Here is a 71,365-nt window from a genome sequence, read left to right as displayed (position 1 = left end):
CACAGTCACTGCCCCAAGCTCTAATGGCATGTTGCCTCAGTCCCTGCCAGCAGGGTCCTTTCCATTGAAGAGACCATTCCCAAAATACCAGCGCTCTTTAGCAAATGCCATCACCCAGCCAAGCTCCAACTTGTGAGAGAAAAATGCTGAGAGCTCCCAGAAATCATCAGCACTTTAATTCCTGCCTGAACTCCAGGCTGTCACAGCAGCCATATGGCAGAAAGTCTACCAGGCCGCAGATGTGCCGCAGGCTTGATGCAGTTCAGATGAAACAGGTCAGGTCAGTGGGGCCGTGAACCTCTCTGCAAGCAGGGGCTGAAAATTGCAAGGCAATACTGCCTGATGTTGCAAGGATGAGCAAGATTTTCGCAGACAACATCAGGTTGAGCAGGAATGTTGATCTGCTTAAGAGTAGGAAGGCTTACAAAGGGATCTGGATAGGCTGGACTGATGGGCCAAGGCCAACTGTATGAGGTTGAACAGGGCTAAGTGCCAGGGGCACCTGGGGCACAAAAATCCCAATGCTGCGCTACAGGCTGGGGAAGAGTGGCTGGAAAGCTGCCTGGCCCAAAGGGATCTTGCGGTATTGGTTGATGTCCAGCTGACTGTGTGCCAGCTGTGTGCTCAGGTGGCCAAGAAGGCCAACGGCATCCTGGCTGACATTAGAAATGGTGTGGCCAGCAGGACCAGGGGAAGTGCTTGTCCCCCTGTACTCAGCTCTGGTGAGGCCACACCTCGAGTACTGCGTTCAGTTTTGGGCCCCTCAGTGCAAGAAGGACATCGAGGTGCTGGAGAGTGTCCAGAGAAGGGCAACGAAGCTGGTGAGGGGCCTGGAACACAAGTCCTGTGAGGAGTGGCTGAGGGCACTGGGGGTGTTTGGTCCGGAGAAAAGGTGGCTCAGGGGAGACCTTATTGCTCTCTACAACTACCTCAAAGGAGGCTGTAGTGGGGTGGGGGTCAGTCTCTTCTCCCAAGCAACAAGAGGAAATGACATTAAGTTGTGCAGAGGAGGTTTAGGTTGAATATTAGGAAACATTTCTTCACTGAAAGGGTTGTGAGGCATTGGAACAGACTACCTGGGGAAGTGGTTGAATCACCGTCCCTGGAGGGATTCAGAAGATGTGTAGATGTGGTGCTTAGAGGCATGGTTTAGTGGTAGACTTGGTAGTGTTAGGTTAACAGTTGGACTTGATGATCTTAGAAGTCTACTCCAACCTAAGTGATTCTGTGATTCTCTGATTCTATAAGATTGCCTTAGGATGCTGGAAAGTTAATAATAACAAAAAATGCAAGGGGGAGAGCATAAGCGAGTTGCCTGGACAGCTCTTCTGAACCACAGACACTATCTGGAGCTCTACTCATAAGAAAAGCATCACAAGCAGTAGCTTTTTAAACTCTGAGAAAAGCTAAATTTCCCTACTCTCTGCTAGGGCCTCTATTCCTTAAAGAAATTGAAAGTTGCACTGAGATCTGTAGTTATTTATAAACCATCTTCTTGTAGGAAACTATAAATATCCTGAGTGATAAGCGTGCCCTTATTTCTCTGACAGTGGCCAACTAAGAAAAAAAGGAAATCACTTTTGTCCTGCTGAAACTTCCTCATCCACCTCCTCTGTCCCCACCCCATCCCATCAATACAACAGCAAAATTGTCAGGGCTGGACCTGACCTCACATCACCAGCCAGACCCAGATCTCTGTATGTGATGAGGTGACAGCTGGGCATTTGACCACCCCGCACACCTAATAAACCCAACAGGAGACACAGGACATTTGGTAGACAAAGCAAGAAAATAGACATTATACAATGTAGAAGATAGTCTTCTAACTGCAAAGATTCTTGCTAGGAGTAGGTCAAATATCTTCAAATCTGGTCCTAGCCATCTTACCAACAAACAAACAAACAAAAGCACAACAAAATCCTAACTTCACCTTGCACAGGAGAATTTCTTGCCTAGTTGTTCCAAAATATATTTTGCAATGCTTTCAGTTTACTTCCTTCTTTGTTCAACTCTGTTTGATCTCTTCTTGCTGCTGAAGTTTTTGAAAGGGCTATTGCAAACTTATCTGCAAATCAGAAACCTCACTCCTGCCCAGCTAGCTGTGTACATCTCTGACTGCTCGCTGTCATACCATGGCAGTCCTGGGAGTCATCCTCTCAAGGAGGAAAATGAAGACAACTTGCTTGATTTTACTCAGCGCCTGTGAGGCCTCACCTGGAATAGTGTGTCTGGTTTCCCGGCTCTAAGTTCAAGAAGGATGTGGAGAAGCTGGAGAGGATCCAGCAAGGGTCAGTCAAGATGGCCAGAGCCTGGAGCCCCAGGGGGACATTGTGGGAGATGGGCTTATTTAGTCTGGCAAAGAGGAGGCTAAGGGAGGATGTAACAGGAGCCTAACACACTTGGAAGGAGGTTACAAACACAATAGAGCCTAATGCTTCTTGCTTGTGGAAGATGGTGTAAAGAAGTGGCAATGGCCAGAGATTGCAGTTTGGGATGTTCACAGTGGACATTTAGAAAACCAGGTGATACAGCTTGTGGGATTGCCATCCTTAGAGGTTTCTGACACTGATACTGATGGCCTAAAATGCACAGCCCGTGTGTTCCTCTGATGGGGTCTGAACAGCCGGTGATCTCTAAAAGAACCGCGTTACTGAAGACTGAGGAACTCAGTGGGAATAGCAGTGGCTGGTGTCACTTATAACACAGCATTTGTTACTGAAAACTACACAGAAATCAAATGTGAAACCAGAGAAAAATCTCATTACTTTATTTTCTCTAAAGCTGAATTAATGCATTTTAGATCTGAATTGTTTCTGTCTTCACTCTCTTCAGTTCCTTTTATTGCTTTTGAGGACTATTCTGTAAGAACATTTCAACCCCTTTTGAATTAAGGATGTAACTCAATCGAAGAGTCACACATTTTAGAACTGGTGAAACAAATACACTGATTCTCTATATTTGGTTATAACTTTCTTTCAAAGTGTACAAATGAGTTACAGCATACATGTAAATATATATATATATATCCTGTCCAGCAGCTATAATGTCACTGTGTAGTTAGGGTGAACATTTCTGCTGTCACTAAAATACCACAGATGTAGCCAATTGAACAAAAATGGTACTGTCTAAACAAACTCAACACACAATGGCCAGTTCCTAGCCTCAGAGGTTCAGCAGACCAGCTATGCTCCAGACAATGCTGAGTTTGTTCAAAGTGATTACACTTTTAGTTGTGCATGCTTATATATGAGTTATTGTAAAGTTGCTTCGGGCTTAATTCATTCCTGCTGCAACACCAATGAGTGTACTTACAGCGGAGATTAATTTGGCCCATTATGTACTGAACTTGCAGATCTTTCTTTAAAAAAGAACTATTCTTTCTGAAATTGATCTTGTCCACAGCAGTCATTTAAACACAAAGGAAGTCTTATCTGTGTTTCACCAGTGTGATGGAGTTATACTGGATTTACGTTGTTGCAACTGAGAGAATTCTTTCAGCTGAAAATAAAGACAGCTACCCACATTACATGCAGATCACTGCACTTCTCCTATACACCAAAAAACTTGTAATGCACATTTCAGCGTCATGCATGACTTGCTATAGCAGCCGTAGGGAAAAAGAATTCAGAGGGGTACACAAAACTGTGTTAGAAAGTTAGGTCATGGCTTTATTTGTAACAGATTTTCACACCTAAGCAAATACATTTAGGCTTTCCCATTACACATGGATGACGAGCAGTCCATCCTCTCTCCTGTTTATTCGGCAGCAACAGGATTATTATCCCACCTGTATCCTCTGTGGAGATGGCGCTTCAGCACTCTGGATATGAAAGCTTTCAACTCAGGGATGAAGGAATAAGATTCAAAACAACAACTAGGTGTCTAAAACAACTATAGATGGAATTCAGGTGCCTTCAGGGAAGAGCTCAGAAATCACCCCATCATCACTACCTCTGCTTTGTTTAGCTTGACACTACATGAGGTGCAGCTACTCTTCACATGTTGCAAAATAACCTTAAAATAATACAAAACAGGAAAGAAAAAAAAAAAAAAAAAAAAAGAAAAAAAAAAAAAAAAAAAGAAGAAGAAGAACCGAATTCCGGAATGATACTTTGCTTCCAAAATGATCTGATTTTTTCCCTAATTCAAAATGCTTTAGAGAAAATTTCTCAGAGTTTAATTCATGAAAGATATAAGAAAAGATATTGCTTCTTGATTTGAAATCTTGGGCTTTCTTATGAAATAGAAATTCTAAATGTCAACTGGTTGTAGTTACAACTTACATCTTGCAGTGACGAGCTCCTCTTTCACAGACTAGGCCAACAGAAGTAGGCACAGTCCTCTCCTGAAAGCTTCTTCTGGTGACTTCAAACTTTCTGTAAGAGAAAGAAGCTTTTAAAAAGTAATGGGTGTCAGGACAAAGGCAGGAAGGGAACAGTGGTCTGTGCTGGAAGGTGAAAAAATCCCAAATGGCTATTGAGTGGTTTCAGCACTAGATCTTTAGCCCTAAAATATGCCTGGAGCTTGCCTCTACTGCCTGCTCACAGCTGGTTTTGTCTCCAGCTTGCCTCCTTTCACATCATCCTGACATTTATACTCCAAATGAAAGAAAACTCATCTAGTGATCTGTGTGCAGTGTGCAAAGCTTTTTCTGGGTTCAAAATGAAATTGTTCAAGCACACTACAGGAATAGCCATATTGGTACATGACATTTTACAGGCCTGGAAAGATTTGCCAGGTATTTTTGTTGTCCTATAAACATATAATGACAATCAGGAGATGTTTTTTATCCTACTTCATAAAAGCAGTGTGATCTGCGGGCAGAAATCTTGTTTGTTACTCTTCAGCCCCAAAAGTCCAAAACCCTAAGAAATTGCTGGCATTCTGAGGACTGCTCAGGTATTTTTCCTTTGAAGAAATGTTGGTTATGCTGTGGCCAGAAGCTGTGGTTGCAGCACACTGCAGAGGACCCTGTGCTAACTGGGACCTCTGGACGTTTGGGTTTCCATAGCAAGGAAGTGACAGGCAGCCCATGGCCCTCGGGCAGATCCCTGACACTTGCCTGGCACTGCTGGCAGGGCTGGCCTGCATGAGCAGGCAAATGTAATGCGGGCATCATTTGGTAGACTCTTGGCCAGGAATTTCTCTCTCAAAGCATTGGGCTTTACTACGTGGAGCAGAGAGTTAGTAAGACTCCGGGGTGCTGCAAAGCAGGACAGTGGTGCATGTTTCTGGTATCCCACCCAGGCTGGATTTACTGCAGGGTTTTCTCAGTCCTGTCCGGGTCATAAAACTTGACAAAACTTCAACTTAACGTGACAAAGTTTCAGCCAGGCTAACCGTGGTTAATTTAAATAACTTTAACTAATGCTGCCAGTCTTTACTGCTCATTCTATTGTCTGATTTTGTTGTTTTATTGTATTACAGTCTCAGTCACAGAACTGTTTCAAGATACATACCAGGCCCTACAGGGGGTACAGGCAGTCTGAAAGACAGAAGGAATGTTAGGACTGAAGAAAAAAATAAAAAAATCAAATCCCTCCTAGAGAGCAGAGAGGCAGAAAGGAGGGATGGTGAATGGGGCTATGAAAACTACCTCTTTTTAAGAGACCTGGTACAATGTATTTATATTCAGCATGAAACATCCCTTAACAAAGAACTAGGAAGAAATGCAACTACTCTAACTCTATGATTCTGCCTTTCCTCATCTTCCACTGCTCATAATGAAGAAGCTACTTTCTCAGATTATCTGTGACTAATTCAAACAAGAACAAGTTTGCTTAGGCAAACCATTCTCAGCTGCTTACTTCTGCATTTTGTGCTGAATTTTCATAACAGACCACACTAGATAAGCCATGCAAAGCAAACAGTGGGTTCCCCTGTGGGGCTGGATAACCCAACCATAATTATCCCTTAATATCTGCTCAGAAGACCACAACATTCCTTAGAGCCAAAGTCTTTAGAAAGTTTCATCTTGCCAAATTGGAAGTGAGAACATACACTGACTGCTAACTGCTTTCTCCTCCTTTTCAGTTCTCATTTAATTTAGGAGTATAGAAATACAAGACATATTTTTGTGCAGAAAATAAGGTTTTTATTTCACTTTCCCACCATCTACTCACTGAATTTGGTGAATGTTGTGTAAACACAGGAGGAATCTGTACCACAGAATAGAGAGCAGGAATTTGTTAAGCACTTTGTATTTTTAGAAATAGTCTCTAAATAGTACAGGAACTCTTTAAAAAGCCATGTCTCACATTACTCAGAACAGCCAAAGCCTGGAGATTTTTATGTTTTATCATGCTTTCACAGGGCAAATAAATAGAATTGAGGATGAAGAATTGCAGGTATTTTATTTTATTTTATTTTATTTTATTTTATTTTATTTTATTTTTCCCCTCTGCACCTGTGCATGATCTCATGATTTTGGTGTTAACGTACTTGTCCCTGCTCTCTGCAGCACCAGGCACCTTAACACCTGTAGCCAGTCATAAGTGCTGAGTGTCACCCTTGAAAATGGGGTATGGCAAAAGTTCCTGTCATTGAAGACCCTCCTCTTGGTCCTAAAAAAAGTTCTGGTAGACCTTATATTACTAGTAGTGACACAGAGATATTCAGATCAGCTACTTTGAGAAAAAGGGAGGTAACTACTATGACAGACAGCATTTTGTTGCTATCTATCACTAATTCCTTTCTACGAAGGAAAACAAACAAAACAAACAAACAAAACAAACAAACAAACAAAAACAACCACCAGACTTATACAATGAAGTGTAGGTGGTGCAAACCAACTGTTCTACTAATGCAGTAGCAGTACTTTAAGTTACCAGAAATTCTGGCACAGTAAATTCTTGCACATACCTGTAAGTTCTAAAATGTGCATTTACTCAAACACTGTTTTCCTGGACTATGACTCTTCAAGAATAGTGAATTCTTCCTAGACCATCTCTATGAGGAGGGCCTCTCTTCAGTTTTGAGATTTTGGATGAACATCTGGTTATTCCATCATCAACTGAAAATAGACACAAAGATGGTTAGACCTGAGACACATCCAGTTGCCAAAAATGCTGCTCCTCGTTTGGCTTCCAGCACAGCTGTACAGTGCAGGGTTACAGGAGAAGGTTAGAGAGATGCCCCCAACACACCTCCTCTACTCACCACCACGAGCTTCGCTGTGACCTGCCGTTCTGGGGGAGAGGCTGTACTGGTGTACGGCGTTCACCTTGGTTACAGCTCGTTGTTGGCATTGGGATGGATGCACGAGAGGTGAGAACACAGCCCGAACTGGACTCGGGTCAAATTCAGAGCTTTGGCAGCAGATTGAATCTACATCATTTCACACAGATGTCACTGAGGGGCAATAAGGACAGATATTTCTAAAGAGATTTTCACAGTTAGTCTTCGTACTCTGCTCAGAGGTAGAGAATCACATGATGTTACTTCATTTTTAAACTCTGGGAGGCACAGTGGGAACATTAAATTTCTGTGGTTATTTCTGTGCTTTTTGGGGTGGGGTGGGTTGGTTGGTTGGTTGGCTTTTTTGCCATTTCCAAACAGAGATATTTGTTCCTACAAACAAAGGCATTTTTGGTTATTCCGCCAAAAGTTCTCATCAAGCTGCCTTGCTCAATGTGGCAAGGCAGCCCTGGGAACAAATAATATCCCCACCATCACACAGGCCTTGGGAGGTTAAGAGCAGCAGCATTCGTGCTTCATGCTTCTGCCAGCAATTCTTTAGGAGCCTGGATGCCAGGTGAAGGCAGCGTGGCTGCCTCCCAAGGGAGGGAGAGCCTAGCGCTCTGTACCAGCTGGTGCTCTTGGCTCTTTTGGGAGTATTGTGGCAGTTCTTCAAATGGCATGGTTGTGAAACTTTGCAGGGAAATCTGTATGTAAACCAAAAGAATGCAACATATTCTGGCCACATATATTTGTAATAAAAAGTGCTCTTAGCCAGCGACAAGTGAGTTCTCTTTACCCATGCAGCTGGTATCATTGTTATCACTTAATTCACATTCTTCCTTGCCTTCTTCGCACTGCTGTGCATTATCTTAGAACTATCCATATTATAGCCTTGTCAGTTTGCTTTAGCCTTGCTCAGTCTTCAAAGACAGTGAATAAATCTGCTTTACCATATGGTCGCATCAGGTAGAGCAAACACAGTACTGCCGGAGCACGGGAGGCATCAAAATACACTAGACTGGATTAACACAAGAGAAACACCCAGTACCACAGGACAGAAAAGCTCCTGTCCTCCCATGCCCATGGCACTGGCATATAAATGATGCACATGAAAGTAAGCTTTACAAAACCCCCACACTTATTTTAACATTTCTACAAGAGTCACATAATACAGCCGACATTGCTGCTCTTCGCAAATTCAACTTCTTGGAAACTTGGACCTGGACTCAAGTACATCGTATGTTTTCAGTACAAAATTGGGTTACACTCCTGTGTGCTGAACTGTGAACTTCGCCTACAGGGGGCAAATCTCAAACACAGTGGGGACCCAGCTTTATCCCTAGTAAGGACACTAAAACCACTGTGCATTTATAGTAAGAGTCTCATTAGACAAACCAGCTAGATGCATAATAGCCTGCATAAGTGAAAGTCACTGGGGGAAAAGATGGGAGTCACTATTAACACCATAACAGCATGAGATAAATGTGTGTGTCAAAATAGGAGCCAAGATAAAGGTGTGTCTGGCAGAAGGCAGAGGAAGACCTGCTGATTTCAAAGCAGCCAGCATTTCACCCCTTGCACTTGCCAGGGCAGGTCCTGACCAGCCATGTCTTCTGGACCATGAACTTCCTTTGAAGGCACTGGGAGCTCTCTGCATGGAGGTGGGTTTCAAACATCCAGTTCTCCAACAGCCGCAATTCAACAAACACGCCACATGAAGAAGGGAAGCAGCAGAGTAACTGAATAAGGAGAGAGCTAACTGACTTTGCTTAACTGTTCAGTCATCCCGGTATTTCAAAAGACCATCTACACAGCCATGAAAATTTAATCTAGAAGAGACAATACTGTGGTACAAAAAGTTTATTTAGTCAAGATTTTGTAAACATTTGAGGTAAATTAACTTTTACATCAACTTGTTTCTTACAGAGTTTAATACACAAGGCACTTCTTTGAAGACAGCACTTTTTAACTGTTTACTGCTTTTATGGTTATTACAAGTCCCGGATGGCCCAGAAAACTTGTTATGTTGTCAGGTTCTGTCATGTAAAAGACAAACACCCAGTAAGCAACAAGAAAGCTCTGAGTAAGCTTTCTTATGCTTTACAACCCTTTACTTGTGAGAAACAGTGTCAGTGGGAACAGGAATATATTCTCCATCTTAAAGTACATTCACATTTCTTGCATAACTCTTCAAGGACTAAAACTTCTGGAATTTGATTGGCATCTTACATTGAACTTAAAATGCAAATCTACAATTTCTTTTTCACATCAGTGTTTTTTGCTTATGCAAATAGTCCCATTACCTTTAATGATCTTATTTGCAAGAGTAAAAATAACTTGGATGAAATTGCATTTGCAGGCTCAGAGCCATATTGTTGGCTAGAAAACAAAACATTTACCTTTTTGCAAAATCTTCTACGTGTAACAGTGCAGTGTTTCTCCACGAGTATTTTGTTTGGAATTTTTAAAGCAGGCTGTAAATTTAGCTCTTAAAAGACATATGCCACAGCTAATTTTTGTCATTAAACCTCTACACACACAAGAAGGCATATCAATAATAATGAACCCTATATTTACTGGGTAATAATTAAGTTTATGGTGAAAAGCATCTTTTTGCATAGTGTGCTCCCTATATATCCAGTTTAAACATACAGAGGAAACTGATGCTACAGATCAGTCATCAGGTTTCATTTTCTCTAATGGTACTGCCTTATGTCTGAAGAGTTCCTGTGTTAGCGTAAGACATTTCTGATATTTCGCTTTTAGGTTTAAGATTTTGGCAGAGTCATTCATCTACTTCTCATACAAATGTAAACTTGGAAAACAATTTCATCCAAATGTGCAATCTGAAATCAAAAACTGAATGTAAACTTCAGAAAATCAAAATTACAAGAGCACACTTTTCAGAAGAAAAATCAAAGTAAATGAAACAAAAACATTTGGGAAAAAAAAAAAAAAAGCCAGCCTGTTCAAATCCATGGCGTTAGTGTATGTATTAAAAATAAATAAATAAAAAGAGCTGGGGGCTCAATGCTCTGCTTTTGCAGACAAACATTTGCCGACTGTTATCACTCACACGAACTCAGTGGAATGCAACAATTTGCATCAGCAGAGGGGGTGGTCCCATGAATCACCAAAAAAGGACCTAAGTATTCATCTGAGTTTGAAAGCTTGCCTTAATTATTTTACCGATCCTACACTTATGTATTCATACCAGAAAATAATCTCAAGAGCTGCAAAATGTCAGACATTTAATTAGCTCCATGTGCCTTTATAAGTGACAAACATGCTGAGCCAAATCAATCCCTGGTACCACTTTGCACACAACTGGCTTCCAAATTACACCAGAGAAGAACACAGCTCATCTGCTTCATCAGTGGATACTACCTGTCTTCAAGAATTTAGGATTTTTCAATGCCAGTACGGACCAACAAATTTAAGGAGCACTTTTTTTTATCTATGAAAAACCAAGAGACTGATTTTCATAGACAAAATATACCACTTTTATAAAGGGAAGGTTCTAGCAGGCTGTTTTCATCTAATCAAAATAGAAAGGGAAGAAATGTGTGGTTTTAAATCATCTGTACTTGGTCTTCTTCTCTATTAACTGACAGCTGCGCTAATTAAAAAAGCTCAGTGACAGAAAACAGATCAACCGTGCCCATGGCCAATAAACTATGTGCAATATAGATATATTTTTATTACATCTTTGTAAAACTATTATGAAGAATGTAATGTTGCCATAAGTAATTTTAAAATATGTGTTTCACAGAATCCCTGTGGTTGGACGGCACCTCTGGAAGTCATCTAGTCCAACCCCCTTGCGCAAAGCAAGGTCAACTAGAAACAGGGAGATGACTTACTGCAAAAAGAGTAGCACATCATACACCTGGTAGCTTGTTCAAAGAGAGTCTTTTTTTTCTTTATTTTTTTCTTCTTCATAGCTTACCTTAGCTTTTTTTTTTTTTTCTTTTACTTTAGTTAAGACAATCTTCCCAGATTTTATTAAAAGAGAAAAAAATAATAATAATTCACTTTTCTTAATATCAGGCATGATTTTGTTCCTCTTCTGCAATAACTGGCTTCAGGTTAGGGGTGTGAATACAGTCTCTCAGGACTGTGGCTTGAATGGCCATGTGAGCAGGCTAAATCAAAGTGTTGTTTGCTACCAGCCCCCTCTTTGGAATTAACTAATGTATAAGAGTAAACAACTTGAACATTAACAGCTATTTTTGCCAACAGACTCTGTTCTGCAAGTTAGCTGGTGTTTGTACATTTTTTCCAGAATTACAGAAGATAGCAAACAAATCTTTTTTAATACCAAAACAGGGCAAATAGCTTTACTCATTGAAACACTCACCTTTCGATACATTAACTAATACCTATGTACTGAAAATATCTCATTAGACACTATAGAATTTCTCTCTGTAATTCTTATTCAGGAGAAGAGTGAAAAGGGTTGGGCCCTATCATAATTTTTCCATTAGTTCCAAATTAACATCTGTAGTCTTATTGTAACGCTGTGTGTTAGGACAAATCCGGAATTTGGTCTATATGCTTTACTCATGTATGTTGAATTCAATGATAATTCATGAATAAAGATTAATTATTCAAAATCTGCCACATCAATGAGATTTTTTTCCCAACAGATCCCAGATGTGACATGACAACTAAAAGGAGTGGTAAGCACTAGAGGGGAGTTCAGCCGAAACAGTTACCTGGGCTTAAACGAAGAAACAATTGCTGGACTCCAAATGAAATTGTAGGTAACCACGGAGCTTGACACTGTAGAGTTATTTGGTGGAACTTAAACAAGGTGATCCTAAAAGCACAACCTGTGAGTTGCTTTGCTTTCTCAGACTAGTATTGCTTTGATGTGGGGGCTGCTCTGTCAGATTTCTCATAGGGACTGCAAAAGACTTGCATTTCTCCCCCTGAACCTTACAGAACAGGAAGAAACAAGAAAAAAGAAAAAAGGAAAAAATAAAATAAAATAAAGATCTTTTACAGCTTTCCGGCAGTAGTTACTCTGCCTGAAAATACCATATATTCCACAAAAGCACCCAAACTCTCCGCAGGTCTAACCACACATTACTTCAAACAGGCAGACTAGGTATCAGCTGATCCTAAGTTGAAACTATCTCTCTTCTTAATTCTTTATATACAATATGGATGCAGTCCTGCAGGGGACACTCTATACGGGCTGCAGTAAGTTACAGACTGCAAGATACAGAGCTCCATCAAACAGAAAGTCAGGTTTGCTCTCAGGCCTCGATATAAAAAAGCACATATTCCAGGTGGTCTGGCTTACAGAAACACACTCCAGAGAGACCTCGACTTCATTCTTCAGAAGCATAAAAGAAAGGAGAATACGGCCCATGAGTTCTGCTGTACTAAAACACAGATGCATATCGCATTACCTCAGTGATTTAATTATTTGGCATTTACCAAAACTTAAAAACTGCTACTATAGATGCTAATAAGGCTAAAATTGTAGAGTGCTAAATTCTGCCTTTGTTTACATCTAGGCAACTGTACCAGCTTTAGGTTCAGCACAGTTGTGGGAATACAACACAGAGCAGGATTTAGCGTTTAGCTTTCTTGCAGAAAGGGTTTTTATGGCTTATAACACAGAAAATTCACAAGAGCATGCCCGAAGCTGAACACCTAATAGTAGATATCTTTATTGTACTGCTGTACAATGACTTTTAATGCAGCGTCTGCCCCAAGATCAGTGGCAGCAGAAAGACTTCTCACCTGCTTGACTAGAAGCAGGTCAAGAAGTCATGAGACAGCACACCCAAGGGTTGCAGAACAGTGCCTCTGACCACGAGAAACTCTTTCTATTCGAAAGGAATAAAAAAAGTCTTTAATCTTGAGTGGTGGGAACATATTGTAATTGTTGATTAAAAAAACATGTTGAGGAAAACATTTAACAGCAGAGTAACCGGCAAGTGGAAGTGTTTGCTACAGGGTGACCCTGCTTGCCTGAGGAAGGGCTGCACTGCCAGGCCAAATACTCTGAACGTGCAAGGGGCTATCCCAGTGTGTTTGACTGCTCTTCTCCAGTTACTGTGCTTCCAATTGACAGCAGCCATAGGACCGACTCTGAGCTTCAATTCCTTTGGATTTTGCTTAGAACAGAAGTTGGGCCTAATCCTGTGGTGCTTTGTACCCAAACTCTCATGAGCCTAATCAGGCACGCAAAACTCTGATTTCTGCGAGAGTACTTGTTACAAAGGAAAGGAGGACTAAGTCAGTTAAAAGGAAAGCTGCACCTTAGAAAAAAGTACCCAGCGGTTTCCTCCACCCATTTTTAAGGGAAATGCGCAATTTTCAAAAGCAGGATTGTAATGTCTTTATCTAAGGCCCCAAATCTACGCTCCTTCTGGCTCCCAAAACTCCGTGTGAATTTCAGTTTTGATTCAATAAGGCCTGCAAGATCCATCCCCAAATCTTGCTCCTTGTTAAAATGAATGGAAATTCTGCACATGACTTCAGTGGGATCAAAACAGACCCTTTAGCCACTAGCATGTTGCCCAGATATTTTAGCCACCTTTTCTGCAATACAATGTTGTCTAAATGGGTTTTTACGGACTTGTCAGACACTACAGATTGCTGTTAAAGGACAGGGTTGGTCATAACAGGAAATAATGTTGCTTTGGGACTTTCACCATTAGTTAATTTTCTTTCCCCTTACATTTTCTTGTAAGATCAAAAATCAAACTAAAATGAGTAAGTACACATCCAAGTAAGTTTAAACCTACAGATCAAAATTCTCTAAAAATGTTTAAATACTTAAAAATATGCACTCAAGTTTACTTCTAAAAAGCTTTTTTCCAACAAACTTAAGCTGGTATCTAATAGTCTAAAATGCAGAGCTGTACTTCATCCTATTGTTTGTCCACGGGCAACGTATGGGGCCACAATGTCTTGAAATCATAATCCTTGCTTTCTGAAGAGAAATTGTTCTCTGTAAGCATTTCTGAGGTGTATGGTTTACATTCCTGTCCTCTTCTAAGCAATTTCAGAAGCCATCTAAAATTATAATCAAACATGCTGTAATATATTTGTGGGCTTAAAAAAAACTGGTGTGATCATGGTCGGCAAACACTGGATAGATAGAAGGTCAAACCGAACACTTCTTAACAGGTCAAGAGTTAAAAAAAAAGGAGAAGGATGAACTTCAAAATGATAAAATCTATCACAGGGGTTACCTAAACTTTGCCCAGCCAAGAGGATCACACTGGCAACTTGCCATGAGCACAAAGGCTTCATTAAGCTGTGTTATACAGAAGAGACTGCCGTCGCCTTGGTCTTTAACATGGCAAGTTGCTCCATAGAGGTGACGGGTGCCAACAGGCAATATGCCATCCTGGTGTTTGCCATCGGGCTCTATTAGGATTTAAGAGGAAGAAAATAAGTCATGGTGTCTGCTCACGAACAGCTTGTGTGAAAAGGCTGGAAGGCAAGGGCGTGAAGGAGATGATGGGCAGGCACATGGGCACTAAGGGTATCAATGTTCTTCTCAAATCAAAGTCAGCCTCGGGGCACAAGACCAGCTCCCATCGCCACCTGCTACTTGTGCAGGCCTCCACTACAGCTACCCTTGGGAGATCTGCCACGGACATTAAAGAGAGCGGGGTTGGTCCCCTGGCCCACGGGCTTCGACCACCCCTGATCTATTAGAAAATGTTGCTATTTTTCCCCACTACAACTCAACAGAGTGCAAAAAAACAGCAAGCGTCAAAGTTTGAAACCCAGGCCTTTCCCGCCCGCGCCGGGCCTGGCCCCCCGGGGGCAGCTCCCCTGCCTGCTCTGCCTCCAGCCACCTGCCCCGCTGCGCTGAGGCGACCGCGCTACACGGCCAGGTCGTCTGACCTGGCTCTGCTGCTGCTCGACTTACTGGCCCTGCTCAAGCGCCGTGTGTCGACGAGCAGCGGCGGCTCGTGCATCTCCACAGTGGTGCAGGCAGCCGAGACGGGCCGTTCCTCCGCCAGCTCCTCCTCACCCTCCACGTCCCACTTGGTGCCGCTCGCCCCGCTCAGGCTGGTGCTGCTGCTGCTGCTGGCCGCCGTGACGGGTGGCCCGGTTGGGGGTGGAAGAAGCTGCTCCAGTGGCTCTTCTTGCTCTGGAAGGGGACGCCGGACGCTGCTGGGGGTGGAGGATCCCGGCGAGCTGGAGGGAGCCTTCCCCTGCTGCTCGGCTGCCATGTTGACCCAGTTCTGCTCGGCTGCCAGGGCATGGTTTTTGCTGTTGAAGTAGTTGATGACAGCCGGCGTAGGCGTGGGGATGGGCGTCGGGATGGTGACAGGAGTGGAGATGGGCGTGGGGGTGACGGCACGGTGCCTCTCCTCAGGAACCGGGGGAGCCACGGGGTAGCTTGCCATGGAGGCCGTGTTGGAGGGGGGCCGTGCTCTGGGAGCAGCCGCAGCATAGTACGGTGCCATGGTCACCGGGGCCAGCAGCGGCGTGACAGCGCGGGTGTCAGGCAGAACAGGAGGGGGTGCGGTGGTTGTTACCACCACAGGTGGTGCCGGCGGTGGCAGGGACACGGGTTTGGTCTCCCCTGTAACCATGACTGGTGTCAGTGTTGTGATCGGCATCTCAAGGCTGTACTGGCTCGTCATGCCCTGCTTGAGCTTCTTCCACCCCAAGTGATATATCTCAAGCATGTTCAGCAGCAGAGAGACAGAGGCCACCACCAACATGAAGATGATGAAGATGGTCTTCTCAGTGGGCCGTGAGATGAAGCAGTCCACAGTGTGTGGGCAAGGTGGGCGGCTGCACTGGTAGACTGGCTTTAGTTCAAAGCCATATAGGAAGTACTGGCCCACAATGAAGCCCACCTCAAAGAGTGTCTTGAAAATGATGTTGAAGACATAGGTACGGAGCAGAGCACCCCCCATACGGATTCTACCGCGCTCGTCACGGATTGGGAGCTTCTCCTTCCCCCTTTTGGCAGGAGGATCCTTGGCATTATTGCTGCCTCCACCACCACTGCCACACATTGCTGCTCCTGGGTAGTTGCTGTCTTTGACGCTTCCCTTCTTTTTCAGTTCCTCTTCTTTCTCTTTCCTCTTCTCCTCCATGCGTACAATGTGCAGCACGTGGCCCAGGTAGATGAGGGTTGGAGTGGAGACAAAAATGATCTGCAGCACCCAGAAGCGGATGTGAGAAATGGGGAAGGCTTTGTCATAGCAAACATTTTCGCAACCAGGTTGCTGAGTGTTGCACGTAAAGTCTGACTGCTCGTCTCCCCAGACCTCCTCAGCAGCTGCCCCCAGCACCAGTATCCTGAAGATGAACAGCACCGTCAGCCAAACCTTGCCAATAACCGTGGAGTGCTCCTGTGCGTTCTCTAACAGTCTCCCCAGAAAGCTCCAGTCACCCATCCTTCCAGATTTCTAACCTACAATAAGAGCAAGTAGAGCAACATTAAAACATCTTAAAATTACACAACGCTGCGACAGAACAGATTGTTCCGTGACAAATGACATCTCTTAAGCACACTTCCTGTGGCAGAACATCGCACGCCCGTGTTCAGAATTACAAACCCTGCGTCCCAGGCAGCCATGGGCCTGGGGGAGCAGAGGAGCGGGATGCTCAGTGCTCTCACTAGCCAATACAGGTGTGTCTACACACAATGGCAGGCAAAACACACTCAGAACTAGAATTTCTACTACATTTAAATATTTGAACAATGTCATCTCTCTGTTTCTTCCACCTGAGATGCCTCTAGCTGTTCTTGCCTATTTTTAGAAAGGAACAGATGGAAATTAGTTCAATTAATTAGAATGTTCTTACTCATAAAGTGACTGCACTTGTATCACAGTGTGATACAAAGTTTGGCTAACAATCTTTTTTTGTTACCGGGATTTATTTATTATAGCATTCAGGGGACTAGTAATGTCTCAGGTCTCTGCTATTTTAACTCTATACAAACAGATGATTATTCAAAAACTATCAAATGTACAGTTTAATTCTATGTGTACACCATCAATACAAATGTTCTCCAAGCTTACTCATGTCTGAGTCTGTTTATTTCTGGAAAGAGAATTATTGGAATATCTAAAAATATTGGGGAAAATGACAAATTCTGAGAGGAACAGTGGAAAGGTTTCTATGCTGCTTCCCCTAATGTCCTGCCACTTGTGGTTACTGTACTGCAACATCAATAAAATTATTCCTAAAAGAAAACACCATAGGTCAGGGCACTTCAGCAACTGTGCACAGAGAAATAAAATGACATGATCTTACTTCTGGGAGAAACAACTGGCATATATTTTCAGTGGCTTCCAATAATTCATATATGATGGGCTACCCATATTCAGTTCTTTGCAGTGACACAATTCTGATTTGGAAATGCTTAAAGATTTTTTTTTTATGATTATTTAAAAAAAAAAAATAGATTTCTTGTCAGCTGTCTTCAACTGAGAAACAAGCTATAATTTGCTAGCAACACTTCTGTTATCCCTGGCTTGTTTTCAATGGGCATACAAGTAAGCATACTGTAATACATGTGAGAAGTACATTTCATTCTCCTAACAAACACACTTCTACCTTTTAGATGTCATCCTTCAAATGAAAACAAACCACAGAACTTTACTTCCATCTGTCTTCAATATTTTCAGGAATAATTAATTGTACGTATAATTCAAATACAACAATCAACATAAAAAAAAAAAAAACTATCAAAAAAGACTGATTATCCTGCTGTCCCTCTTTTAAAAAATTCAACTTACTTTTGTTGGTATAACTGAATTACACTCTGCTCTTTGTAGCTTTATACTTAACCTTTTCTGTCTAAGTACCTGCGTGTGTTACAATTCCCAGAAAGAGTTCATTATTACATGTAACAAAATACCAGTGAGCAAATTGACCGTTCTTGGTATTTAATTTATTGTGATTTCCAGCAACAGTGTTGAATTTCAAGAGAAAGCATTTCCATAGTCAGTACTGAACTTCTATGAAGCTGTCAATTAAGGTAGTTATTTTGTTTATTTTGTATATCGTTCTTTTTGTATTATTTAATTTTATTATGAGGAATGGAGATACCTGTAGTCGCAGAGTAGTATTCTTCCACACAAAAAGCAACATTTTTGGAAATCCTGGAATGCTAATACATTTTATTCTCAGAAAGTGAATTCAACATAAACTTCCCTAACAACAGATATTTGATATCCTACAAAAACACATTGCCTTTAATATTATAGAATTCCTTTTCCTGCACAGCATGATAAATTGTAAACTATGGTGTTAATATACTGATTTTGAAACACTGATTTTGTGCAGTAATGCTTCTGGTCTTAAAACAATTTTTAATCTTTCTTGGAAGTACATTCAAGGTGTTTCTAAAGACTGTATTTTTCTCAAAATATTAATCTAAGGCTGCATAAACTTTGTTAGGACATTCAATTTCTTTAATCCTAATTAAGTATCTTTATATGATTTAAATTTTTATCCTCAATCTTAAATTTATCAGTTTAGTTCTATCTTAATGGTGTTCTGTAATTTTCTTAATTTGACTGTAAAAGTTGTTGTGTAGCAACAGCAAAAGGAATAATGTGATATTGGGTGGATTAAAGAAATTTAGCATAATACCAAATTTAGCACTTAATTTGTCTTCTGTCCTTTGCATTATTCTGTGTCTATCGTTTTTCTTTGTTTTCTGCCCAGATCAAGCAGAGTGGAAGGTTCAAGTAATAAGTAGTCAAAGTTAACATTTGTTCTTTTGTTACGAATATTTGTACTAGAAGGCAAAAGTTAGCACACCAAATTTTCTTAATCTTCAAAATTTTGGTCCATTTCCAGCATGGTCACCCTTGCTTCCATTGGGCTAGGCGCCGCAAACTGTTCTTTACAAAGACAGATACTGCTTTGTGTTGTTCCCCAAAATGAAGTCAACCTGCCCGCATGAAAAATTATAATCCCTGCAGTGTAAGGTGAACAGACAGCAATTGTCTTTTTTTTTTTTTTTTTTTTTTTTTTTTTAATATAGACACATCAACAAGCAATGTTCACTATGATTAAAGTAGGATTTTTTGTGCTTTTTGGAAGAATTATATAGCAACTATTGGAAGAAAAAAATAAAATTTTATAAAAAGCAAAGGGATCTGATTTATTTTCAGTCTTTCTCCATCCACTAATACTACTGAAGATGTTTTTTTCCCTTTTTGCTCCAGGCCAACAATGCCCAGTCTGAGGTAATTCAGGACACCAAAGGTATGACACAATGATGCATTTCTCAAAGGATACACTTTAAAGGGATTCTAATTGCTTACATTAATAAAAGATGTGTATCAGAGCCTGAAAATCCATGCAGTACACAGAGAAAAAGTCCTTAAGAAGGGAGTGAATACTTCATAGGATCTAAACTGCACAGAGGTGAAAACCTCAGTGTTCATCTTAATACCAGCTGCAGCAAACATTGCCTTCACTACAAATGTGTACAGCCTATACCAAAATGTGGGAAGGACATAACTTCCAAAGACAATGCAAAGATACTTAGCTGCCATGGCTAGGGGGTTTGAAGAAATCCAGGTCCTTTATCTCCCTTCATTGTTAATAAAAACTCCTGTGAGTAATTCGTAAAGCCAATGTAATGCATCCAAAAATAACACCAACCATTTTAAAGGGGTGTTTTGATATAAATAATGATTGAATGACATCAGACTAAATCCAAGAGCTCACAGACCTCATGGAATACTTGAGTCGTCACTATTAAGTTCAACAACAAAATACCTACACTTAAATTTAAACAAAGACTACTCAATACTTTAGCTGAGAAAAATTCCAAGCTTGCTTTTGTAGTATTAAACTTCAGCTGCACGGTACTACTTCCAGCAACTGTTGATCATGATTTCAAATACAAAGACAGGAAATTGCTTAGCCCTAGTCTCATACATGGTTTGTGAAGGAAGATGTTCTTTCTTTCTGTGACTGGAAAAAATACAGATTAAAAAATGAAACATCTTTATCTGCATTTCGTGAAATTATTAGGGAAATACTTGCAAAAGAATGACAGGGAATCTGTCTCAGAAAACAATTTGATTCAATAGTATGAAAAACTAGGATTTCATGCACCTTGGGATAGTGTCATAAGAACTGGTAGCTGTATATTGTTTGTGTCACATAAAAAAAATCATTCCGCTGAGACACAAACTGAAAAATAGGGAGTTCATAAAAAATGGCTTGGAATTATGTTTAAGAATCAATGTTCTGCCATTAGTTACCAAGTTTAGTACAAACACGGACAGGCTTTGTGGATGTTGCCTTTGTCTGTGTGTGTGACAAAGAGAATGAGAAAAGCAGAGAATAAATTTTAAAAGCCATGATGTCAAATATATCCCTCTACAGGAGAGAAATAATTATCATCTGGCATTTATAAACTCGCCAGTTACTACTTCTATTTGTATTTCTGACGCTGTCACAGAAGAGGTTTATCACTGTCAAGTCTATGAAATATATTTTATTTATAATTTTACTTATACATGTATGTTTATATAGACATATATATATATATACACACAAATAATTACACAGCTAGGCTGCATATACTACCAGATTATGACAGCTGGTGTGTTTATGATTTTGTAATACTGGTATATCTAAAAAAGTCCTTTAGCAATTATTTTGAGACCTAACACATGTCTCTGTCAGAATATGAATTCAGCCCACATTTTCTTTCATTTCTTGTGGTAGTCCATAGCATCTTGGGATTTGGGTTTTTATCTTCAAAATTATCTAGGCTTTACAAACCAGTACGAGAAAAAAATGCTGTTAAAAAAGAACACAACTTGCAATAATTCCTTGTTTTTACACTAAAAGATCAAGTATCTCTGTATCAGTCTTCTATCTCTGGTAATTCATATCCAATGAAAGTAGTCACTTTGCACAAAGTTTGCAGTGGGCTGTGTCATTCCAGACAGACTGGAAGATCTAGAGGAACAGAATGAGCTACTATAATTTCCAGTGAAACATACATGTACATATATGATACACAACAGCTGAAGTTTCATAATTTGTTTTATAACCTTATTTTGAATGAGGGCTTGAAAGATACCTTTCTTATGCTCACAATGTAACACTTTCAGAGGCATCTATTATCACTTTCATTACATTTTAAACACTTGTGAGAAAAGAATCCCATCTTAAACTCACTACTACTGTGGAGCCCCTTCCTTAAATCCTAGGAAAAATCTCTTGACTTCAGTGAAAGTTTGTCCTGAGTAAAGGAAAAGTGCAAGGAGCACAGTGCTGAGCCCAGGAGGAGAGCTACACTCCACCTGTTAAAACTCCTCTGTTCCCTGGCATAGCGAAGCTTTGCTCAGATTCACTGCTCACAGGAAAAAAGACAGGAACAGAAAGTAACCCCTTTTCTTCCCCAGCATACTGAAATGCCATCTAAGAGCTCTACTTTGGAATTAAAAGACAGTGACTTACCAATAAAATGCTCTGAAAGGTGAGAAGAGTGTGAAGCTATGGAAGAGTGGGCACTATGGAATAGCCGTCGAGCGTGAGGGGGACAGTCCCTACATCCCGAGTGAGTGAAGCATGAATGAGACAGATCTGTCAGGTGTCCACATACCATCAGCCACATGGATCTAAAAACTGCACAGTAAGGAGCGTCCCACCCCCTGCCCCAGATGTACAAAGGAAAGATGAGCTTTTCTGGTGGTTCAAAGATTCAGGACCCTTTTTCACCACAGAGAAGCAGGCACCCAGAGGACAGGTTGAAGTATGATGGAACTTCAGGCATGGTACAGTAATTGCAAGGCAGTGCCAGATACCCTCTTCAAACTTCTTAAAGTACATTTTTGTCTTATGGAAACTAATTAATTTTTCTTCTAGTTTAATTCTGAAGTGCTCCAGTGGGGTTTTCCCTTTTCCCTTTAAAGTTCCCTTAAAGGGAAACTCTAGTTGCACTGGTTACCCAGTTCAATTCCTTTTCACATCTATGTAAAGCTCTTACACAACTATATCACACACTCAGGATTCCTAATAACATCTCAGGTTTATGTGATTTCTTCAGTGAGTCAGGGATGGACCCAAAATACCTCTCTGATACTCTTTTTGCCTATGGAGAAAAAAAAATGACACAACTTTCCTTCCTGCTAACACTGGCCAACTGTTGCCTAATTGAGCTACAAATATATTCAAAGAGTTTTAAAGAGCATTTACTCATTTAAAATATTTTGCATCCCTTTAGAGTCCCAAGTGAACAAGTGAGTAGCTGGCATACTTTTGGTTAAGTTTTAGGCCACAGATGTGACCAAAGTGAGGCAAAAACTGGTCCCTGTGTGGCCTGAGGGAGGCCAGCTAGGTGTTTTCCCCATGATCAGGTGAAACCCTTCATCGGTCAGGTAAATCGGAGCTCACTGCATGAAACGTCAGAAGCATCTTGGGTTATGTTCATTAACGCTGTCATTCTGTGTGTCACCATTCACAAGGGTGAAACTAAGTCTGTCTCTGCGGTACATCTTGGACTTAATTGCTCTCCTAGTGTAAAACCAGCTTGCAGTGCACACCGATGCTCAGAAGTTAGTGGGAACCCTTAAGGAAGAAACAACATCCCCTACACACACCCCCTTGCATGGCAACAGCCGTGACCATCCCTGACACACTAAAAATCTGCCTCCCCCCTCTCTCCTGCGTTTCCCGAGGTATTTTGTGAGCTCTGGACACTTCCCCGTTACCAGTCCCCAGCCGGCTCCCTCGGCGGGTCAGCCCGTGAGCCCCCGCCCGCCCTACTTACGCGAGGCTGTTTTAATTAGCGAAAGCCGAACTCCTTCGAGGGAGCCCGGACAGCGTCCGATCATTGCTCGTTTAACCTGGGCCGGGTTGGGGGCACAGTAAGCCCCCAAATTTTAGCTCGGGCTGTGGAAGAAAGCAGGGGGTCGCCGCTCCCTACCTGCTGCCTGGCCGCGCCCTCAGCCTCCCGCCCGCGGCGGGGCCCCCGCGGCAGCAGCGGGTCCCCGTCCCTCCCTCTTCCCCCTCCCCTCGCCCGCCTCCCTCCCCAGCCTGGCCGGGCCCCGGAGGCCCCGTCCCCGTCCCGGGGCCGCTCCGTGGCTGTGGCCGGCACAGCGCTGTTATCAGCGGCCGCCGCTCCCGGACGGCGGTGGAAGGGGGCAGGGCGCCGGGCCGTGAGGGGCCCCGACCGCCGCCATGTCGCGGGGCGCAGCAGCGCCGCACGGTGGCGGCCCCCAGCCCGCCGGTGGCCCGCTGACCGCCACGCTGCGTTAGGTATATCCGAAATATAAATTGTTCGCACTAAGGAGTTTGTTTTGTTTCCCTCAGACCAAGTCCGAATCCATAAATGGAGGCTCAGGGAGCAAAGTGCCTCCCGCTGTAAGCGAAGAGCGGCTTTGAGACCACCTGGTGGAACTGAATGCATACAAGTCTATGGGGCCTGAGGGCGTGCACCCCAGGGTCCTGAGGGAACTGGCTGACGGAGTTGCCAAGCCTCTCTCCATCATGTTTGAAAAGTCCTGGCAGTCAGGTGAAGTCCCTGGCGACTGGAAGAAGGGAAACATCATTCCCATTTTTAAAAAGAGTAGAAAGGAGGGCCCGGGGAACTACAGGCTGGTGAGCCTTGCCTCTGTGCCTGGGAAGATCATGGAAAAGATACTCCTGGAAGCAATGTCGAGGCACAAGCAGGACAAAGAGGTGATGTGAGACAGCCAGTATGGTTTCACCGAGGGTAAATTGTGCCTGACCAACCTGGTGGCCTGTAATGGAGTGACTGCATCATTTGACAAGTGAAGACCAACCAATGTCATCTACCTGAACTTCTGTAAGGCCTATGACATGGTCCCACATGACATCCTGGTCTCCAAATTGGAGACATATGGATTTGTTGGGTGGGCCATTCAGTGGATAAGGAGTTGGACTGAAGGTTGCACCCAGAGAGTGGTGGTCAATGGCTCTATGTCCAAGTTGAGGCTGATGATGAGTGGTGTCCCTCAGGGGTCTGTCCTGGGACCAGTACTGTTTAATATATTTATCAATGACATAGACACTGGGAATAAGTGCACCCTCAGCAAGTTTGCAGATGACACTAAGCTGAGTGGTGCGGTTGATACACCAGAAGGAAGAGAGGCCATCCAGAGGGACGTGGACAAGCTCGAGAGTTGGGCCCACGTGAACCTAATGAGGTTCAACAAGTCCAAGTCCAAGGTGCTGCACCTGGGTCAGGGCAATCCCAGATATGGTCACAGACTGGGAGAATAACTCACTGAGAGCATCCCTGCAGAGAAGGACTTGGGTGTTCTAGTGGACGAAAAGCTTGACATGAGCCAGCAGTGTGTGCCTGCAGCCCAGAAGGCCAACTGCGTCCTGGGCTGCATCAACAGAGGGGTGGGCAGCGGGTGGATGGAGGGGATTGTACCCCTCTGCTCTGGCCTTGTGAGGCCCCACCTGGAGTGCTGCGGCCAGGTCTGGGTCCCCAGCACAAGAAAGATGTGGGACTGTTAGAGAGGGTCCAGAGGAGGATTACAAAGATGATCAGAGGGCTGGAGCACCTCTCCCATGAAGAAAGGCTGAGAGAGCTGAGGATGTTCAGCCTGAAAAAGAGAAGGTTCCAGGGAGACCTCATTGCACCCTTTCAATACTTAAAGGAGACTTATGAAAAAGATGGAGAGTGAATTTTTGCTCAATCAGATAATGACAGGACAAAGGGAAATGGTTTTAAACTAAAAGAGGGGAGATTTAGATTAGAGGTTAGGAGGAAATTTTTCAGTCAGAGAGTGGTGAGGCACTGGCACAGGTTGCCCAGAGAGGATGTGGATGCCCTGTCCCTGGAGGTGTTCAAGACTGGGTTAGATGAGTCCCTGAGCAACCTAGTGAGTGGGTGGTGGTGTCCCTGCCTATGGCAGGGGGTTGGAGTTACATGATCTTTAAGGTCCCTTCCAACCCAAGCCATTCTATGATTTTATGATGCCTGCTGCCTGCATGTCCTGTACGAAGAGCTCCCAGCTCTGCAAGCTCTGTTACCCTGAGAAAATAAAACATTGGACAGAATGATTTATTCTTGCACAATGACTTTTCAGCAATAGCATATAAGTTTCTGTTCATCTACAGTCAGAGAGCTGTAAACTTGACCACACCAGGTTGTTTTCAAGGTTCTCTGTTTCTCTATTCAATAAGAATAACATTCATGAAAAAATTTGAGACACTTTAAAGAGCTGTGTGTAGCAGAGGACCAGTGACAAACTAAACCAGTGGATCCACATGTGCTTGTATCCTTGCACTGCCTGGTTGCTATGCTACCTCTTAAATCTTTCAGCTGCAAATACTAAGGAGGAAGATCTACATTCACCTAAGCACTAGTGGAGGCACTAGGACATATGACTATCACCAGAGATGGGTGATACATCCAAAACACATTGCTGCCATGATTGTCAGTGTCGTAGTATCACAGCATGGATCCCAAAGCAGTGGGGCATGATAGCAAGGGAGGGAGTCCCAACCGACCCTGTAACTCCCGACATTACAACTTCCTCCGTGCAGTGAAGCCCCTCAGCTGAAAAGTTTGATTTTAGGAAGAAGAGAGAGATCTCACTTCCAACCGCCTGTCCCAAAGGTTTATTACTATGAAGTACTTGGTGTTTCTGTGCTTGTTTTTTCAGTATCTTGCAGATTTGAGGTTGTATTTCCCACCAGCTGTATAAACTGGCCTTTACACTCTTTTGTTAGAAAAATATTCCTGATCTGGAGAGCAGTGCAGTTCTAGAGGAACTTTTCAGTGCTACCACTGAGGATTTTTAAGATAGAATTCAACACATCTTCAAACATGATGTCATGGCTGCCCACAACAACATCTATATGTATGACTACATCTATCCGTGAACAATTTCCTTTCCAGGAATTCCCTTCTGGGTTCTTACAAGAAGAGTTTTGGACTGTCAACAAACCTCTCTGGGACAGCTGTAGAAAACTCACAGGCGAGAAGGCCAAATCACCAGGGGAAGCCTGAAAGGAGCAGCTTTAAAAATAAAGGACTAATTATGTACTGGTGAATACACATGCATGAAAGCGTGTTGAGGAGGCATGAGGGGTTATTTTTTAGTCATGTACCAGAACATGAAGATCTGAAGCCAAATTAGGAGGGAAAGAGAAAAAATAGACTTGTCTTCCTGAAGAAATTGTTCAGAAGGAAGGTATGCTTGGGTTTAAAAATAGGTGTTAAGAAGTGTCTCTTCCCCTGGACACTCTGATACTACACCCCCATGAAGGGGCCGTCCTGCCAACTTCCTAGTCAGCACTTGTCTTTAAAGGTTCATGGCACTGCCTCATCATGCCAGATGCCTCCTCAGTGTGTGCCAAATCCCTAGGTCCTTTTTATGTTCAAAGTCTTCTCTCGATTGTTATTAACACTAGATAGCAGCATAAAACTTAAGTCCATATTTATTTATTTTTTACATTAAAATGCATATTTAGATAATTTTCATCTTCCTTCCAGGCCTCCACACAGGTGACAACCCTGGTTCCTTTAGCAGAAAATGTGGAATTCAAGGTGGTACATGGCTATCAGCAGTGCTGATAGGACTTGTATCCACACAGCCTCAAAAAGAGCTATGAACGCCTTAATTTCTGCTTGTTGTGGCACCCTGCACGATATGCCAATAAAAAGAACTTTGCTTGACATGCCACTGTGCTACAGAAGATGGCACCAGAGATATTTAAATGCAGAGAAAGGCTGCTGTTCCCTCAGGGGGCACAGTTTCAAGCAAGAAGCACTGAAGCCTTTTCTTTTCTAGTTGTTTTCTACATGGATGAATCAAAATACTTTGGAACCTATTAGCTATTAAATAGGTTGGTAATAAAAAGTTTGGGGTTCTGGATTAATCTCATATTATAGTTACTGTTATTATTGTACCAATTAGTAATTAGTGTTCTGTTAGACACTACTGACAAGCATGTTAGAGAACGTATTAAGAAATAAGAGCTGATGACAGGAAAAGTTATTGTGATTACTTTGTATTATACAAATTATATTGTATTTCTAAGAAGAGTTATTGTGATTTCTAGTTTGTAGGAACAGAGGAACAGGAGGACTTAATAACTTATCCTAGGTTATACAGATAATCTGCATCAAAGCTGAGAATGTCACTGATATTCTAGGCTGGTGTTTTACCCAATAAAGCAAGCTTTGTCTCAAAAGTCCTTTGGAAATTGTGGGAGGCCTAACACAATGAAGAAATCAGGTTGTTCTGGGATGCGTACCAGTGAGATGCTTTCAGGTCATCTTGGGAGCAAAAGCTCCATATGGTGAAGAAGAGGAAAAATTACAATTGTTCAAGCCAGTTTTTTTTTTGGAGGAGGAATAAAAAGAGTGATACAGGATGTGCAGAATCTTAAAAGAAATGGCACTCTTTATCACTTGGGCATGGCATGAAAGTTGTTTTTTTCAACACATACAAGGGCTGAAGGGGGATTGTGTTGAAGCAAGGGAGAAGAGGGCAGTAGGTGAGGAGCAGGGCCAGTAGAGAGGAGTAGAGAGCAGGGAATGTACAGCAGTGAAAGAGGGAAAAGGTAGGGAGACTTTTGCCTTTCTAGTAGCAGCCACCTATGAAAATACAGCCAGAGGCTGTGATTTGAAATTGCATTGTGTGTAGCAGCAAATACGATTTAACATATTGCCATTCCCTCCACCCCTTCTGCTCACTCCCTGCAGCTCTTCTTGCCCAACACCGTGGCCTACTGCCCCACAGTCACGTCAGCATAAGCGTTTGTTCATGTGCCCTCCCTGTAAGCCATGTCAAGGAATTGGTCCAGCTAAAAATCAATGCACCAAAGCAAAACACTTGTCTCTGTATCAGCTGAAAGCGTCACCAAATGCAGTGCTGAGCGCAGCTGTGCAAACAACCGTGCTGGCACAACAAAGGTCCTGGAGTGGAGGCGCTGTGTTGGATGGGGAGGGAGAGACACAGATGGGGTTAGGGGTGAGTAGGAAGCGATGACATCAACATTAATATCCTAAATGAGTGCTACCAGTGGATGCTTCATAATGCCAAACCACAACCAAAGCTTCTGCACAAGGAAATTGCCCGCCTGATGTTCTTTTCCATTGTACTGAGGGTAAGAGCAAATAAGATGTATTTACCAGGAATACCTTATTGACACACATCACAACTTTGTCAAGGCCTCAAACGCTGGATACCTTCCAAAGAAAGGAACAGCAAAAGGAGCGGAAAAACAAGCAGAGCTCACTTTGCAGAATTCAAACTGCTGCACAATGTGATGGTCTGGTTTGAACTGAAAGAAACTGGTAACACAAAATGGCTTGCTATCACTGTGAAACTTCTGGATGCAGACCAGGCTGCAGGGAACTCCACCTACATATAGTCAACTGGACAGCAAAACTGAAAAATGGTCTGGGTTTTGTTCTTCCTCCTATTGCGAGGAATGCCTGTGTTGTGAGATATAAAACAGGCAGAAAGAGGTTTTTACCCACTCTGCTGAGGAGGAGTAACAACAACAACAACAAACAACAAACAAAAAACTATTACTCTACTTATATGATTTGCAATTTTACTTGGATAAAACTGTATGCCACCGTCTATGCTTTTGTCAAGTGGAATTTATCATGGTGCACAAATGTGTTATTGCAACGGCTAAAAGCAGAAAGAAACCCTGCTGATAGAGATCATACTGGACAGACCTGTGCACTGACATGTAGACTTGAATTCATATGAAAAAGATTTTGATTTAGTAGCTGAGCTTTGCCTCAGCACATCTCATTCCAATATAAGCCTTTTACTTCTTGCCCGTTGCCAGCAGATACAAAGAACAGCATCCTCATCTTCTTTGCCACAATGTTTTGCATATTTGGGGAGTTTCATGGACCTTCCTTCAGATGTTTCCAGGCTGGCGCATTTCCTCCAAGCGTTCCTCACAAGTTCTGTGTTTTAGATATTTGGTCATCTATTATTCTCAACTCCTGGATTTCTCCAGTTGATACATGGGCTCTTTTAACAGAAGTTGCCCCAAAGTAGGAGCCAGATAAGGAGCTGCAGGTGCTAAGAAGACTGGAAACATTATTGCAAACATCATATCTTTGGCAAACCTTTAATACATACTGGTATGGTATTTTTCCAAGTCAATAATGTTATTGACTCATGTTCCACTGATGGTCTACTACAAACTCCAGCTCTTCCCTTCAGAAATTGTTCATTGCTTCAGAAAAGTTCTCCATCCTACAATTTTTGAAGTGCTTAGTGTTTCACAGCGATAGCATTTAGTCCTTCCCAACTTCCCAAGTCCTTCTCAAACTGCTTTGGTTATACCATTTCTCCTGGTGATAAGGATCGCATCAAATTCCAGGCCTGTCTTCCCAAGCACCTGCATTTCCTCCCAGATGCATAGAGGTTATCGCACTTGGTGGATCCTCACACTTTGACAATGAATCATTAACAAGTATTTTACTGCTATATACAAAAGCTTTTATCATGGCCTAGGCAGAAATCCTTCCTGACAAATCCATGTTGCAATGTCTCTTCTATCAGATAACAGATAATGATTCAGTTGGGCTGTTCTTCTGTGTCTGGGTGCACATGTGCATGGATGTGTTTGGTTTTGTTAATTTGTGCTGGAGAGATTGTGGAAGCTCCTTACACTGTACATTAAACACTCGGTCCTTGGACGGGACAAAACATCCAGGGCAGGGACATGACTAACCATAAGCAGGTATTACAGGAATGATGCAACACACAATAGGCTTGAAATCTTTACCACACAATAATTATAAAATATTTTTTCTGGCACGCGTCATTGCAATGATCTTAACGAAGAATGCTTGATTAAACAGCCCTGCTCCCTGTGAACACGACATAGTTATTGTCTTTATTTTTCAGCTGGGAAAACTCAGGAACAACGGGACTAGGGGCTAAGTCTGTACAAGGACTGCTACAATACTTTCAGGTCAAGTGAGAGGAGTCTTATGACAACAGCAATGTTGGATACTAGACAGAAAATTTTACAGTCTCCCTATCAAAAGAAGTCTTGCTAATGGGCAGATCTCTTGGAGGAGTAATTTTTGTATTCTCTTAGGGACTGAACCTCAATCAAAAATTATCTTCAAAACGCTTTAAACAAAATTTCATGATCCTGGCTTAAACAATTTTAAGACTGCTATTTTCTTTCACAGCTGACAAGCCTATATTACCATAATTGCCAAGAGGACAGCAAAGATATACGTTGCCTAAGCCAGTAAGTGTGCCCAGCACATCTTGCCCACTGAAAAATGCTGCCTGCTTCGGACTGGTATTTATTAGCCAGGGCACTGTGCTGGGCTATGAGGGACATGCTGAAATGCTGCTTAGTTTTAGTGGTGCACAGAATGCACACTGCTGTTTGAAAGCCCGAGAACAAGGCTTTATGTGAACAGCTTCAAAGATACAATGAAAAAGCAAACAGAAAGCAGCATTTAAACATGATATTGTATTCATCCAAAACCTGCAGTGATTCATAGCTCGGCTGTGTAAGTTCCCTACCCGTTCACTCTAAACTCATTCCCTTAAACTCTAAGTCATGTTGGTGTGATAGCACTCCTTCACCTGAGCGGCTGATGCAAGCACCTGGCTACCTGGCAGGATGCGTGGAGAGGATTTTATTTTATTAGATGGATTGCTGGGGGCATAGAGCAGGTGGATGTAACAATAATCACTGAGTTACCAGTGATTTACAGGGCGGAAAAAAGGAGGAGGTGAGTACAATTACATGGCCAGTTCTGGGGCTGAATTCTAGAGGGACCGGCCATGGCAGGGGTAAGCTGTCTCAGAGGCAGAAAGTCAGGAGTCTGACCTGTTTCCTCAGCTTGCTCCATTAAATCTTAGTACATTTCCAAGCCTGGAGCATAAAGACGTTTTTGATGGCTAGGAAGGTATATCAAGAAAATACCCAAGTCAGAGCTGGGACAACTTTACAGAAGATAAATATATTCTGTAAAAGAAAAATGACAAAAAGCTGAGTTGGCCAGATGGGGAAAAAAGTACATGTAGCTCCTGAAGTATTTTGAAGATCATTACCATTAGTCTTAGCTAATTCAGTCTTGGATGATTACCATTACTTTTGCTATTGCCTTAGCTACAAACAGCTTCAAATGACTGTACATACTATGATGGTGAAAATCCAAGGAAAACTGTAATTAACACCCAGAGTACTGACTGCCCTGGTTATCAGAACAGGTAAACACAGAACACAGTGAAATTCGTTACGAGTTTGTTGCCCGTAAGCCACATTAGCCTAGGATGTAGGGGAGGGAATTGTAATTAGGGAAAAGGAGAAATTAATCTCTATAGGGCTGTTTCTAGTAATGTGCTCCTGGTGTTGTGTATTTGCTGTTGTATATTTACTTTTTTTTTTTTTTTTTTTTTTTTTTTTAAAAAAAAAGGCAACTTTCAACAATGTTGCTGTTTTGAACTGAACCTCCATGGTACAGGAGTGTTCTTCTCTGCATGGACTCTGTCATTTGTCTTTTATGTTCTTGCTGTTGGATAGGAAATAATACAGTACATTGCTTCATGATAGAAAAACCTTAATAAAGGTACTTCTATATAGTGGGGTCAGAATGCAGACTTCTGGCTTCCTTTTAATGTAACCTTTTCCCCATAGGAGTTTTTGTTTCTTTGTTTTGTTTTCTCTAGCTGGGTCTATGAGGTAATAGTGAAGTTTGCTTTCCTCCCCTTCTGACAAGCAGAGTTGTGGGCTTGGTTTCAAGGTTTTGGGGTGAAAGTTTAGCCTTGATGTAGCCAATGGAAAACCTCTGGTGATTTCAGCCAAGGTTTAATTCTAGCCTGTCCCACTCCTACACTTCCCAGTTTGGATACCACATTATTTTACAGATTACATCCCTGCTATGCTGTACTCTAGGCAGTAAGGAGTCAGCCTTCTTTACAGTCAGGACTTCAGATTTCCTGCCTTAGTCTTCAACACTCGTGGCCTTCATTCTGCAAAGTCCAGGAACCACATGTCAAAGGTGTAGACACTATTTCAGGAAAGAACACACACAATTCCAAAACAGCATTGTATTTTAATCTGTATCAAATCTATGTGTAGGTCAACCATGCAATGTAGCACACAGAAATCGGTGCAAAGTATTTAGTTCCTGTGAAGTAGCTGAACATTTTTCTCCTACAAAGCAGCTTTTCAGACAAATAAAAACATAAACAGAAATCTCAGAGACAATAAACACCTCCTGCTAGAGCTATTATCCTCTGATATTGCAGTTCCAAATTGAACTCCTCTCTTGGCCACTTCCAGACACTTTCCCAATTTCTATCTTTTTTTCCTTGTGTAATACCTGGTTGTCAAACTACTAGCTGAAGGTAATTAACCTCATCTTGCTGGCATTACCAGTTGTGGTGCAGCTCATTTGAAGTTCCAGTTAAAGGCACGCTGGGAAAACAAACTCTCCCCCCAGTGGAGTGGTCAGGTTGTTAATGAGCCTTTTCCAGCTGCAGCTCTGCTAGTACAGGAATGATGTACACGACAGATTTGACTTCTAGCACTGATCACACATTTGGCCTTCCACTATGGGCTCATGAAGTCTGCAGGATGTAGCTGGTAGCAAAGGCAGTGTAAGTGGTTGAAAAAACAACCCGTGGCAGAAGGCTAAATGCTTACAGAAGCTCTTGGCTATTAAATGTATTATTGGCGCGCACAATTTCTATTGCAGTAAACAGATTTTCATGAGACACGTTAGGCAATACATGGCACGTATAAGTAATACAGAAAACAGACACCACAAAAGTGCTTTAATTACGCTTTCGGCAGAAAATAAAAATCTCGTTGTTACAAAAGAAATGTAATACTAGAGCACCGGGAATGTAGATAGTTTGTTCTTTGTACTCATACACAGAACAATGCAGGAACTTTACCAAGCACAAACCTGATATGTGCCAAACTTTGTTCTTTAGAGCTGAATTAAGGGTGTTTTCAGAGACCAGGTTTCCAGTTTCTCATTATTGACTTTCCATCATTTTGTTCATGCTTCCAAGGATGCTGTTCCTATTTTTTTTTCCTGCTCCCCTCTTAGAGGAAAGATTTCCATCTGCAGTCAAGCTGCAACGCTGGATACAGCACACCAGCAATGGGGGCCTGCTTGTGCTTCGCTTCCAGTGCGCAATGAGGGGTCACGAGTCTTAATTAAGGCAGCTTTGTTTATCCAACAGTGATAAACTTAAAAGTATCTGCGGAGACAGATGCAAAAAAAAGAACCCAAGATAATGCTCATTCTTTTGGGAGGAAAGCTAGTTATTAAAGCCAAGGAGAAACAGGCAGCTTTCTAGAAGTGAGTTCAATGGGCAGGCACTGGGGAAGTACACTGCATTGCTACGTGTGCTGGTGTAGCTGCCCAGGACAGGCATAAAAGCAGAACGTGTTTCGAGACTATTCTGTAGAAAAGACTGACTCACATAGATCAAGTTAGTAAGGTACAATCCACAGCTCAGCAATGTGAACTTTAAGAAAAACATCAAGTTCTCAAGATCCTCCTCATTTCTGATTGGGACACTTTGCTATTTCAGCTCTGCAAATTGTCTGTAATTCTTGCTGAACGTATGGTAACAAGAGGAAGGGTGTTTCAGTCTCACAATGTGGAATGTCAGAGACGGGGAGTGGTTTGATGCACTCACTTGAAAGGTACCTCAGAGTAGGAGAAGGTTTCATGAAGAAAAGCTGTACATGATGGATGAGTAATAAGACAAAAAAAAAAAAAGGAGACTGATGGAAGGAGCACCAATAGGTGCAATCTACTGCATATCATGCTTTAAGTGTTGAAGCACTTCTGGAAAACAAACTGAATAAAACAACAAGGCATTTTTTCTTGACCTTCACTGAAAAAAAATGTTAAAGGTACACAGCTGAAAGAGGCCCAGTCATGTGACAGAGTCTTTTCAAGTAAGATCTACTGTACTGAGATTCTTCACAAAATGTTGGAGAGGCAACAGCCCTTTTCTTTCACCTGACCAAGAGAAGGAAAAATAAACTTAATTCCTCCCACTGCTGCAGCCCCTGTGAGTGGAGGGAGGAGCACTGACCACAGGCAGTTGAGACTGGCCTCCCCCAGCCCTATAGAAGTGGCTCCACAGTGCAGGAAAGAACATAAAAAAAATAAAAAATTAAAAAATTGCTGGTCCCCAGCAAAGCTGATAGCATTTGCTAAGGAGTTCATATCTCTCTAGAATGCTTGAGAGAATAGGACACATGCTATAATGATCATGTCTGTCTTCTTCATGAGCTGGAAGTTCCTCCTAAAAAAAACCCTTCATCCCACTTTTGACCAAAACCCTTTGTTTTTGGCCTGCCTCTAAAGCAGACATTGTGTTTGATTCCCTGCTCTCTTGTGGGCACTAGAGCCTTCTCTGGGCTTTTCCACTCCCACTTTTTGGAAAAGTGACCATCACAGCAGGAGGCATACTTGGAAAAGCTGCTGCCACAAGACTTTTCTCTCTATTTGTGGATGACTTAGCCCATAATCTTGAAATTTGCCCCAGTATCAGCTTCCCAAGCAGGCCATCATTATAAAAATATGCCCTTTTATTTTTCTCTTCTTTGAGTGTGAAAATATTGTCGATTGTTTTCTGACACCTAAGAAAATTTGAGGGAAATGGGGAGCTAGGAAATCCTGGAACTGGGAGATTATTTTAAAGCTGCTGTTTTCCTGGATTGTTTCATGCAAATTTTTGCCACTAGGTAACACAACTCAGCCAGATTCAATGTCATGCAGATCCCAGACACAGCAAGCATGAAAATAGTAAATGTGGTTTTCTCAGTGGGCCGAGACACAAAGCAGTCCACTACGTTGGGGCAGGGCCATGCATCACACTTCACCAGGCGAGGCATCTGGTACCCATCGTACATGTAGTAGAACACGTACATGAAGATTGCTTCAAAGATGATCCTGAAGAAGATGCTGCTGGTGTATGTCCACCACAGGGGACCTCGAATGTGAATCTTTTCATTTTTCAGCTCTTCTATATCAATTTTCTCACCGTTTCTGAACCGCCGTTTCTTCTCATGCCTGGTGTAAGCTACGTGCATGGCCACCAGCAGTGCAGGTGTAGAGACAAAGATCAGCTGCAGGGCCCAGAGTCTGATGTGAGAGATGGGGAAAAAGTGATCATAGCAAACATTTCTACACCCAGGTTGAAGCGTATTGCAGACAAAATCTTGTTGTTCATCTCCCCAGACTCTCTCTGCAGCCACAACCAGGATCATGATGCGGAAGATGAATAGGACCGTGAGCCATATCTTCCCAATGCTGGTGGAGTGTTTGTTTACACCTCCCAAAATGGCCTGCAGAGATCCCCAATCCATCTTCTCTTCTGTGTCTTTTTACCTGTGAGATGACATAAAATACCAAATAGTTACTTTTCAAGGGGCAAAGAACTATTTCCAGATCTTCTATCAACAAGATAATCTTCCTAGCACTCACTTGAGAATCATAGGCAAATGCAAGTCACTTTCATTAATACCATCCATATGTTCATGGATTCAAACAGCCTACTAGATTCTCTCCTTCTATATACTTATGATGGGACAAGCATACCTTGCTATTTCTTAATAAGGCTTTGGATAGGAAATAAGTTACACCTTCAATTATATTGCCTTCCTGCATCCTCTGTGCCTTCACTTCCACTTGAGATATTTCTCCCTGTGGTTTGCTCTGTGCTTTGCCTCTCAGTGCATTTCCCAAAACAACAGAAAGTGATATCACTGCATAAGTTAATGCCATATCTGGACAACGCAAGTGATTTTATAGGATTTCTTTGCCACAGCCACAGCCCTAGAAGGCTGGGCTGTACTTGCTTTGTCTCCCAAGTAAAGCATATTTGGCCATCTCTGGCAGAAGCCCTCACTCCTCCCAGACACCTCCAGCAGGCCCCCAAGACTGTCTGCTGCAGCTCAGACGCATCCTTTGCTTGGCAGGGCCTTCATCACTGTAAGTACAGTGTTTGATTATGCCAATGCTGCTGAGAAACCTCAAGCCAGCTCTGTTGGGGCCACACGCATAGATAGCGCTAACCAGCAGGCACAGGAAGACACTGCAGAGCCTGCCCTTCCACATTCATCGCTATCTCATCAGAAAAGGAGACAAGCAGAGCCAAAGAGCTGAGAGACAAAGCCCTCAGCTAAAGAGTTTATGTTGATTTTCTAGATGCTATCACACCCCAGTAAAATAAACAGGAGATTGAACGTCAGAGAAGCTCTATTTCAACTTTCCTCCCTTCCTCATACCCTTGAGGAAAATCTATACTCTTTACCTTGTGGGGAAAAAAAATAATAATAAAAAAAAAGAAGCTTAAGTTTTGCAGAAATCAGAGTTCAGTCTCATCTTTCACTGGTCAGCAGCCATTTGGAAACCTCTCCCTAAACTGGACAAAACACGAGATCCTTTGCTGGGAGCTCACACAGCTGGTCCATGAGGTTAGGGCTCGAGCTGCTGTGCGGGAGGGCTGCACTGGCCTTGCACAGGAGCCACACAGCCCCTTCTCCCCCTGGAGCAGGGCACATGCTTTAGGGAGAACACGGTACCTTGCAACACCACACGGATAAAGTCTTCAAATCCTCTAATTCTCACATAACAGGAGAAAGAAAAATAAATAAATACAATTTCTTCACGCCACTGCCGTTACGGTATGACCGAGGGCCCAGCATGCCCCAACACACACCCTTGGTACGAGGGCCTAGCTTGTACAGACAGGCCTCGAGGAACAAGGAGCAGGTCACATTTACTGTCATGAAGAAAGGTTAAATTGGGTAAGAAAATAAAAAAGCCCTGAGAAGGTGCTTACAATTCCTGCTGCTGCTTGTGATCTCCCACCTCCAGGACTGGCAGGGTTTTATGCAGCTTTTTATGTTGACCTGAACCCATGGCCACAATCAGATACCTGCAACTTTTGGTTACAATTTCCTCTTATTTGTGTGTAGTTGTTAAAATAAATATATAAGAGATATAGACATATATCTCAGTGAAATCTCCAAGAGGGGCTAAGCAGGACTGAAGGAAGGTTATCTGAGTGCACACCCCATCAGGATGAACAACCCAGGCTCCAAGAGCAGGCTCACGCTGCAGTTCTGAAACAGCGCTGAAAATTTTGAGGAAAAAGCGAAAATAATAACACTACAGGACTGCTACAAGACACCTCCCTGCTCGGCTGCCCCTTCCCAAAGCGCCCCTTCCCTTCGTCCCGGAGCCGGCTCCCCGTCCCCGTCAGGCACCCCCTAACCCCGACCCCACCGGCGGGCAGGAGCCGCTGCGGAGCCTCACCTGGCACGGCACGGCTCGGCACGGCTCGGCTCGGCACGGCTCGGCTCGGCTCGGCACGGCTCGGCTCAGCACGGCTCGGCTGCGGGTCTGGCGGTGGCAGCGGAGCGGCCGGTGCCCGGCTCGCCGCCCCGCGGCTCTGAGGTCCCTCCCCGCTTACCTGCCGCCGCTTTTAACCCGCCCCGAGCCCGCCTCCGCCCGCCGGGGCCGGGCCGGGGCTCGGGGCCGGGGCTGGGCCTGAGCCAGGCCGGGGCTAGGCCAGGCCGTGTCGTGTCCCCCCCGTCCCCCCCGTTCCCCCCCCCCATCCCGAGGCACCAGCCCCTTTTCAGTCTTCTAAACCCCCACTGCTGCCCCTTCGCAGTCTTCTAAACACGTCGTTCACAGCCCACTGAAGGGTTTTTGCTTTTCTTCTTAAAGCGCCGTGACCAAAAATCCTGCCAGAAGAGAACGCTGTGCTGCCGAGGGGGTGTGAAAAGGCTGGAGGATGGTGAAGTGCCGTGCCCATCGCTTGAGAGATAATAAAAACTTCCCTGAGTACATTAAAGCGCCGCTGGAAATGGTTGTGTTTATTTTCTTTTTTCGTGTTATCTGTCCGCGTATTGTGCTAAGCACGGAGCTGGGGTTTATGAGGCGTGTCTGGAAGTAGGAACGCTTTCATCAGCAGTGATTCAAATGCAATTTAAGCTTGATCTGGTAATTTGTATAGATAACAATTACAGAAAACTAGCACTTGTGTTTGTGTGTGTGTCTGCAAAACAGCCAAGTGCCCTTGCTTCTGCACTGGGAGGTTTAGAAAATAAAGTCAGATATGTAAGGTCTTGAAGAAGAGGAAGAAGAGGAAGAAGAACAAATGTCTGAAAGAATCAACTATGTTTTATAAAATAATATCAAAGTTTGAAAAGTCTGATGACAGTAATTGTAATGCTTGAAAGAAATCCTCATGTTGCTCACTGCTACTATCTATGGTGGCACTCACTCACAGCCAAACAAAAACGATGGTAAAGCTGAGTGTTACCTTTATTTTCTTTCATTTTTCTTTTCTTGCTTTTATGCAGGAGAAAGTACCTAACACTTTATTTGGGAAGGAGAAGGGAATCTTGGCCGGAATTCTATTCAAGCACGAGTTCAGAGATGCCAACACCCCGCTGAATGCCTGTCTGGCTGGCAGGAGGTGCAAGAGCCAAGTGCTACCAACTCTGGCAAATTTAAAGATTCAGCTGTAGGGAAGGGTTGCTCTGGTAGCACTGGCAGTGGTGAATGTTACAAAGTGTGCATATTTATGTGGTACACTGGTTCTTGTGGATGGTAATATAATGCAAAAATAAAAGCATTTCATAAAAATTGGAAAATACTGTTGTAACTTTCTCAATGCAGAAACAGTTATTAGCTTATTTCCAGATAGCAGAATTCTTCGCATCATCTTCCAGTAATCTGCCTTAAAGATTTCCAAAGGTTGTGTCTCCATCTCTTTATTTCACAGCCCATAGGCACCTTCAGAAGCTCTGTCTGGATGAATACTTGTAATAGCCTTTGCTTTACTTTCTGGCATTGCTTTGTATGTTTTGATGTTGCCTGCATCTGGATTATAAAAATATTTCACATTTATCCCATATATATCTCAAAATCCACAAAATGTTAGAGGAATTATCTCAAAAACTTAACTGTGTATTGTGAAACAACAGCTACAAAAAATATTTAAGACCTGTTTTTATATAATTTCATGAGACACTCTTGACTCCTCACCACTAGGAGTAATAGCCAGTCGTCTTTCCCTGTTCAACTCCTCTCTGCATTCATGAATGCAGAAATTTTTGTCATATCCTCTTTCCATCCTTTTTATTTTGCACTGTAAAGCCTTATTTCTTGCATCCATGTCATGCAGGAGCTGCTATATACTTTTATCATCATCATCACACATTTTTGTGCCCTTTAATGAGGGTGGTCCAAGTACGTGCACTATGCACAATTCATATATGTACAAAGCAATGTTTTCTGTTACATTCTCCATCATTTTCTAGTAATCCTTATTTACTTGTTTCCACTTTTCAGGCATCTCAGAGCAAGGAGTTGACTTTTCCATAGTAACTCCAAGTTTCTTTCCTAGGACTTCTAGCAGCTAGAACTGGTACCTCATGGGGTACATACATGTACTTGAACAGGTATACTTCAGATTGATTTTCCTCACTGTGTATTAGTTTGCACCAGCTGACACTGAGGTTAATTTGCCATTTTATTATCCGCTCTGGATAAGATAACTATCCATTGTGGAAAAGATCTACTATCCCTCGTGGCCATGTTTAGTTTTGATTACGATGAAGCATCAGTTTTTTAATATGCTATTCACAAAAATTTTGATTTTTTTCTAATTCATATGTGTAGCAACCTCCTTATTCATCACTCCTGCTTGAAGTGAGGCTCTTTTAATGCCTAGCAGCTTCCTTGCTACTTGTCACACAGAATTATTTTTGACCAACTGGAAATATAGCTATAGAGTCAGATTGTATTTTGGAAATAGTTCTCATTTCTTCGAGGCTGAGCTAAATGTGTTACACTTGACATTTTTCACCAACATCAGCAATAAAAGCACCTTCCCAGTTCAACTCAGCATGTGTAACCGGTTTGTCTCCACATTAATTCTTCAAACACTCATTTTAGTCATGCTAAGACCAAAACCACCACAGTTTGATAGCTTTTGAGCTGGCTGTTTAATCTACTTCGATATCTTTGCACACACATTAGTGTCTGAAACACACATCCAAACATTATTTTCATGTTCACATAAATTGCCATCCCAGCGTTTTCACACATGAGCCTTTGCATTTTATGCTACAGTGCCTGAGGTATTGTTGACAAAGTCAGGCTGAGGCAAATACCCAGTCATAGGAGCTGGAGTCTGTAAAGTCCTGCCCTCCAAGTCTACTGTATGGCACTGAATTCCTAAAATGCACCACAAAGACCGCTGAAAAAGAAGCCAGCGCAGTAGGCATCAACCCTTCCTTATCCTCGCTGCCCAGCTCAAGCAATTCGGGAGGTTCCTGGAGAGGGACACAGCACCCAGCTTTCCTCCACGAGTTAGATCCATCTTTTTCTAGAACGTTCCTTAAAATTACTCCACAAAGTTGTTACATGAAACAGCTTGAACAGCTTGGGCACTTTCTTTTCTATTGGATGTGTAGAATAACAGAGAATTTAACTAAGTTTCATTCAGCTGTAAAACAAAACAAAACAACAGTGTGACACTTTAAAGTCACACTTTTAAAGTGTCAGTAGCAGCCTGTGCCCTTGTTTCATCCCCTTCTGGCATCCAGAAGGATTCAGTTTTGTAGTGTCTGTTTGCCTTTTTTCCTTAATTCAGAGGGGTTTGTATGGCTGCCTCACCATCCCAGGTCCATCACCCAAGCCATGTGGCTCAGGAGGACAGCTTCCCCTGGCCAGACCTCACAGCTCGTGGGGTGTCCACAGGCCCACCTTCCCTTGGCCACATCTCACAGGAGCTGCTGGCCCTGCTTGTGCACAAAAGCTCAAACACCACTGGTAAAACAGAGTTGGTGGGTAGAACGTGTATTTCCCATCTATTGCTCAAAATATGTTTTGGGAGAGGGTTGCAGGTCTCTTGTCAGAGAGGTGGGATGGTCCTTTTCCACAGAGGGGTCCCTTTTCACCCCCAGCTCTATCATGCATTGTGTCATAGAGCCAAGCAGAGGAAGGTTCATGAGGGATGACCATGATGTTCTTTGCTTCTGGGGTTTGTTTCTGGGGTTATCCTCTGTCCCTCAGAAATAATCTCCCCTCAGGGGAGAGTGGGTGCAGGATACAAGCCAGAACTAGTGGCAGACCTAACTTTAGGCTAATTCCTGTCCTTTGTTATGCACATTACATACCTGCAAATGAACTATTAGAGCTTAGGCTATTAGAGTTTTATCAGGTTTGCCAAGAACACTTTAATCTTTGATGCTTATCTGAGGACCTTTTGTTCTTCCATATCTCTTGGAGCACACGGAGCTTAGAAGAAGCCCACATTAATTTACTTATTCAGAGATAAGAATAGGAAGAAGCCAGAGAGAGAAATCGGTGGCAAGCACTGAAGACTGGGGAGAGAAATTGCTAAGGGCAGGGCTGATGGAGCACAATGAAATCTGTAAAAGACAGAGGGTGGGCAGTGCCTCTGAAGGAAAGGCTGGATGCCAGCAGTGGGAGAAGGGCCCATTCTGTACACCCCCACAGAGGGAAGGGGGGGACGTGGGAGGAGAGCTTTCAAAATAAAACTTCTGCTGTATGTCATTGGACTCAGTGACAGGAGCTCAAGTGAAAGGGTGGGGAGAGCAGGCAGCATCCAGAAACGATGGATGATTCCACCATGGAAAGTGGGCTGGATTCATGTTTTGCATTGTTTCAATTCAATCTGAGAAAAGTGCCTTCTCTGGTTCCTTTCGTCAATGTTCAAATCACTGACTACGTGACTAATCCAGCTGTTTGCTGAGGTCTCAAGTGCAAGTCCTGAATCAGATTAAAAACAAGGACAGCATGATTCAGTAACGACTTGGTTGCACCTATGTATGCATCATATTAGCCCAGTCATTTATTGAGCGCAAATATATGGTGGGAAACACTTCCTCTTGCTCATCTATTTAGAACAAATGAATTGAACTGGGTTTGGGAAGGAAGAGTCATGAGGAACTAAAGGCACACAGACAAAATCTCAGACTCTTAAAAAAATAGAAAAAGAAAATAAAATAGAAGAAGAAGGAAAGAAATTGCTTTTACAAAGATGTTTCCAGGCAGAAGCTACACACCAAAATGTGCCACCAAATCTATGCTGAGTGACAGCTGTGGTCTGAGATCTCATCTACTTGTGTGGCTCTCAGGGTCAGCTGCAACCTCAGGACCCTTTGGGTGTCATCTCCAAGTCTCCAAGACCTGTGCTTCTCGCTGAAACAATGCCCCTGGATCATGTGAGGCCATAGGAGATGCATATGGGCAGTGTTCCAGAAAGCAAGGACAGGTCAACTTCTCAGACACACACTTTGTTTGTTTGTTTGTTTGTTTGTTTGTTTGTTTCCCCATGCTTTCTGCATTCCCCAATTTTATACTCTTTTTCACTTGCATTTCTGCTACTTGCCACTCATCCCATCAGATGGCTCCTTCACAGCTCAAGGCCAAAAGTTCTTTCTTTATTCAAGGTCTCCATCGCCACTGAGGGGTGAAAATAATTCAGCACTCTGCAAAGTGGTCGTGTGCCACCTTGTTGTCTCCTAATTTGGAGAACGCTTAAAACCTGCTGACTTTTGGTGGCTCTCTGTACTCAGTGGAGCAGATTCAAGGAGAGCATGGCGTGACAGGTTCACATACTGATGCTGGTGGGGGAAAATCGACAGTGCCTGCAAAGCATTTGGGCACCGAAGCATGCAAAGCTATGTGCAAAGCTGGCACTGGTCCTCCTATGCAGAAACAACACCAGGAGGGTGCCTATGATGACAAAACCAAGCAGGCAGCTGCATGCTGAAGCTTGACTGCTGTTGGTCAATGGGCAACAATTTGGAGCTGGAAAGTCAACTGAAATTATGCAAGACTTTGAGATTCTGGTTTGTACAGGAAGTAATAAAGGAAACTGAAGCCGTAGGCTTCAGGAAGAGCTGTTTGACCAAAGGCCATTGAGTATATGATGAAAAAAGTGGTATATTCCCAGATTATACATGTGGTAATTGGAAGCCTACCACATGAAATAACAGAGGCAGCACTGGGGAAGTACAAGCCACGAGCACCTTAAAGAACACAAAGTAGGTGAGGTGGTAGTGTCTGCCCGGATCTGCCCCTCCTCTTTGGGAGTAGGCTGCTTTGTGTGAACGCTGTGGTTCATCAATGTCTACGCTGGACACCAGACAGCATTCAGGAAGGGTTCAAACAGCGTGCACTCATCGATGTTCCACAGACTTGAAAAGATAGCAGCGATGACCTGTACGCTACCTCATACCAGCAGAGTGGGGAGCGAAGGCAGCTTGCTGGAACGATTGTGCTGACCTGGAACAACCAGACACAAAACCCAACAGCAAAGGACATGAGAACGCTGCTGAGCTGAGGGCAGCTCTCTTTGTCAGAGGGAAGCAGGGTCTGCTTCTCTTGGGGCAGGTGGCGCAGGACTATGGAATGGTATTGCTGCGTGTAAGGCCTCCTCTGGGTTCTGTGGCATTTACAAACCCCAGACTGGTAACACGAGTCGCAGACAGTGCACTTGTTATGTAGAAGGTGATAAGTAAACACAAGAATAAATCCAGAGGAAGTATTAGATACTTAGGTAACACAAGTAAAAAAAACAAACAAATGAAAAAAAAAATCATTTTAATGAAATAATTCTTCTGCAGTTGACTAAAATGTCCTGAGGCCAGTGAGTGTGACCCTTTCCATGCCCATATTTTTGTTTGCGCTACATTTCTTAGCTGCATTTCTGCAGGTGATAAATGGATGCTAAATATAAGCAGGTGAACTTTCAATATTTGAGGGACTGGTTGATAACGACCAATGCTTATGATTTAAGACCCACACTGTGATAAATTTGGTCTACAATAGAAGATAATAGCCAGACTGCATGAGCTGTTCATAGAAAGAGTCTGTAATTAATGGCAGTTTAAATCATTGTGAACAGCCTCGGGAAGTGTGAAGTGGTTGTTGCTTTGTATTCATATATTTTTTATAGTCCTCATCTGTAACAGGTTGAAAAGGAGTAAGGATGTTGGCTCTTCCCTGGCTTTGGGCAACAAGAGGTGGAGAACAATTTGCGAATGGCAGTATCCTTTGGGTTCAAGGGCTGCTGGTGAAGAAGTCCCTGGATCCCTTCTCTGTAGCATTAACTGTCTGGCTGCTGTTTCAGGCTCTCCCTGACATCTTCATGCAATTCACAATAGCACTTCCCAGTCCTGGCTTTCCTAAGGGTCCCATTTCCTTGCCTGATGGACAGTGCCTTCTCAGCCCTGTCACTCTCCCCGATCTTTTGGTCAGCAGCTTCCACAGGCTGCAACAACTAAGAATTTGCCTCAGTTCTGCATTTCCTTTTGCAGAGGACCAAGGAGTCCCCAGTGTGCAGAATACACCAGGGAGAAGAATGGCTGTTCCCTGGGCCTGGCTCAGGCTGTGGAAAGGGACTTCCAAGCTCTTTGGGGAAAGAATTGTATTCAAAAAGATAAGCTGCAAATGGCTAGGATCTTCCCTGGAAGGTCTCTCCAGGATTTCTGTGTAAATGCAGATGTGTTGAAGCTGCACAGAGCTGGGGGAAAGAGCTCAGGAGGTTCCCTACTCAGACTAAAACAGCTGGACTTGGACCAAGGTGAAGGGACCAGATCATTAAGGAATGGAGCAGTAATTACTGCTAAATTCATTTAAGGAGGGAGCCTCCCTCCCCTGGGTATGATGGAGCCCCAGGGAAGGTCAATGTTGCAGGCACCAAGGTCTCTTCTGTTGATTGCAGAAGTCCCAGCAGAGCCCATTGCAGAGATCTGTGGGCAGGGATCTTGGAGACACAGCAGAAACAGAGCCACCATGCCAAGCAGTGCCAAAGAGCCACACAGCATCTCTTCAGACGTGCCACCGAGATTGTTCCCGAGCAATGTATGCATTCAAAATAGCCAGACGGACACCCAACGTATCCCTTTCAACCAATACCCCAAAAAAAGGAAATAATAAACTCCATGGGTCAGGAATGTTTCTGCCTCTGCCCTTCACATTATTCAAATACAGCATAAAGGGCAGGGAAAGGTGGACGTCCAAGAAAACTACTGTCTTTTGCAATGTTTGCATTACCCAGGTACTCGGAGCACTTGAAGGCTCTGGCTAAGCAGGTACTTGATGACTTGCTGGGGTATTTTTATGGGTCAGTAGATCATTTCTTTTGTTAAGAAATATGTTTCTGACAGGTTACTACTCACTCAAAATTCTTTCACAATGCCTAAATGTTCCCGTACAACCTTACTTTCTTGCGAGTAAATGGTGGCAGAATAAATTGACTATGGAAAAACAGATCTATTCCTTTGGAATCTGACCACGTAAAACATTTTGAAAGAGAAGCTGGATTTTGGGAATGCTGAAGGGGAAATGCCCAAATCACACGCATTGAACGATTGCAGCCTTGTATGAGCTGGAGCTTCCTTGCCAGAGCTCCTCTTGTCTCAGCCCCCAGTCCCCAACTTTACAGCAGTTCCTTGCATGCTCAGCTCATGGAAAAAAATGTGAAATGAATCACGACTAAGCTTATTAAGAGGTGTTATTGCTAGGTGTTTAATTGTTATGTGTAGAGTGTCAGTGTAAGGGTGCTCGTAAATCAATCGCAGTAGTTTCTATAATTTCAAAGGAGGTAGAATCTGCTGGAAATTGTCTGACAGACAACATTTCCGTGAAGCTACAGGGAAATTTGATGTGGGATTAGTATGTGCAGTTTCCCGTTCCCGACAGGGATTGGTGTAGAAACATTTTATTTCCAAACTGCAGCCCGCAATCACAGGTGAGTACATTCTTCCTTGTGTCAAGACACGTTGCATTGTAGTGAAGTTTATTGTACATGCTGAGAACAGGAATTTTGCCTATAAATCAGCAAAATACACATGCATGCCTATAGCCCCAGGGACATGAAATGTTGGCATAAAACAAGATTTTTCTTGCCCTTTTAGCTACGCGTAGCTCCAGTTTGCCTACTTAATTGGTTTTGCATCTCTTTTTCTTTTCTATGGCACTCAGCATACTTCCAGCACTACCCACCAGCATGGTTGTACTGCCTATTGATGTGAAAATCACAGCAAGATCAATAAAAACAGCCACATAGTTTTTTCTTTTTCTTCTAGCTCATTTGAGTTGTGATATGGCAGAGCTGGGACCACAGTCTGGCTTCAGGAATAAAACCACATGTGCTCCCTTTGAATTCAGGAAGGTGAAGCAAGATATGGGGAGAGTTGCCTAAACTTTATCTGGTATGCTACAGGCAAGATTTTTGATATCCAGCACTTTCTGGTGAACGTGACATTTCTATACCATTTCCTAAGATAGCTAAATCTTGTGAGCCATGGCCCTGGGAGCTGTGCTCTCACCTCTCTGAGGTTAGACACCACCAATGTCCCTTTAGATGCAGAGAAGACCTCCTCTGGCATGAAAGTGACTGCCATGCCTGTTGCCACCAAAGGCTTAGCACCTTGCTTTCTCCTAAGAGCAGCTGCTGGTGCTGATGAATTCATGCTAAATGCATAAATCATCCTGGGAGCAGAATCCCAAACCAAGGATCTTCTCTTTTTTTCATACCTGTCTCATTTATAGAATAGCTTTTGGCTACATGTACATTGCACTACATTTCAGTAGATTACATTATTCTGCAGTACACAATACTGCACTAGGACACTTACAGAAACAGGAGATGGCTACAGACATTTGTAACTATTGCAGCCCAGCAAGAGCACTCTGCAGGATGGGCTGGTGCAGAGGACCCAGCACTGCATCACACTGCATACATGTTTAGGGGGTTTGCTTTGGGCCTGATCCCCCTGGTAACCAGAGCACATGGGCTATGCTCTAGGAGTGTGTCTTGCAATTTGGCTCAGTCCAAAAGAGGCTTAGGCTGACTCTCTACAACTACCTGAAAGGGTGTCAGTTTCTTTTCTCAGGTCACAAGTGATAGGATGCAAGGAAAGATTGACCAGGGGAGGTTTAGGTTGGATATTAGAAAGAATTTCCTCCCAGAGATGGTGGTCTAGCATCCCTGGTTGTATTTAAAACGGGTGTGGCTGGACACTAAGGGAGCTGGTGTAGTGATGGGACTTGGTAGGTCAGGTTGATGGTTGGACTTGATGATCTTGAAAAGTCTTTTCCAACCTGGCTGGTTCTGTGGTTCTGACTCCACAGAGCAATCCAAAACAGTGGGGTGAAGATAATCAGGAGATTCACTTCAGCAGTGTGTTCCCATCCCTGGTGAAAATGACAGTGTAGAGACACCCTTAGCTTTTCCCAGACCCAGGATTTTGAGATTTTGCTTTGCTTGACCTGAGAGGACTCAAACCTTTACCTTGTACTCCCCACATATTGCCATAGCCACCAGGCTGCAGCTTAGCCCATGCTGGTGTTGCTCTCTGCCTTTCCTGCAGGATTTATCCAGCTGGGCAGAGGGGAACAAGTCAGAAAGACAAAAGGAAAGGGGAGGGTATGAGACAACTTGTGGGAGAAGATTCCTTAAGGACTGGGGACTCATCTGGGAAAGGGGCAAAAGCACTGAATTTACCCAATGTTCAAATTGGTTTAGCATCAAAAAATGAAGCTAAAGTAATGTATATAAGCTTTAGATGAATTGAAGCATAGATAGCACAGTTTCACAGAAAATTATTGAGATAAATATAATGTTTAGTTAATCTGATCAGCTTTTCTGCTTTAGACATAGCCCAAGATAAACAGATAGTCCTTATCTCTCAAGCGTGCCATGTCAGCCAAATCCTGCTTCAGACTTGCAGATTGGGCCATGCAACTTCTTGAAGTCCCTTGGCCCTCTCATTTCTGGTATTTACTTTTATTTTTGCTTGTGTGTATAAAAAAAAAAAAAAGTAAAAAAGTAATATATCTTCCTAACAGTTCCGTTAGGAAAAGATGTATTTGCTGCTGGTTTTGTAATGACATTTAATACATGGTTATTCTCCAGTGATTAATTTTTCAATGGTTAACTGAATAATGCCTTCCAGCTCTTCGGTGAAGGAGGCTGTGTAAAACCAGAACTGTTAAAAAAGCCAGCAGCGAGCGCTAGCTCGCTGAGCAGTGAGTTAAGCTGGTGAATCATGCGTGCACCAGGCAATGCTGCACGTCCCCAGGCCCAGGGGAGGCCAGGCCGTGTCCTCCTTCAACTGAGTCCTGCGGAGAGGAGGCCCTAGGGCAGAGTGTGGCTCTTCAGGGGTCTTCAGGGGTTTGTGAACAGCTGGTGGGACACCTCCCACTGCCCAAACCTTCAGCTGCTGGTCAAGGCTTTCCTGCAGAGTGATAAAGGCATTAGACAGGTTTGGGATGAGATCCAAGAGACTCTTCAGGTACTTAGGATTTAAATAAATATCAGACAACTACGTTAAGACCTGCAATACAGAAAACCCCCATTCAGCTGCCACCCAACCCTCCAGGTATTAAATTCACCCAGCACCTTCCAGCGTGACCTGCAAGTCCCCGGGCACCCACAGCTCCACTTCACCGTGTCTCCTGACGGTGCCAAGGCCTGGCTGCCCCTTCATGGTGCAATGGCAGCCGTGAATTTTGGGGTGTGAATCACCCATCCTGGTGTGACCAAACAACCGCCCACAAGCGAGAAATCTGTTTTAGCTCCTAATTAGCACAAGGGACGTCAGATGGAAGTACCTGCTTTCCCTGGGATGGAGGGCAGTGTTGGCTGGAGAAGAGGGGAGATGCCATGAGCCAGTGGGAGAAAGTGTGGGCAGGTCTGCTCTCCCTTAGCATGCTGCAAGCTGCAAGCTGCCTCAGCCATGACACTGAATTTTGCAATAAGCAGTGGATAAACACAAAAATAATCAGGTGATCAGGCTGCGAGGAAGGAAACCTGAGTAGCATTCCCCTTTGATCCGTAACTCCTCAGCCCCTGTGAAATTTGATGTAGTCAATGCAGTTCCAGCGTCTGGATACCATAATCTGCCCCCCTCCATGCCAGCATGATTGGATGACATAATTATCAATTTAATTATTAATTTTATCATTTATACATCTGAATAATTTGATTTCTCTCTGTCATCACTGAGCACAGAGAAGAGCAGAGGCAGGCAGGCCAGCTCTCACCCCTGACTCAGTTCAGTTCATGGGAAATCAAGGCCTTGGATGAGGAGTTCAAATTTTTCCTAGAAGTGCATTTTAATTTCCACTGACCTCCTACCCTTATGTTGCTGCTAAAGTGATCTTTCTCCGAAGCCTCAGTTCTCTGATATTGTCTAATTCACTCTTGTCATTTGATGATTTTGTCTCCTATCAGCCTCTTTAAATACTGCTTTAACAATAGTAATAAGCAGGGATGCCAAAATAAAATTGAACCTTCAACCCAGTGTTTTAAGTGTTTGCAGGAAGTGCTAATTTATTCTGTATTAGTACAAAATATTAACCATGCATCATATTTGTGCACTTGCATAAATGCCTATATATATATCGATCACTTCATATAGAGAAAGCTTCAACAGAAAGGACACAGGACAGCTGTGCTTCCTTGCAGTTTGAGCGAGAAGAGGGATGTGGGGGTTTATGTTTCATCGAGGTGTGGGGAAGTGATGTCTGGTACCAGCAGCCCACTGGTGGCCCTGGCTGGTGACCTTGGGGCTGAGTGCCTGGCTGCATGATACCCCTGGGCCAGGGCTTCCCGGGGAGCTCAAAGCCTCCCAGGCGGCTGCGGTGTGTGAGGTGTGAGCACCCCTGCTCCCTGCTCCAGCCTTATCTGCGCCGGCAAACTTTACGGGAACTAGTTAAATTTTGACTAGATAAGAAACCGGATACTGAGTAACTGTGACTGTTTTTTCAGACTGTCTATTAAAGCTCTGGAGGATGCTTTTAAACTGGTTTTATTATCACCGACAGAACTTGTCCTGCACACCTATCTGGGAGATAGTTTGATTAAACCCCAGTCATGCACCCTATTAACACCATTAATCTCTCCCTCTGGTGTCACCCCGGTCTAGCAAAACACCGTGAGAGTCGTTCCAGGTGTCGCTGTTGTGGACTTCAGTGCCAGGGACAGGCCTGGTGTTTTACCTGGGCCAAGGGTTTCACTGGCTGCTTTCCTTTCCAGCCTTCCCACGGATCGTCGGTGGCACCCAAGGACATGGTCTGGTTCTTCCTGGAGGTAGTTGTCATGTTTTACGTGAGGTTGCTGTTGTGTTTTCATGGTTTTATGAGCACGACTACATGTCAGCATGGGCCTGCCAGTCCATGTTGTGCTCGGCCAGCACTGCTTGCAGTGGGTGGCCTTGGTGTCAAGGAGGACCGCTCACCCAGGTGGCAGAAGCGCTGCGAGGAGGTCACGGCACCGGTATGCTGTGGGATCTGGTGTTGCAAAAGGGCTGTGCAGAGAGAGGCTGGGTGGTATCACTGAGTTTTTAAGGAGTTACACCCTTCCCACAGGCCAGGCCCAAGCCCGGGGTGATCAACAGGGATTTTCTGAGTGGCAGTGAGGAGCCTTGGATCAAGCCTTGAAACTTCTGCAAACACTCAGAAAGTGCTGATGTGGCTTTTGCAGGAGGAGGCTGGAGCAGAAGCTTTGGTGTGGGCGGGTGGCCTGGCAGCACAGCCAGGAGGTACCCGGGTGGGGACAAGGCACTGGGAGCGGTGTTGCTCTCCCTGTGCCTCTTGGCATGGACAAGGTAGGGTGCTGGCCGAGGCCCTTGCTAGGGCTTGAAGGCTGAGTCAAGCCCCTGCCAGAGCCTCTCCCTGTCTGCTCCTCCCTCGGACCCACCTGCCCTCTGCTCTGTGTCAGACAAGGCATTGGGAGAAACCCACCTGAGCTCTGCATGCTGAAGAGGCAGCTGTGCTCCATAAGCTCACATCAGGGGTGCAGAGTCCCCATCAGGGTGTTTGCTGGGGTGGAGATGGTTTCTGCCCATGGACTTCACTGGGGCACAGCAGGGAACAGACAGCAGGTGTAGGATCTCAGATCCAGCAGTGGCTGCAGAGGCTGTGCTCTCTGAGAGCAGAGCAGATTTTTTTTTTTTCTGTGATGATTGCACACCAAGCAACTTCACCAGATACACGTTATCAGAAAGGGCATGGGGAACTCTTAAATGCATGCCCCTCTGCCTGCCCTCTGTGGTAAGAGCAGCATCAGGTAACAAAGAAAAGAAACAGGGCAATTGCTCTTAGCCAAGGTCCACAGCTGCTCCCTTTGCAAATCAATAAAATTTTACAAATCTTAATCTGGGTTATGAGTGAGAATTACCAAGATCCACACAAAAGGGACTCCTCCTGTGCAGGCAGTTGGGCACAGCCTTTCCAGGCTTGCTGTGCCATGGTCATCATAAGTGGCAAAGGGAAGAGGCAACAAGGCAGGGAGTGCTACCTTATGAAGGACAGAAATAGGTTTATTTCAGAAGCACTGCAATAAAGCCTTAGTTTAGTGAGGGATATAGAGCTAACAGTGGCATTTAGGAAAGCACACCAAGCAATTGGGAGCAGAGGTCTGCCTCGGGTTGGTAGTGGCAATGCTTTCTGGCATGCTGGGGCAGCGTGTGGTAGGTGATGTGATGTGGCAGTGTAGTACACACCCCCAGGCCCCTGCTTGGAGCCTCCACACTCTGACCTGGTGCAGATCCACGCAGCAAGGAGCTCACAAACAAGGCACTGGGCTGGGGTAGAAAGGTTAGTGACACAGGAGTTTGAGAGGGGTTTCAGAGTATCCAGCCACTGCTCTGGTTTGTGGTTTTGTCATCTGGGGTTGCTGGGAAGGGGTTAGGTGAACAGATGAACAAAACCATGGTTTCAGGGGGCTTGGCTGAGACGGAAGAGCATGCAGTGGGGCTGGAGTCAACAGCTGCTTTGTGTAATGGGAGCAGAGCCCAGCAGGCACAGAGCCCTCTGCTCTGTGCCAGTGCAGCCTCACCTTGAGTACTGTGTGCAGTTTGGGGTGCCACAATGTCAGGATGTAAAACTACTGGAGAGTGTCCAAAGGAGGGCTACGAAGATGGTGAAGGATCCAGAGGGAAGACGTATGAGGAGGGGCTGTGGTCCCTTGGTTTGTTCAGCCCAGAGCAGAGCAGGCTGAGGGGAGGCCTCATGGCGGCCTGCAGCTCCCTCACGAGGGGAGCGGAGGGGCAGGCGCTGAGCTCTGCTCTCTGGGGACAGCGACAGGACCCGAGGGAACGGCATGGAGCTGGGACAGGGGAGGGTCAGGCTGGGTGTGAGGGAAAGGTTCTGCACCCAGAGGTGGTCAGGCACAGGGACAGGCTCCCTAGGGCAGTGGTCACGGCACTGAGCCTGCCGGAGGTCAAGAAGCATTTGGACAACGCTCTCAGACACATGGTCTGATTTCTGGGTTGTGCTGTGTGGACCCAGGAGTGGGGACTCAATGATCCTTGTGGGTTCCTTCCAGCTCAGTACGGTCTGATTCTAAGAGCCACTCAGGGCTCCTGCCTGTTTGATAGGAAAACAGGTGAGGGGGGATTTGTAGGAGAGTTTTTGCAGCGGCTCTGATTAATCATTTGGCACCACAGCCAATTTAAGCAATCTCTGCCCCAGGCATAACAAAGGGGAAAGTCACAGGGTGGGGTACAATGCCAGGGACAGGCAGGGACAATTAAGCCATCTCCAGCTAAGAAACTCACTGAACTGCCGTGGGGTGGTGGTGTCAGCACAGCACAGATTACCAGTCACCAGTGGGTCAGAGACCCTGTAACACCTTATGAGGCCATGGGATTTGGCAGGTGGTAGGAAAGTGACTTGGAGAAACCAGAAAAAGTGCCTGCTTTTGCTAACTTTGCCAAATACTGCAAGCTGCAATTTCCTTAGCTTAATGCAATGGGAGATTGGAAATACAGTTCAGAGGGCACTGAAAATTTAAGGGACTTTTCCTTGGCCATAACAAAAGCCAGATGATGTTTCAGATAAAGTGCCTGTGGTTAGGGTTGAACAGCAGTGTTACAGGAAACATCACAGCTAAACACTTCTCAGCCACAAGTGGTCCTCCCGGTTGAGTCAATACATTCGCGCTAGCGTAGCCTTGGACAAGCTCTAGCTCCTGTCCGTGGTGTATAGGTTAGACAGGGACTGGCACATTTGTTTCTGGTCCAACTGGCTGCCAGGACACTCCAGCAGTGAAGGGTTGTTTCTGTTGGCATCTTATCAGGTCCTACTCATCACACATGAACCAACCAATCAACCCAAACAATCCAAACCCATTTACAGCACCGCCATATATACAACTGTGCTGATGCACCAGGGATCACAGACACCCAATTTCTTCATTTAAGCTTTTCCCACATATCCAGGCTTAAAATAACAGTGGTGGACTGTGGTGGTTTTAATATAAAATAACAGTGGACTGTGGTGGTTTTACTCAGGTGGGTGGCTGAGCTCCACCACAACCACTCCCTCACTCCCCCTCCTCAAAGAGGAGCAGGGAAAAAATACGATGAAAGGGGCTCAAGGGTTGAGATAAGGACAGGGAGATCGCGCAGTAATTATTGTGACGGGCAAAACAGACTGAGCATAGGGAGACAGCAAGATTTATTGCCTATTACTAACAAGATAGAGAAGTAAGAAACAAAGAAAAGAAACCAAAAGCACCTTCCCGGCCCAGAATCTGTTCTGGCAGGGGTCTTCCACAGGCCGCAGTCTCCGTCGGTGCAGGGCCACCTGCTCCACCGTGGTCTCCTCCACGGGCTGCAGCGTGGAACCCTGCTCCACCGTGGTACCCCATGGGCTGCAGGGGGACATCCTGCTTCACCATGGGCCTCACCACAAGCCGCAGGGGACTTCTGCTCCGGCGCCTGGAGCACCTCTCCCCCTCCTTCTGCACTGACCTTGGTGCCTGCAAGGCTGTTCCTCACTCCTCTCACTCTCCCAGCTGCTGAGAGGCACAGCATTTTTTTTTATTTTTTATTTTTCCCTGTCTTAAATCTGCTCTCACAGAGGCACAAAACATTGCTTATTGGCTCAGCTCTGGTTAGCAGTGGGGCCCTTACCAAACATGGGGCAGCTTCTAGATCCTTCTCATAGAAGCCACCCCTATGGCCCCCTGCTACCAAAACTTTGCCACGTAAACCCACTACAGTGATATTCTGGGAAAAAAAAATATGCTAGAATAAAACCACGGTTTGAAAATGAAAATACCAAATAGAGAACTACTGCTACGTTCCAGTTTGGGATTTAGCTGGCATGCCCTCTGTGGTAAACCAAGCAAAAATACTTATCCCCCATCTGATGATGTATTTACCTTAAGGTGTTTTCCAGATTTATTGACATTCAGCATGAGGCTATTTCAGTTTGATCACCTCAAGTGATCAGGCATGATCAGGCATAATAATTAACCCATCTCCCTGTGCAGTGCACAATTCACAGCATGCCCAGATGAAAGTCCACAGCTCTGTAAAATACAGCTCTGGATCAAAAATAGCTGCCTCTTCACACCTCCAGCCCAGCAGCACATGAAGCCTGAAATCTGTGTTCATACTTTGACAGAATGGGCGGGAGGCAAGTTGCTGGGCAGGGGCGGTGTGGTACTGCTCAAGCACTGACCTTACCCCTTGTAATGAAGCAGCTCCAGAACAGTAATTAGGTTTATACTATCGCCATAGCACTCCATGTAGCCTGTACTACTTGGATCAGCTGCAAGGCCATCGGTAACAATGCCTACAAAAGCAAGCTCTTGTATTGCTCTTCATTTCTTCTTGGATTTTCAGTCAGCAGAGAGAATGATCCAAGCATACAAATTTACAGTTTTGTACTTATACTTTTTTCCCCTCAAGCTTGTGCGCAGATGCATTCAGAAGACTATCAATAATTTCTTTTCAGAACAGTAATTAATGAAAGAAAGTGACAATGCAGGGAAAATCAGGAGTTTGCCAGTAAAAGGGAACACATAAATGACAGCCATCAGTTTAGGGTCTCATCTGGGGACAGAGCTGATGTTAGATATCTTCTCTCCCTGCTGCTTGTGCCTGCACCCTCTTAGGGTCCTACATAAAGCAAGAAATAAACACAGCTCTTAGAACATGGACACAAAGTAAGAAAAAGTGAGATGCAATGGAAAAACAGAAGTAAAATTTAAAACTGAAGGTGATTTATGCACCTGGTGCAATCGCTGCTCCTAGGGATACCTGCACTGGCCCTTTGAAAAAGTTGCTTCATAGTACAAGAACAAAGATGCTAACCCATTTGGTCCAGTATGAAAAAGAGCAAATACAAGGACTGTGGATTCATGACTTACTATGAAGAGAGGCAACTGAAAATAGGAGAGAAAGCAGCATAGCTAGAGTCTTACTACAGACCTTTACTCTTTGACCTTTCAGAATCCTTTATTTTCAACAGCACATCCCTCTCAAAACCACATAGCACTGTTGCTGTGCAGACAGGAGTTACACATTTCCCACCTGTAGTGGAGGTACAACAGAATCCAGACATCAACTCAAGCTTGGAATGAGTGGTACATGCCCATGTGTACTTTGTATGTAAAGTCCTTGCTCAAAAACAGAACCTTTCATAAACTGCTCAAGATTTCACTAGCAGTCACATATAGCACTAGCAGTCACATATAGACTCCCACTTCATTGCCAAAGTTTAAAGTGTTTGCCTTTTATTCAGACTTTCTCAATTTCCAGTATTTAAGATACTTTTCCACGTCTTTCAAACCAGAGAGGCCCTACTTTCATAACAGCACCAGTCTACCACAAAAAAAAAATAGGTTCCATGATGTGATATAGCATAAAGAATTAAATACAGCTAAAACATTACAGACAAACGTGTAAGTGGAATATTTACATAAAATTATGTATGTTCCTATAAAACTGGCAGTATGCGATGAAAAGATTAATAAGAATACTTGTATCATGTTCAGAGTGGGTCCACTCAGGCTGGATCTAGTATTGTCATGCTGTTTTTATGCATGACTTTGCACTTAAAACCTAGCTACCCTAATTATCCACTACCTGTCGTGGGTTTTCACACAGCTTCCCCCATAGCAGGGGCTATGCAAGTGCCTCAGGTTACCTGTCCAGACTCAAGCAGTGCTTGCAAAGCTGTAAAGATATGGCCTACTACCATCTCCTCTCTATGAGTATGGTATTTCAAGGTTTACTTGCATTAAGCCTGCTAGTCAAAACAGAGTCAATTACTGTAACACCTTAAGTAACATGGAATCTTAGACTTTACAAAAATATTTTAATTGTCAGTTCACAAGTGAAAACTATTGCTATTACAAAACATCTTGTAACATTAGAATGTCTATCTTGGAAAGAATTTTGTTCTTATTGCTGTTGCAGATAGTTTACAGAAACTGTATCAGCATGAAGGTGGTAGGGGGTTTCCCAGTTGTCAGCCAGCTTGTAAGGATCATAGGAAGATACACTTCCCTATTTAACCCTCATATAAATTTCACATGTTTAGGCTGCCCTGGCTTTTCTTTCTCTTCCAAAGAAGTGCATAATTGACACATGCTACTACATAGCAGAAATCACACCCAATGTAAGTTGTTTAGCATAACAAATTTCATTTGCAGCCTTTAAACAAAGAATATTTACTCCAAAAAGAGTAAATATCAGCACTGACACTACCTTAGCTACTTGTAAATCCTATAACTGTGTTCTGACAGCTATCAGATATTAACTCATTCATTTCATTTTGTTTGGTTTCTTCTTTATTCTCATGGTTGGGGTGATGTTTTGCATTTCCAGCTTTTTTAGATCTTCTGAGAAAAAATTTTGTCAGTAAGTAACATAATTCAGCTACATTTAAAAGAATGCAAATGCTGGACACTGCAATCATAAAAATAGTAAACACTGTCTTTTCAGTAGGTCGGGAAACAAAGCAGTCTACCGTGTTGGGGCAGGGCCAAGCATTACATTTCATTAAGCGAGGCATTCGGAACCCATCATACATGAAATAAAATGCATACATGAAGACTGCTTCAAAGATCAGTCTGAAGAAGATGCTGCTAGTGTATGTCCACCACAAGGAACCCTCAATACGAAACCTCTGGCTTCTGATTTCTTCAATGTCCTTGTACTCGCATTTCTTGTCTCCCTTTCTGAACTGCCGTTTCTTCTCGTGCCTCCTGTAAGCTACGTGCATGGCCACCAGCAGTGCAGGTGTGGAGACGAAGATCAGCTGCAGGGCCCAGAGTCTGATGTGAGAGATAGGGAAAAAGTGATCATAGCAAACATTTTTGCAACCAGGTTGCAGAGTGTTGCAGACAAAGTCATCTTGTTCATCTCCCCAGACTCTCTCTGCAGCCACAACCAGGATCATGATGCGGAAGATGAATAGGACCGTGAGCCATATCTTCCCAATGCTGGTGGAGTGTTTGTTTACACCTCCCAAAATGGTGTGCAGAGATCCCCAATCCATTGTCTCGTTTTAAATCGTATGACCTAAGACAAAACAAAAAACAAACGAAACAGAAATTAATCAGGATGGGAAACAAACACCATCAAGCATACATTATAAAATAAAAGCAGTGTTGTATAATTGCAGTGCATTAATGGGCTGTGGTAACATCTTGTTGATAGAGTGGTCTTACCTATAAGCAAAGTGACACCATAACCACATTTCAGCAGGCTGTATTTCATTACTTGATTACACAGATGGAATCAACTTCATCTTACTTCAAGAGGTATTCAGCAACTGAAAATATTTATTAGCTGCATCAATGAGGAAAGTCAGGCATGGAAAACTGATTAAAATGGCCTTAGATTAAAAGCTACAACATCAATAAGTTTTGACAACAGTAATGAAGAATAAAAGATGACATCAGTCAAGAGTAAGGTGTTATGCTGAAATGTAAGCAGAATGAGAGACTACTAGAACGTCTGGAATTCTAAGGGTGAGGTAGGGAAGCTCTGTTAAAGTTACAGAAAACTGTAAAACAAAACCTATATGATCCATTTTCATGGGTACATTCCAGGAATAAGAGATAGACCTTGAGGAGTGCTTCTGCCTTAAATGAGAAGATCTGGATAACCTGCATTCCAGATTTTTAAGGATGTGACTGTAGGGCGCTCTGCATTGTTAGTTGAAGCCAACTCCACAGTAGGGAAATCCTGATCATGATGCATCTTCTTATCTTGTGGTTGATGTTTAAAAAATCAATATTATGAGATTCATCCCAAAGTTGTGTTTCTCTCCACTAACTACAAAAAATAGCCTTGGATAACCAGTCAGACGCAGGACTTCATTCTCCAAGTGACTTTCCCTTATAACACTGACTGGAATAGGGAAGAAGTCTAAGAGGCTGGGAGAAAGCTGAAGTCAACATCTGAAAAGTTCAAACAAGCCAACAGTAGCTTAGAGACTTCAACAGAAACAGCATTCAAAGCACTGTAATGAGTTAGAGAATCACAGGATCACAGAATGGCCGAGGTTGGAAGGGACCTCTGAAGATCATCTAATCCAACCCCCCGGCCAAGCAGGATCACCTAGAGCACCTTTCACCTTTGCCTCCCCCACACCTCCCCAGGGACACTGCAGTTGTTTGTGGAAGCCAAGCAATCTAGCCAACCATTCACAGAAAGTGTTAGAGGCATTCCACACCTCCACCCCCTTCAGACAGATTTACAGAGAGGTAGTTTGCACGTTACTCTGAAATTAAAAAACCAACATTTCTTGTGTCCATCAGGCAGACACTTTAAAAGGGCTCAGTGACCTCTGTTTTGAACTGCCTTGTGGAGGCATTTCTCAACTTTATGAATTCCATCGTCTTCCAGAGGTCATCTTCCTCTGGCATTTACAGCATAGGGCACCAATAAAAAAAAAACAATCCTGTTTTTTGGAGAAAGGTTAGTAGCCACTGGTGCAAAGGCCAACGTAGCTATCATGTGTTGTAATTAAGGTTTTTACTAACTCTGAGCTAGGTATTGCACAAGGAAGAAAGTGAAGATATCTTTGGAACTATCTTCTGCTTTGCACTCCGATTTTGAACAAAGGGAAAAACCTTACTGCTTTCCAACTGAATTACATACACTCTATATCACATGCAATACTAAGCAAAGATTATGATAGCTCAGGCAAATTGAGGAAATTTAACCATGATGTGAATACAAGGTTGTTTATACATGCTTATGCACACTGGAGTATAAGTCCTGTACAAAATGGGCACCATGTAAGCTGTGGCATTACACACATCAAAACCCCATCATTTAGATCTACCAGACTCCTTGCATTTCTTGCCTCAGTCACCATGCCCTCTTCTGTCAGCTATCTCCTTACAACATGAAAGGCTGAGAAGCGGAACCTGCGTACTCCCTCCTCATAAGCTCTGTTTCATGTGCTTTTCTTTATTGACATACACCAAAACTGCTGCCTTGCTGCTGCTACAGCTTCCTCATCTCCCTGCACAGAAGGGGATTCCCAAATAAATCACCTCAGGGTGTAGTTAAAGGGTACCTTGTCTTTGGGGGCACAGCAAGATACAGATGCTTCCCCACCACTGGTCATTCCTGAGGTCACACTGCAGCTCTCCATCTCCTGCAGCATCGTGGGGGTACATTACAACCCAGCACACCCGACTAGTTTGTTCAGAAGTTATTCCCAGTACCAGTATGTATTTCCCCCACCCCCCCCACACACAACCTGACCCATTTCACTAGCACACAGCCCCACAAAACATTTGAAAGGCACTTAAAAAAAACAATGCGATTTATGGGATAGATTGAGCAGCCGGGGAGAAAAGTGGTTGAGGAAGCATCACTCCTAAAGACAATATATTATGAAACTACCTCACCCACAGGACTTGTTCCATCTCCTTTGGGAGTATTTTGTGCTTCGATCCTAGCAAAAGGATGTTTCTATCTGGATGTGCACAGAAAAAGCCACTACTCTTTAGAGAGGCAGTCTTTCTTCATCTGACCTTATTGGCAAGTAAAACAAGCCTCAGGCTCATAGGGCCACTTCCTCTCCTTCCCCAAGAAGTCTTTGCCTTCTATTTCTGCCCAAACCTTCCCCCCTTCACCATTCCCACCCACCTTTCCAAGTCCTCCAACTATCTCCTCTACTCCTGCTGCCACCATCCCATTCTTCCTGCTGCTTGCAGAGCTAGTCACCAACCTTTGCCCCTCCTTGCCTTTGACTCACTTTTATGCTGCTGGAGAGGCATGTGACTTCTGAGACATTCAAGAGATCGACAGAAGCACTGATCATCAGATACTGCAACCAGTAAAACTCTGGAAGAGCAACACAGGTGAGATTGGATGGAATTCAGGCTGCCTGGATATGGCCCTACAAGTACTCTGGAATCAGTGTTTCCTACTAGCTTGCTTTAAACATCTCAACACAATTTAGAGAATCTAATAAAGGCAATTCAGGAACTGCTGCACAGTGCCCACCTTTCTCTCCAATAAAGAGACAATGACCAAAGCAGAATTTAAGGTAACTCAGAATGGCCATTCACAATATTAACCTATCGATGCAGATGGCTCCAGCTAGACATCTAGCTTGGGCTATCTGTAGTGACGTGATGGCTCATTTACTCCTAACTTACTCAAAAGCTAGGGTGTGGGCTCATGATCAGAGGTTATCTTTCTTCTAAATACTTGCTTTCAAGACCATGTTACTAGGAAGTAAAATATTAACTGTCTGGCTGACCAAAGGAGAAGAAAGCAGGAAAGCTATTTCCCTTTAGCGGGTGCTAACTCTTATTTTCAGAGTCACTCCAGATACTATTTACATGTGAGCCAATCCATGTAAATGTATACAGAAATTACAGCTTGCAGACAGTCACTTACCTGCTTTGCTCATCCCAGAAGTGAAGTATAGTACAAGAATAAGTTGCACACAAACTTGAGTGAAATTGGGACGAAAAAAGTAAAGTGGGAGCAGGGATTGGGAACGAAAGTAAGAAGATGGGAAGAACAGAAGATAAGCCGGTGAAGCTGAGGAGCTAAGCATTTAGAATGCATCTTCATATGAGGCTATATTAAGTGTTACATTTTCTTAAAAAAAGTAGAACTGGGCACAGATAAGTCTTTCCATGTCTCAGCATAAATTGCTGTCCTTGTAGATGAACCTTCTGTTCCTCCACCTGAGAGATCAGAGGAGCAGGATAGTACGGCTGTTTCAGTAGGAGTTAAAAAGTGATCATTAGAGATCACCATGCTCCACCAAAGAGCTAGCAATGAACAAAGTAGTTCTAGATGATCACACAACCCATGGAGAGGCACAAACTGTAGCTCTCATCTTGCTGCTGTCTGTACCTGTAACTGTACCTGAGCCTGCTAGGGAAAAAGCTTAACGTCCCCAGCTTCTGGGTAGTTCTTGTGGCAGCACAAAGCTCAACTAGACAGATTGCTACTTAAAATAGTTCCTATAAGCCTATATTAAGCTGCAATCACAGCATTCTGCATACACCCACTAAAATCTCTGCAATTCACAAGACCAAGGACAGCTGAGCACCAGCGTTTAGGAATACAGCTAGTTAGCAGATGCTTTCTCCCCCCCCCCCACTCTGTTAAGAGCTGTTACACTGAGAAATCATTAGTCAATGGTTAAAGCCATGGCTTCAGCACACACAGTTAAAAGTACAGCAAGAGGTGAAAACAACATAAAATACACTGAGAGTACCAAGAGTCACCAGTCTGGTGTGACACTCCCCCACTTTCCGCAGTGCCTCCAGATACGGATATAAGATTAGTAGTCTACAAGGAAACGTCACTTTATTCAACATCGGAAGACATTAGCTGAGAAACCTAAAGCAAAAAAGCACTCATTGGTCCTGGCCAGAGTTGTGGACAGAGACGTAACTCAGATGCCTGAGAGTGGCAGTTCCAATGCATAATTTCATCCAAGGAGAAAGCTTTAGAGCATCTGATCTGCTTCAGATAAACGGTAAAAGCTATTTTATGGCCCACAGACACAAGGTAAAAGCTATTTTATGACCCACATTCACACAAGAAGTATTACTGTTTGTTGAGGTACAGCACATGTTTAACAGCTCTGCTGATACAATCTTCCCTTCAGGTCTTGATCTAGACAGTTATGTTGGAAGCATAAGCCAGCAGAGGGGCTGCCACCAGCAAAGTGTCTTAGAGCTCCTATCCAACTTTGAAGAACAGCCAAACCTGGATTTCAGCAGCTTGTTATCAGCATAAACTAGACTCCGTGTCAGCAGAGTGAAGTTATTTGTAAGCAAGAGCGCAAGCGTGAAGATTATTATATTGTTGAGTTAGTTCTGGTGCTGTACTGAAAACAAACATGAAGTATTACCAGAACAGATCCCAGGAAGCTCTTAATAAAAAGATATTTAACTTCTTCCAGAGACAGCATCCATTTATCTCACTATGAAAAGCTGGCATAGAGGCCACAGAACTTAGTTGCCAACTCCCAGACTACCTGCTTACCCTTTAAGCCTGTGCCATGCCTCAGTTTCCCAGACATTAAGTGGGATAACAGTCTCACTATCTCACAGGGTTGGTCTGCCGTGCCCCACTACAACTGCGGGCTTCACAGATTCATACTGTGTTATCAGTGCACCAAGACAGGTAAGTAAGTACCAGCTTCAAGTTGAAGCACAGAGCTTAAGTCTGTTCAGGATGTTCCTACTACTGAAGGACACAGCTCCCCACATTACTATAGCTTCAATGCAGAGTGCACATTGTAAGGTGCAGCTTTGAATTCAAGACGTTGTCAAACCCAAATCCTTTCACTTCACTATTAAACTTCCAGCTATTTTAATTTCACAGCAGTATATTCAGAATGTTCGAGCTACATGCTCCTAAGTGTCAACAGCTCTACTTCTTTACCAAGACGTTGAATAAAGATCAAAAGAGCAGCCAACAATCGCAAAAGTCCATGCAATTTACTGTAGTAGCTCTTAAACTTCGTTCTGAACACCTATTTCCAGATCAGAGTGGAAACTGGAGAGCAACAGAGGAGCCAGGACAGATAGGAGTTACAGTTTATCTGATTTGACACAGGAACAGGCAAGGACTAATCAGGAACAGGAAACCTCTGACAGCTGCAGGTCTGAACACAGCAAGCATTGTACATTTCTTCTACTCAAGTTTATGGAAACAGGATGCATTTTTTGCTCTAAGCCTCGTGTAAAACCCAGAAATTGCCTTTAACATGACAGATTATGACCCCACATGCATGCAGTTAGATGTTAAAGACATTGCTAAGTAATTATCAACAGCTTTAAGGGTTCCGCTCCACACCGATCGCCGCATTAAGCCTATCCTATGCTCATGCCCTTACAGACTTTTAAGCCATTTCCCAAGCATATTTAGAAACACACGTAGCTCCTCCACCAACCCACAACTTTAAATTGAGAATTAGCATCCTCCAGAGCATCTCAGCACAAAATTCTCTCTGCTTGTGGAAAACTGGGCATCAGAAAAAACAGTCACGCTTGAATGCATAACACGGCAGAAGAATTCCAACTGGAATTTGGCCCATCAGCCATTTCTGAAGGACGGGTTGGCAGGGAAAGACTGTTTAAAACTTCTTGCTTCAAAAAAGAACTCAAGTTCCTGAGGATTATTTCTTTACTGATGTAAGGCATCCTATTTCCATATTCTTAAAGAACATCTTCGGTGCACTATGCTTTGCTCCCAGTCATGAAAACAGCAGCATTATTTGCAGTGATTTTTTAAAATCTATTTAATTCTTATTTCCTTCTCCCCCACCCCAGGCAAACATCCAATATTCCCCTCTACAAATTCACCATGTTTTGGCAAGTTACTGTCTGTCACACAGAGCTTGCACCCTTTCAGAAATACTGAGTAAGTTTATATACATGATGATTTTATACTGCAGTCTAGCTTTTCTTTGAATGTGTATTTTGTTAGCATCTCTTTTAACAAAAGCAGAGATAGAAATAAAGTTTTTCTTTTAAAAAACATGTATTGCAGGAAGAATCATGCATGATATCAGGAATAGAATTAGTTTTCAACTTTTTTAGTTATTAATAGGTGTGTTTGGTTCCCCCCCCCCACACTCCTTTTGTTTTGACAGCACTTTATCTTTCCTCATGTATCATCACTTCAGACTTTTTACGCAAAAGACTGTTTAGTCAGGCAAGACTCAGTTCTCCTTTCAGATAAGTTATCAGTCATCACTAATAGCAATTAAAAGCAGTGACAAACAGAAGGAAAAACAGCAGAAGAAAAAACAGGAATTCCATCCATGCCCCTGTTTGCTAAAGCTCCTCAAACCACTTCTTTCACTGAAACCGTTCACAGGAACACCAAGAAGAAAAATCCAACTTACAAAGCGTCCTTTCTACTGACAATGTCAAAGGAATGAATGAAATGCTTTTTAGAATTAACTTAAATCTCAAATTGCTGCTAATTTACCGGATACTGAGATTTTCTGCTGTATCTTTTTCACTGTATAGTTACTTTTTTGTAAAAATTACATGATGTTGCCCAAGTAATCTATCTGGGTTAGACTTCAAGGGATGCAAAACAACAACACGGGCAGAGGCCCAAGCTTCAGAAATTTGAAGAGAACTAGCCCCATCAGGAAAGAAACGAATTATTCCAGAGAATTATCTCAATTCATGACTTTTTATTGTTCCATTTTTAATCTCTGTGATTTGTAGTCCTTCTACCAATGAAGAAACTGACAGTTCTGGGGACTGAAGTCCTGATGGATGTGCTCTAAGAGGAACAATCTCATGGCTCTGCAAGCATGTTGTAAATCTCATCTGGAAAGATACACTGTAAACCCCAGCTGACATGTGGAGGTGTCTTCTCCAACCTTACTGCAGAAGGCTGAGGCTTGAGCCACTACTGCCTTGTCCTCAGCTGTCTGTCTCTATGGATGTCTGTCTCTACAGCTGCCTGCTGCCTTTCCTACCTTACCTCAGGTCAAACCTCTCAGCAAGTATGGTTTCCAGGCTGAACACCAGAGACCAAAGGAGATTAGAAACTACATAGCTTCACTAACAAAATCAAGGATGAAACTATATTTTGTTCTAATGCCAGCTCAGTATACACACGTGTGGTAAAATTTAATAGTGTGCAAGACAAAAATACATCCCTATGTAGGGGGGAAGGGGGGAATTAAGAAGTAAATAAATGAAGAAAATGATTCTTCAACACAAGAGATGGGAAAAGTAACACCTAGGAAAGCCCAGCAACAGTAGGAACAGCCGTACCCTGAATGCCACCCAAAAGCAGCCGAGTGCTATCCACTTCAGCTTGCCAAGTAAGCACTCTTGTTCTTACTCCAAGATGTCTCTTGAGTTTTATTGATACAGAACTTGAGTACTCATTCCTCACACGAACCTATCCACCCCAACACCTTGAGATACGTTTATTTCTGACTCACACCTCTCATTTCCTACTCCCCTGTGATTCTGAGGAATGTTTCCAGTGTGTGCCCAGGTGCTCACCGGACCTGTCAGTTGCACTGATGCAAGCTGTTTATCTCAGTGCAACTCTCAACATCGGTAGGTGTGTCGCAAATTACCTGTAATTGCGGAAGCCTTTAGCTCGCTCGGGGTTTTAGCCAGTCGGGTGCTTCACATAACGTGCTCGCAGAGAACTGCTGATTGAGAACTGGGGGAGAAAAAGAAAGAAAAAAGAGCTGTTAGGCGCTCAGGAGCACGCCGGAGCTGGGGAAGGGAAGCGTGAGGCCGGGTTGAGGGGATCCAGGAGCCTGCCCGGGCAGCGCCTCAGGGCTCGGGGCCGGGCTGAGGCGGGTCCCGGACCCTCACCGGGCGGCACCGAGCGCGGGGGCCCCGAGCCGAGCCGAGCCGAGCCGGGCCTGCCCCGCAGCCCCGTCCCTCGCCTCACGGAGGGCACCGTGGAGCGGCCTCCCCCGGCGGCCGGCCCCAGCTCCCTCCCGCCGCGCCCCTCACCTGCCCCGTCGTGCCCGCGGAGGGAGATGAGCGCCCCAGGAGCCCCCTACCCCGGGCTGGGCTGCGGGTCCGGCTGTAGCAGCGGAGCGGCCGGTGCCCGGCTCGCCGCCCCGCGGCTCTGAGGTCCCTCCCCGCTTACCTGCCGCCGCTTTTAACCCGCCCCGAGCCCGCCTCCGCCCGCCGGGGCCGGGCCGGGGCTCGAGGCCGGGGCCGGCATGGGGGCGCCCGGCCTCGCGGCGGGGCCCGGCTCTGAGGGGCCTCTCCCGTGCCCCTACCCCACTCCGTCCCCTCCTGCCTGGCCCCCGTGCTCTGTCTCGTCAAACCCAGGCCTTTTCCTGGAGACAAAAGAACGGAGGCCTTTACTTATGAAAATCATTAAAGAATTACTGGCAAACGGGCAGCCGGAAAAGCCCAGAGCTGCTGGCTTTCCCAAGTTTGTTCTAAAAGGTGATTGAAATGATACAACAGCACCCGACAGGCTTGCAGGCTTCCAGCGGGCTGCAGATCTGTGTCACTACTAGACCTATTTTGCAGAGTTTTCTGTTTCCAAGGAATACAGTTGCTGAGGAAACACCTCAGTTTCTTAACCTGTGGGTTCAAAAATCCCTGCCTGAAACTTGGAGTTCTCCATCTTGCACACGTGCACATCAAACTAGATGAATGGTTTCAAGTCCTCCACCTAAATTTCTGAAGAAAGCAGATAGCACAGTAGTACGTTTCCTCAGGTTCTGGAAGTGTGTTTGCTCTTTGTTAGGGAACTGGTGTAAGGGTTCAGATGGCAAACCACTTCTAGTTAAATTCTTCTGTCCTTTATCTCCACTTACTAGAATAACAAAATAAAATAAATCCATTGAAAATCTTTTGCAAAAGTCAATATTTTATTTGATCACATGCTCAGGTTGAAGAGGTAGAAGTGTCTGGCACAAGCAGCTCAATCCTGACATTTGAAAGAAAAGAAATTGCCATCAGCTGTGGTTCAAACATCACCCCCTGTCTGTGTGGCACTCATCCTTCATCCTCGCCCTCGCACCTAGCTCCACGGACCTGCATGGTAGGACTATAGGCAAATACACTTTGGAGGGGATCTCAGGAGGTCTCTAGCCTGACCTCCTGGTCCGAGCAGGATCAGCTCTTCCTTCGGACCACTCAGCCATTACTCAGCATCGGCAGGGGCTCAGCGCTGGAGTCGGGTCACTGCCACATCTGCAGGACCAGTCCCAAGATACATGATGCTACAGTGAGCTAGACGGGCATAAATACCTCAGGCCTGAGTCTTCCGTCGCTCACTGCCTTCTGTGGAAGTTGTGCATTCAGACGACGTTCAAGGTTCATGCGTACACCGCGTACAAGGAAGGGAGGTGCCTCACGACCTGGCCATGTGGCTGTACTTTGAGAAAGGGAAGACCACCTCTCCATGTAAGAAAACTTTGGAGGAGACATCTGGGACTCATGTATCTTTCCTTCTCCAGTCACATTCCATCTTGATTCAGTGACCTCTAAAAAGTAGAATGTGTCCTCTCTGTCATTACCAGGTCAATTTTTTTTTTTTTTAAAAGATTGTTTATATTTAGTTTCAGCAGAAGATTCTGAGTTTCTGCTGTTTCGCAAGTCCACATTTACTGCCAAAAAAAAACTTTTTTACAATAGAAAAAGTATTATGAGAAACGTGTGGAGACAAGACTGTGAAATTACCTCAAGGAGTTGAGCCATGGGCAGGACGTGGCATGGACCTCTCCTATCTGCCTTGCAGGCAGGTCTTTCCTACGCTGCCTTTGGGATGGTGTTGCAGTCAGATGCCAATGTCTGGTCTTTTTCCTAGAGCACAATTGTGGCAGCAAAGAACTCTTCTGTGATGTTCTGTTTTCCCAAAAGGAGGCAATTTCCAAAGCAGTTCTGTAGCTAGAACCATGGTGGGAAGCAGCCAGTGGACTTGGTGTGACTGGGGAGCAAGGGGCCAGGCTCTCCTCTGCCAGGTCATTTTTTTTCATCTTTCCATGTACTTACATGCAGTGTCAGATGCTACTTCTCCCACCTGGTAGTGTCAGCCTGCTGTTTGACTCCAATTATAAGTAATGATGCCAGGGACACGAGAACACAAAACGTATAAGTGTTGGGAATGTAAGGAACATAAAAAGGGTTTTATAATCCTATGATTTTCTCTTTAATTATGGAAGAAAAGTTGAAATACAATTAGTAATTGTCTACATATTGGAATTAAATTGTACTTATTTCCTTATAGACGAGGAATGGTTTATGCATAATTTAGTCAGCATAGAAGTACTGCTTGATAAACCTGTGAAATAAATACATGTAAATTCATTACTTTTGAGCTATGACAACTCCTCCTCCTATAAGAGCTGCAGCTGTGCACTGTAATGTGAATGAGTAAAGTCTTTTTGTTGACATAATTTTTTAGTTAAAAGGGGGAAGGAAGGGAAGGCTGGAGATAGAAACGATCTATTATTGACATGTAAACAAAGAGGAAAATTAAAGTTACAGGGCTCAGAAATTCCATGCCACTAGATACATGGTAATTGAGATGCAAAAGAAACATCTTTCTAAATACAACTTTTGGAAAATAAATAAATACATAAGTAGAGATGATTGCCACAGCACGTTAAGGACCAAGAGTATCTTTAGACGTAAAGCCTAACTTTAGGATATAAGCCAGTCTCTTTGCTAGTGCATAACATCGTCTATAAGGTCATAGTCACAAGTAAAGCTGGCTATCCTACCAGAACATTTGCATCATTAGCAGCTTTTTTAAAATGCCTGTGTAGTTCAAGTTTTTGTTGTGACCACCCTAAGCAAACCAGAGCTTTGAGACAGCCAGAACTTCTGACTGAAATTTTAACATCGTTTTCATAAGGTTCATTAGACTGAAGATTTGCACAAAGGTTTTCAGCTTCTCAGTATTTTTATAATTCAGAAGGCATGAAAAAATGAGAAGAAAATCACCAGGAAGTTCCTTTTCCATTTTCCCATGGCAGACCACAGTTCAAAAATTGCACTGAGGATTGAAAGTGGGAGTTTTTTCCTTATTAAAGATTTCTGGTTCCTTTCCAAGCCTTCATATCTCTCTTTGGACTCTTGTAGCCTTCTGACGATTTTAGCCATTCAGAGGAGGAAAAAGAAAATTAACTCCAGTGCCTCTGTGTGAAAGTGTTGTACAGGTACGCCTCAAAGTGCATGCTCTCTCATGGCACATTTTGTTTCGACGCAACAGGCATTCATATGGTGTTGATACTATATACAAAAGCTTGTATGCAGCACCCATCCCTCTTGTACACTGCTTAGGAATCTGCTCTTTTTTGACATTTATTTTCAGTTTAATTTATTGGCAGACACTCATATGGGGATTATATTAACCCTGGTTTACATACTCTTTGGAAATCCCAAGACTTCATCTATCCAGAAACGACACCCAAAGAGTCACTTCCTCTCCAATATAATTACTTTAATGAAAACGTGTGGTGTTATAAAGGTTGTCCATGTAATACAGCTGCTCATTAACCATTGCAGCTCCTGAAGCATTTGTACTGCTACTAATGCCTAACTACTTTTCCCCACCAACAGCGACCTTACAGGTACTTTCACAGAACAATTGGGATTGCACTTTGAACAATGGGGCAGATGGCTGTTACCCATATCTTTTTGAGCTCAGGTTGTCCTCATTAATGAAACCTTCCCTCTTTTATTTTCAGTTAACTGATATTCATGGTATAGCCAAAGACAAACACACCCTGGACAGAGTGCTTTCTTGTAGGGTAACTCAGCGAGCTTGGTGATGTTCTCTGATTGTGGAGACATAAGGAACAGAAAAGATAAAAAAGACCAGCACCACAAACTCAAATGATAAGGGAGACCAGTGAAAGGGGATGAAAATGGTTCCTTGTACTGCTAGTACATGAGCAGCCTGACTCATGCCAATCCATGTGATTTGTAGTGTTTACTTCAAAAAGGACATACACAGACATTTTAGTACAAGTGCCCTAATAGCCATGCTCACCTAGGACACCACTGGAAAGGGCACCTCTCATGCATCCTAGGTAGAGCAGGCGCCCATCTCTCAGGTGACTTCTTAAGCTGACAGCCCTGGATATTCAGCATCACCCAGATTTGGAAGGGAGGGCCTTCCCCATCCTTAGGCAGCCCAGTAATTTTCACAACGCTATTGCTAATTTGGAAGCTGGCAGTTTCCACTTCCCCACCCATTTGGTTTATTACAAATATTTCATCAGACCTGCTGTAGTCTGCCGTGTCTTTCTTTACCCGCTCTCGGCGAAGAGGGACTAGGAGGGCTGTCAGCAGCGATGCACAGTCGCTGCTGTGATGTTTCTCCTGAAGCAGGCAGCTGCAGCGAGAATCCCCCTGCTCCTGTGGCTGCTAGCCCAGGCTCCGGATGTACCATGGAGGCTTCCAGCTGATTTAATCAGTTCGTTGTTCTCTGGTTTGATGTAATAAGTTCATTGTTCCCCAGTTCAACTTAATTGAGTCATTGTTACCCGATTTAACTGACCGATTGCTGTCTGACTTGATTTAATTAATTGCCGCCTGACTTACTGAATATGCAAGCTCCTGCTGCTGGCTGCCAGCATGGCTCACAGCTCCTAGCCTGGGCTGTCTGCCTTTGCCCCCTCCGCTCTAACAATCCTGTCCTCTCCTGGGACCCACTCTCTGATCTCTAGCTGCAGCCTTTGGTCCTTTCCTGCTTCTCCATTTTGTTCCTGTAGCTCTTCCTCAACCCAAGGAGCTTCTCTCCCTCATCCTCTAATCCTCCTTTTCCTTCTCCTCTGCTTTTCCCTGGCTTTTGCCCTGGGCCTTCCTCCAGCCTTCCTCCCAGAGCTCTCCCCACTGTGTCCCAAAGTAACCATCCCTGCTGCGGTTCCTCTAAAGCTGCTCCTGAGCATCTTCCCCAAAGGCATTTCACTTGCTTCATGTGTACTTGAAGGATTGTACTTCCTATAGTAGATTTTTTTTTTAATCCTCTTCTGCCTAGCAGTCCTACACAGGCAGCAGCGCTTGCCTGGTGCTTTCCTTTTTCCTGCACTTCCACTTGTTGCTGGTACCCAGCTTTCTCTTCCTTTGAGGTGTTGTCCGGTAGCCTCTCCTTTGATGCCTGTTACCTAGCGTCATACAGGCTCTTTGCTCTTCTTTCTTCCTTCTCTGCTCTGGATCCATTCAATTCCTCTGAGATTTCTATTTCCACTGTAATTGTTCCCTATCTTTTACACCACTCTACATTTTCCACCTGAAATGTTTTTCTGATGATGACTCAGGTTTCTTACTGGCCCCCAGTTCATGTCCCCAGTCTCCCCGGATCTCCTTGGCTTATTCCTCTGCATGTCCTTCTGTCTCCATTCAGCAGAAAAATTAGGTGTAGGCATTTCTTGCCATCTTTTGTCTTCTGTTCTGCTCTACTC

The 71,365-nt window shown here is 43.8% G+C and overlaps 3 protein-coding genes across 4 annotated transcripts; all 3 read right to left on the bottom strand.

Annotated features, from left to right (window-relative positions):
- Positions 1-11,184: 11,184 nt before the first annotated feature.
- GJA3 (gap junction protein alpha 3) lies at positions 11,185-22,463 on the bottom strand. The gene is made up of 3 exons (XM_035326582.1): positions 21,625-22,463; positions 15,086-16,591; positions 11,185-14,574 (listed from the first exon to the last, which is right to left on the bottom strand). The coding sequence occupies exons 2-3, from the start codon at positions 16,572-16,574 to the stop codon at positions 14,393-14,395; spliced, it is 1,671 nt and encodes a 556-aa protein (XP_035182473.1). The 5' UTR covers positions 16,575-16,591; positions 21,625-22,463; the 3' UTR covers positions 11,185-14,392.
- Positions 22,464-32,192: 9,729 nt separating this feature from the next.
- LOC118167307 (gap junction beta-6 protein-like) lies at positions 32,193-65,643 on the bottom strand. Of its 2 annotated transcripts, XM_035326560.1 has the most exons (4): positions 65,552-65,643; positions 57,506-57,516; positions 49,954-49,959; positions 32,193-35,504 (listed from the first exon to the last, which is right to left on the bottom strand). In XM_035326560.1, the coding sequence occupies exon 4, from the start codon at positions 35,497-35,499 to the stop codon at positions 34,822-34,824; it is 678 nt and encodes a 225-aa protein (XP_035182451.1). In that variant the 5' UTR covers positions 35,500-35,504; positions 49,954-49,959; positions 57,506-57,516; positions 65,552-65,643; the 3' UTR covers positions 32,193-34,821. The 2 variants fall into 2 exon arrangements, with proteins under 2 accessions (XP_035182451.1, XP_035182460.1); XM_035326569.1 differs by lacking the exons at positions 49,954-49,959; positions 57,506-57,516; positions 65,552-65,643 and adding an exon at positions 37,507-37,642 and having other exon boundaries at positions 32,193-35,524.
- On the bottom strand, positions 55,699-65,640 carry LOC118167293 (gap junction beta-6 protein). Its single transcript, XM_035326552.1, has 2 exons — positions 65,552-65,640; positions 55,699-57,516 (listed from the first exon to the last, which is right to left on the bottom strand). Exon 2 carries the CDS (start codon positions 57,491-57,493, stop codon positions 56,702-56,704), a length of 792 nt encoding a protein of 263 aa, XP_035182443.1. The 5' UTR covers positions 57,494-57,516; positions 65,552-65,640; the 3' UTR covers positions 55,699-56,701.
- Positions 65,644-71,365: the final 5,722 nt, after the last annotated feature.

This window comes from Oxyura jamaicensis, chromosome 1 (assembly GCF_011077185.1).
Source record: "Oxyura jamaicensis isolate SHBP4307 breed ruddy duck chromosome 1, BPBGC_Ojam_1.0, whole genome shotgun sequence".
Classification (NCBI taxonomy): domain Eukaryota; kingdom Metazoa; phylum Chordata; class Aves; order Anseriformes; family Anatidae; genus Oxyura; species Oxyura jamaicensis.
Note: the sequence above shows the minus strand (reverse complement) of the source record. Positions and strands in the feature narration are given on the sequence as shown.

Bases quoted from the DNA above. Each gene is read 5' to 3' on its own strand.
- LOC118167293 (XM_035326552.1), bottom strand. From the start codon at position 57,493: ATGGATTGGGGATCTCTGCACACCATTTTGGGAGGTGTAAACAAACAC.
- GJA3 (XM_035326582.1), bottom strand. From the start codon at position 16,574: ATGGGTGACTGGAGCTTTCTGGGGAGACTGTTAGAGAACGCACAGGAG. The intron at 14,575-15,085 runs GTAAGTCGAGCA...AAATCCTAATAG, and splicing joins ACGGCGCTTGAGCAGGGCCA to AGCCCGATGGCAAACACCAG.
- LOC118167307 (XM_035326560.1), bottom strand. From the start codon at position 35,499: ATGGATTGGGGATCTCTGCAGGCCATTTTGGGAGGTGTAAACAAACAC.